This window comes from Alosa sapidissima, chromosome 2, assembly GCF_018492685.1.
Source record: "Alosa sapidissima isolate fAloSap1 chromosome 2, fAloSap1.pri, whole genome shotgun sequence".
NCBI lineage: Eukaryota > Metazoa > Chordata > Actinopteri > Clupeiformes > Clupeidae > Alosa > Alosa sapidissima.
In genome coordinates, this window is record NC_055958.1 from 19780416 (window position 1) to 19852504 (window position 72089).

General features: G+C 40.2%; 1 long non-coding RNA gene across 3 annotated transcripts; it reads right to left on the bottom strand.

Annotated features, from left to right (window-relative positions):
• Nucleotides 1–19660: 19660 nt before the first annotated feature.
• LOC121702032 lies at nt 19661–40708 on the bottom strand. Of its 3 annotated transcripts, none has more exons than XR_006028470.1 (5): nt 40560–40708; nt 23794–23946; nt 23546–23673; nt 23247–23331; nt 19661–19889 (listed from the first exon to the last, which is right to left on the bottom strand). It is a non-coding gene; the product is annotated as an uncharacterized LOC121702032 (long non-coding RNA). The 3 variants fall into 3 exon arrangements; XR_006028458.1 differs by having other exon boundaries at nt 23546–23685; XR_006028464.1 differs by lacking the exon at nt 40560–40708 and adding an exon at nt 24213–24278 and having other exon boundaries at nt 23546–23685.
• Nucleotides 40709–72089: the final 31381 nt, after the last annotated feature.

Genomic DNA, 72089 nt, shown 5'->3' on the forward strand with positions numbered 1-72089 from the left:
GAAAACATCTCCTGCTGTACAGTGTCCCTGTCACTGCAATAGGGCATTGGGATTGATATTTGTTTGGTGGCTTTTGGCCACAGGGAAGAGTGTCACCTACTGGCCAGCCACCAACACCACTTCCAGCAGGAACATACTCTTCCAAGGAGGTTTCTTATTCAAGTACTACTAAGCCTGCTTAGCTTCAGTAATTTAGCAAAGTCAGGGTATCTGCTGGTCTGGCTGCTACAGATCAAAACGAAAAACAATTATTCCATGCTATCCTTGTGGGGCTACATGTCCACCAAGTTTCGTGCACTCCGGTCTTTCAGTGTCCCAGGAATCCTTGACGGAAAATTGCTCATGCGAAAAGAAAAAAAATCTGACTAAACCTACAGTATATGACCGGCGCTTCGCTGTGTGGCGTCATAATCCCGCCGCTTCGCTGCACAGCGATCATAATAAGTGGTTCTTTGGGGCATGCATTCGGTTGTGTCTCAGGTATGGAGGGTATATAAACATGCCGTTCTTATGAAGTATTGTTGACTTTTTAATGAAGCAAACAAAAAACCCTGAAAAACATGCAGGATATACTGGCTGGAAACAGCAGCCCATCACTGCATCTGTTTTAGGTCCACATGTCTGGGGTTCCATCTTATTTTACTTTTTCTCTGCCAGCATAGGTTACGTTCAGGGGTTAAAGTGTGGGGGGGGGGGGGGGGACTGTTTTTCATACGCATACTGATGATTTGACCTGCAAACTCTGCAATTAGAAGGACTGGATGAAACGTGGGCTACTTGGAAATGAGGTCCTATGTCCAAAATCCTGAACCACCCCTTTAATAGAGATTTCAATGCCGTTTTTTCCAGGACATGATTATTTTTTTATGTCGCAAGATTCATAACGCATAATAAATTTAAATGTGTCAGTGAACTGTTATATTCACAATCTTGGTATAGAAACAGGACGCTAACCCAGGCAAAAAATATATATAAAATATTTGGCTGGAAAAATGTCTATCCAATAAGTTACACACCACAGCACCAAACAGCCTTCACCCTCTTATAGGCTACTGCCCATTCCAAAACCACAAAACTGACTTATATTCTCAATAAATATTGGGTCCCATGCTCAACCTTCCTGGCACCCTTTTCAAATCATTGGATATCCCACATAAAGTTTTCTATTTGCAGCGTACAGCCCAACCTTACAGGCTGACTTTTTTAAATTTAATTTAATTTTTTAAACAATCAGCTTTTAAGAAACTATAAAAAGTCAACCCATGTTTTGGCCTGCACCACAGGTTAAGCAATCTAATTTAAAACTATGTTTTAAATTAAACGGAATGTTCAGGGATACCATGGTAAAGGCATGTCTCATCCTTATGTGTTGTAAAACAAGAGACAAAACCATGAATGACTCACAAAACAGTGACAGAAGGCAAAATAAATGGCCCCTGTAATTATGCTGGTAGAATCCACCAAGCTCGGAGATAATTGCACAATTAATTCAAGATCTCCTCCATCTGCCAAGTGCAAGTGTGCCATTCATTTCTGATCGCCAAAGCTGCATACTCCTGGTTAAAAACTGAAAATGGGGTTTCAAAGAAACATGTTTTTTAAGATCATACTTGAACAATGACTGTTGGCTTCTTGAGCTAGAACTCTATGACCTCTGTATTGAGAATTTTCACCTCTACTGAACATTACAATCAAATGAGGTGGCTCATCATTTTGTGAGCAGGTTATGTCCACCCCAGAGATGAGAAGGTGCTAACACATTGAGGGCCAGATGTACGTACATTTGCGAAAGTAGCGTTATCAGCGGCATGGACAAACCGCAGATTGCGAACGCTGTCAGACCCAAGTTTCCTTCGTATTTATCAAACTAGTGTAAACTGCGCCTTTCTCTGCCTTTCTCCGCCCATACTGTAAACGCAATTTACTATTGTCCACAACTGAATGGCAGAGCCTACATACAAGCGCAGTTGAATGAAGTTAACTGATGACAATATTAAAAAGAATCAAACGTTTAGCGATCATGAAATAATACCATACATGATAACATGTCAAGAAGCAGGCAGACAATGAAGATCAGTAGTTTTACTCAAACTACTTGTGCACATACTGTAGGCTATGGAAAATTGGTCAAATCTAGCAAGTAGGAAAGTTTAAGTGAATGACGTGAAAGTGATAGTAAGACATTCGAAAGGCCAACAAAAGTTAAGGTTGCTTTGATAGTACAAATACTTACAAAACTGGTGCTCTATTGTCTTTGAAAGGTTCTCTTATTGACGCATTGAACTGCAATTTGGATTAACACCTGCTTTTACAAGGCAGAAGTATTTAGGCGCAGAATAGACGTGCGCTTTCAGGTGCAGTCTTTGTACATACCGCAGAATACATAATTAGGTGCTCTTTACGCTAAACTCCCACTTTCCCCTGGATTCTCCCGCATGACACAGAAAACATAATTAGCCATTTTCAGCTCCCGTGACAGGCAGTTTGCGCTTTTAGATCATTGTGGCCTGTTTGTACATACCTCGCAATGATTTTACGCGCACGTTGCGAAACAAATATGCCTGAAGTGGGCGCAAAAGCATTAGTACATCTGGCCCAGAGTATTTTAAATTGTTGACTAATGTTACTGTGCATTAGGAGTTTCAAAATACTGATTTTTGCTGAAGTTTTTTCATAATAGTTGTCGACTAGTCGTTAAGTATTAGTGCAGTGCTGGTGCTAACATTACTGATAGCGTTAGCTGTTGGCAGCAGGTGTTTCATCTTTATATGGTTATTCATCGATGGATACACTTTATGTTTCCCTTCAGAGGATAGCTTAGGCCATTTAGGCCAAGTAACCAAGTTACTGACACAGACCATTTCATGTAGTACCTTTTGATGCCCAGTGTTGGGAACGTTACTTTAAAAAAGTAATTAGTTATAGTTACTCACTACTTGTTCCAAAAGGTAACTTAATTAGTAACTGAATTACTCTATGATAAGAGTAACTCGTTACCAGGGAAAGTAACTACCGGTATTTGCGTTACTGTTACAAAAAAAAAAAGTTGCTATATGTCAAAGAATTTGGATTTTTTGAGCAGTTTTGAGCAGCCAGTTGAAATGAGTAGAACAGACAGGTGTTTGTAGGCTACATAACTTTCAATATTTATTAGATAGATAGATAGATAGATAGATAGATAGATAGATAGATAGATACTTTATTGATCCCCAAGGGGAAATTCAAGATATTGCACATCGACAGACCTACGGTTGACTTCAACCTGTGTCATAGGTTATTTTCTTGTGAGGCAGAAAGATCTAGCTTTTGCTGCTTGGAGGACTTTGCTCCGAGTCCTTCTTTGCTAGTGGATGGCGAGCTATCATCTGTGGTGGAGGTATCGGTGTTTTAGATGCGTGTGTGAGATGCTTCATTAAATTAGAGTTGCTTACAACGGATGTCGACAAAGCCTTGATGAATTTGAAGTGCTTATATCTCCACCTTGAAAATGCAAACTTTTCGGATTGCTCCTGACCTCTACCCTGGAAATCCAGAGTTCTCGCGAGAGGACAATGGAATTGTCTCTGCGAGACACTCTGGCAAAGAGCAATGATGCACGTTACTTTTTCCCCAACTTTTCTGGGAACCAGCTAAACTGATGAAGACAGCGCTGCAACGTTGGCGGACGGTACACATTGGTCGTAGTGTTATCCCATTGCGTTGAAGTCCGAAATCATTCAAAGTAAACATGGTCTAGTGTTATCCAATTGCCTGCAGTGAGATTTTTAAATGCATGCTTGTTGCCGCCCCTCGAGCTGGGCCATTACATTGCTCTTTGCCAGACCCTTAATCTTTCTAGATTATTATGGTCTGGATTTTCCAGGCTACCTGACCTCTGCTGTTTCGTCGAATCTCTATTTTTGCTGTTGCATGTGTGTGTCTATCACGTGTGCTGGCAAGTGTGTAAAAACACTGGCTCTGATTGGCTATCATGAAACATGACTCTGCCTTAGCCAATCATAATCGCTTACGTCGTTATTAACCCACCTCCTCACTAGCTGTGAGCCAGGGTGCGTTCGGATTACACAGTTAAGTATGCAAACTGCCATTAAACATTATAGAAGAAGAAGAAGAAGAAGAAGATTACAGTTTAATCAATGCATAGTAACGCACCGCATTTAACGTCCAGTAACGTTAACGGCATTGTAACGATGGGAAAAGTAATTAGTTAGATTACCCCATTAGTGAAAAAATTACGTTGTTACCTAACACCGTTCTTTTAAATGGCGTTATTCCAAACACTGGTGATGCCTTATGTCTTATACTGTACACCATCCAAGTACATCAGTCAGGTATCAATGACATAGGGCTCTCATTTGTATGACATGCAACACACCAAACACTGTGTTAATAACATCCTGCACAAATTAATGCTAATTTAATTACTGGGCTAAATCATTTTGCTAATATAACATCACCAGCATGCCTCATGCAAACACGGGTTGGTGCATAGATGAGTATACATTTACATAAAAGTTCTAAATATCATAAATGATAAATTCTCATTGTCTGCCATGTTCCTCTGGAAGTTTAAAAAATATTTTAAACCACTTGACTGATTTCTGCTTCATTTCATCCTGCGACGTGTCAATAAATAAGCAAATATTGGCATCACTGTCTGTTTTCACTGCATGGTTTCTGCATCATGGTAGCCTTGCATAGTGCACGCCGTGGATTATAATTAGCGCCAAGAATGAGTAAGGAGGCCTACAGTAATGCCAACTAGAACTGGAGAAGATATTTTTGTGGGGACAATAGATTTTCTGCCTGAGCTGAAGTGTTTTCTCTTCATAACCAGGAAGTGCCTAGTAGATATACTTGTGATGACTACAAGGGTTTGGTTTGGTATTATGGTAACAGAAAGCTATGAGATTGACATTAACATCAGTGTTTCAGTCATAGACAGATGATTATATTCCTCCTAATGTTCTGTTAAGCATCATCAGAGGCTGGGTGTTGTTAGAGGTGGTTTGGGAAGCCACTGATGGTTTGTTCCACAACCCAATGGACTGAGTTTGTTTCCAAATCTATTGTGATGCAGCATGATGAGCTCTGATTACTGCCCTCCAGAGTAGTGATACATGTCCAAATCCACTTGATCTACTGTAGCTGTCAACTTTGACACCAATGCTTTTGTAATAAAGGAGATTTATTCATTGGATCAGAGTCAAGACATCTCCATAAAAAAGCTGCAAAACACTGTGGCTCAATTTCATTAGGGCTTACTGTGTGAGTGGGAAGAGGGCAGTGAGGCGACACAATGGAAGCACTTAACATTGCAGATATTCATAGAAGGTGACTATTGATTCAAGTATGAAATTTATCTGTATCTGTGTCACTGCATTCAATAATGCAACTCTTTTCAGTTAGTTTAGTCATATTTTAACCCAATGGAAGGATAACATACATGCATACAGGTCTCTTTTTTATTTTTCCCCAATTCACTCAATTTATCCTAAATCCATTGATCATATCAAGTGGAAATCACATGGTTTAGCATATTTCAAATGGCAAGGTTTCAAAAGGTGGAGATACTGCAATGAGAAATATAATGATTTATTCATAAAAAAGAAATATGTTTCTTATAGCGGAATGGTTACCAAGCAACGCAGGGACACATCAACTCTCAACTTTTGTATCAATGTGTGGCGCAGTAATATAGAATGAAATGCAGTCAACATAAAGTGCTGCAGACAGACCAATATAGGGATCTCTGTATATGTTTCTAATGTAGTTGGCGTGTTTTACAATGGCTTTGTATGCAACCAACCATAATGAAGGACCAGAACTATCCATTTTAGAATGATTTTTTGTTATGAAAAAAAAGTCCATGAATAGTATGATCTGATTTTCATAATAGATTTTCAGAAAATTTTGTGAAATTCTAAAACATAGTGTTACAGTACATCTTGTCATGTTTTCTAATTTAAGAGAATTGCAAACTTATGTTTGTAAAATATAGCCGCAAATGGTGATGAGCCCGAGCACCTACTCATGACCCGTGACATTTCGTAATCCAACAATACACTCACATGTGGTGTGTGTGTCAACTGCATACATCTTTTTTATTGCAAACACCATTGACATTACAGAAAATGGAAAATGCAACACTACAACGACATGCACAAGAATACTACATCAGACAAACAGATGTACATTACACAAACACATACTGTAACTTAACAAGACATCACATTGACATGGCTTATTAACACAACATAACATTAATAACAGAAAGGCTAAGGATGATTTGCGTCCAGGATGATTACAGATATGATTATCAGGGATGAAATTGATGACCGGAATGACAAGAAGGGGGGATGGGGGGTGTCACGCAGGTCCTCCCCTCTGTCAAGGGAGGCTGACCCAGGCAAAGAGGGTCAGGACTGTAAGTAGGTGATAAAGGGGTACCAAGGAGAGGTTGTATCCTGAGTATTGATTAAGTTTGTAGTTGATAGGTTTTCTAATGATATATAGTCTGTTAACAAGTTTTTCCAATGAGTGATGTGAACATTGTTCCTAGATTTCCAGTTCATGAGGATTGTTTTCTTGGCGATAGTCAGCGCTGCCAGCAGTGTTTTATTGCAAGAGTTGCTTAAATTGACTGTGGATGTATCACCAAGTATGCATAAGGAAGGGGATGCTGGGATGTGACAGCCAAAGATGGAAGAGAGAGATTTTGTGACACTCACCCAGAAGTGGTTGATTGGAGTGCAATGCCAAACCGCATGGATGTATGTGTCTGGGTTATTTTGTGTGCAGTGAGAGCATACTGTAGATCCGAACCAAACCCCATTTTAGCCAATTTATGTGCAGTGAAGTGAAATCTGTAAAGAACCTTGTATTGTATTAGTTGTAGATTACTATTCTTTGTCATGAGGTTGATGTTTTTGCACATTTTGGTCCAGAAGTCGGCACCGGGAGTAATTGATAAGTCTGATTCCCATTTGTGATATGGCAGGCCAATTGTTTTTTCTGAACGAGATATAATTTTGTAAATTTGGGAGAGTATTTTTTTGGGAGAGGGAATATTAAGCAGCTCTGAGATTGGTGGGGGAATGTCAAGGTTAGCTGTCTGGATGTTAATTTTTCCTAGGATAGATGATTTAATTTGCAGGTATTGTAAGAAGTGTTTACTCTCGATGCCGTGCTTCTGGACCAAACAGGAAAATGAGGCCAGATTATTGTCTTGAAGAATGTGTTGAAGGTGAGTGATACCCTTTCCCATCCATGTGTGAAAGTTAAGTGTTTTTTTATTGACAGTGAAATCTGGGTTATTCCAAATCGGGGTGCGAATTGATGGTGCTATAGGTGAATCAGTGATGTGGTAGAATCTCCACCAGGCTGTCAGAGTATCAACTGCATACATCTGATGTGTTTTTGGCTACTTTTACACACTGGAAGCACTTACTTCCTGTTGGATGTGAGTGACATTTGACACTGACGGCATTCAGTATGTGGCGCTACACCAAAAATATGTGATGAAGGCTGCATTGATGCACCTCAAAGTGACCAATTTACTATACATTTTGTAATTGGCAGTGCAACGGTAGACAAGTTATCCTAAAAAATGGCATTCAGCCTACATATTAGTGGGAGGGGGGACTTTGTTGGAATTCTGCATTGTGACTGGCTGTTGGGATCCTGCATTCTGATTGGATGTCGAAATCCTGTTTTTTGAATGGCTGTTGGAATCCTGCATTCTGATTGGCTGTTGAAATCCTGCATTGTGATTGGCTGGGGGAATCCAGTATTCTGATTGGCTGTTGGGATCCTGCGTTCTGATTGGCTGCTGGAATCCAGCATTCTGACTGGCTGTTGGAATTATGCGTTCTGATTGGCTATTGGAATCCTACATTTTTATTTATTTATTTTATTTATTTGTGTTGGCTAAATGAGCTGACATGTTGCACACAAATGACAACACAGCAGTCCATCCTGTATTATTACGTATTTGTTCATTTATAATCACTGATGCAGTCACATAACAATGATAACTGGGAGCTTAAATCTGATAATGTCCCAGTGAGACTTAAAATGTTACAGCAATACAAAACATTTTTGTAGAAAATTGCAGAAGTTGGTAACAACAAGGAATTTTGTATGTATTTCATCATATCTCACTGATATTGTTCCCAAAAAATAATTTGCTCATCACCTGTAAGGCAGTGGCGTAAGGCGTAATCCTGTACGCACTGTGCGTATAATTTTTCAACGCTTTATTCGTGAAAATCATTCAATTACTGTACAACAATAAAAATAGATTGTGTACTGTCTTAATTGAAACATGCTTCGCACACAAATGATAGCCTATGTTAAGGGCAAAGAGAATGGACATCTCAACGTAAGGATACTTTAGATGATGATTGGTATAAACTTTGTCACGACATGATGAGCATTCCTGGCGCTTAAAAACGCAACGTTATTCAGGTGTTTAACAGTAAAAGGCGTACTGTTCTTAGCAGTTATGATGAAGGCAGTGAGATTAGGCATTGCATCCTACAGTCACTGTTTGGAACATCGTAGTTCGGGTTTCAAGATTGATAAGATTCAGTTAATGAGTAGAGTATGGATCACTTCAAAGTTTGGGACAACCAGACAGCAGTGTAAGCAAATCCTTATTGTTAGGTGACCATAGCTGTCTTTTCTCTAGGCCTAGGCCTATCGCAAATCCTTATTGTTAAGTGACCATAGCTGTCTTTTCTCTAGGCCTAGGCCTATCGCAAATCCTTATTGTTAGGTGACCATAGCTGTCTTTTCTCTAGACCTAGGCCTATCACAAATCCTTATTGTTAGGTGACCATAGCTGTCTTTTCTCTAGGCCTAGGCCTATCGCAAATCCTTATTGTTAGGTGACCATAGCTGTCTTTTCTCTAGGCCTAGGCCTATCACAAATCCTTATTGTTAGGTGACCATACAGTAGCTGTCTTTTCTTTAGGCCTAGGCCTATCGCAAATCGCGACGTAGACTCATTGCTTTCTTCTTTTTTTTCTTTCCCTGGTTTGTGTGTCGGGTAGTGAAGCGATAATGCATTTAAAGCAATGTTCACGTCACGTGAGCCAAAGCCGATATGGCCAGAGCTGCTTGCTCTGTAAAGGTATTTCTGTCCCATCCAAATTGCGTTAAAATGGTTTGTTTAGCAACCAGAATTTAAAAAAAAATCCCGGGGGTGAAATCTCCCTCATCCCAGAAATTTTAAGAAGCTCGAAACACCTCTATGTGTAGGGTAGCCTTGCACCCGTTCTTTTTTTTTGTTTTGTTTTTTTTTTGGGGGGGGGGGGGGGGGGGGGGATTAGCATCTTGGGCCATGGTGCGTACTATGGAATACAACCTTAGCGGCGCCCCTTTATTCAAGTACTTCACAATGGAGATATATGTTGGCTCTTAGAAATTTGATTTAATTCCTAAATATTTGGCTCTTAAATATTTTTTTCTGGAGCCTTATCTAGTCCTTTATTTAGTGAGGTAGTTAAATTGCTGTTGGAATCAAGCAGAGATTTATTTCTTCTCATCAATTATTTGTTTGGTATAATCTGGAGCTTGTAGAGTTAATGGGAGGGAGAACTGACAGGTCCAATGATCTTGAATACCACATATATAGACTGCATTTAATCTTGCATTTTTCCAATAGTTAATAAAGGCTCAGTATAGCCCATTTTATCATATGCTGGTCATTATACTATAATGTTGTCTTCCTGACTTGAACATATGCTTTTAAAAGTAAACTCCTAGCTGTTTCAGGCATAAACAGTAAAGCTATGATGTTCGGCAAAAGCTTTTATGCCTTTGTATGTGTATCCTGTTTTTCTTTCAGGTTTTCCTTCCTCCTACAGACACTGTTCACAAGGCTTAATTTGCATACAGTATGAATAATAAATGGCCATAGAGCTGTGTCTGGTCATGACTTATTTATGTTTAGCGTTTTAAAAAGCAAACTAGTCACTACGCGGGTGTTGAGTAAGTACGTTTCAAACTTGCTGAGTAGTTTCTCTCAGATGCCCTTCACACATTTATGAAATGTGTCCTAGCATTTGTCATACTAAGTGAACACTATCATTGTGTATAATAGTAGTGCATAAGGCCAATTAAACTGGAACAGAGAACAGGTGAAACTTTGACAGTTTGCATTGCAAAATGTATGGTTTGGACAATAGAGAACATTAAATCATCAACAAGTTAGATATAGAATAAAGGAATAGCACTTTCAAATAATGATTAACAGCTTACGACAGTCATCCTCTACTGTATGTCAAATATGATAAAGCACATTATCCATGCGGGGTGATTGAAATAATTATGAAATTCATTAAGTAATATGACTTATGTAGAAGCTGCACAAACAATATCTGCATTATGTATTGAAATGAAACATGTTCATAATTAATTGATAATCATGTCCATTATTTCAACGAGTTGATTCTACAGCTACAAAAATACACTTTTAAATTCCTGTTTCATTGTTGGATTAAACTTCAAGATCTGGCCTCAGCCTACATTTTAGATCTGCTTCTATTCACAGTCGAGATCATAATTGTACATAATTACACTTCTTTCACAATTCTTTACTTGACTTTCCGCTTGACCTCTTTATACCATCATGATACCCTAGTTCTGTTTTCAGGCATCCACAGTGTGGTCCCTACAGTATGTTATTTTTTAACCGCCCTACTCATAATAACCTCAGATAGACTGTGTCCCAGACAGCCATTTGATGTGTTTCTGAGACAAGCAGTCCCAGCTCAAAGCACTTGTGAAGAGATTGGAAAAGCACACACCCAAGTCCTTGACTGACAGCTTTGTAGATCTCGAAGACCTGTGAGGAAAGTGCCAAAGTAGTTTAGACTACAAATGATATTGAAATATTTGCGCACCCTTTCTGCTTCAGTTCTTCCTAGAATTATTTTTAATGACATAATTATACAAGTGAAAGGACTAGGCTGATTTTAATAATTGATACCACATCAACATTAATCATAGAGAGAACATTACATTTATTCAAAATCTCTTCAAATATCATACACAAATAGGACATGGTGAAAATCGTTGATCCACCAGTGCAAACCTGCAGAGCTAAATCATTTATGTTTGGGCCTTTTTTGGGCCTGAAATTGCTGATACAACCTTTAATAGCCAAGAGAATGTCAAATAGGGAATGACAAAGCATGGTAAATAAGGCCTGTGATTTGCTCTGTTTTCAGGTATAGGCTATGTATCCATGCTATTTCTTAGCCAACAATGGGTGTCGCCATAACAACTCAGTATTCAGAAATCCGTTTTTCTATTTCCGGCCGAAGCTGTGTGTTTTTAATATGGCGATAGACAGTGCTTGACGTATCCTAAGCCATGTGAAAGCAAACTTTTTATATGTTTCTGTCAGTCAAATATTATATAGAATATCCATATTGAGTGCAGAATTATCAAGATTTCCAAAGAAATATAAGTTGAAGCATATTGTAGTTAGCCTGCTGAGACTGCACTAAGTTATAATGTAAACAGAATGGACGGAAGATAAAAACCGGATGGATATCCGGTTTAAGGAATAAGGTGGATAGATATAGTCTTCTGAGGCAGCTTCAAGATACAGCATGTAAAGACTTTCATTAGTGTTTCATTATGATTTTACAGTATCTAACTATGTTTTAGCTATTTTACCTAGCTATGTAAGGAATGAAGTAAAGGATGACCTAGCATTTTAAAAGCAGATAAAGCACATACAAGGTAGAAATGAGCTCACGCAAGGTGTGAAGTCCATTATCCACCCTAATCCACAGTTGCCACACTCTTAAAACGAATGTGTTGAAAACAACACAACTTGCGTTGTTTTTAACACATCTGTGTTTCCAGATAGCACATTCGTTTTAATAGTGCACATTTGTATAATAATATTAAAGCTAGGATATCTAAAATGGACTAGTTTATAGAACTACTTCTTTCTGCCACACATTGACTCTTTTTTTTAAGCTAAACTGCCATTAGGCTCCTAGTTCTACATAGATTGTTGCTATATATATAGCCACTAACGTCAACCATCAACAGACGGCAACACACAAGCTGTGTCAGGATTTCACCTTGAGAAGTTGCTGAACTTTTACATCGTTTGCCAAGGGAACTCAACTCACCGTCTGCCACCGCCTGCCAACTTTCACACCTCTGCCATCTAGCTGCAGGCCTACGTTTCGCCACTGGACTGTCCAGGAGCAATGTACGGGAACATCATGCAAGCGACTTTTTAATCACCATGCCGGAGAGAAGAGAGAGGTGTCACAGGTACGCTGGCGATTACGCCGCTCTGTCCAGCATCGTTTGTCTTTATGTGTCAATGTCTTGTGTGTGGAGCGCTTTGGATTGTACTAAGTACATGTTAAATGCGCTTTATAAATAAAAATGACTTGACTTGACTATATAGCCAAAGCCCAGAAATACGTTCCATATCTCGCGTTTCTCAGCATTCTGGTGCACATAGCTCTGTAAATCACTGTGTGCCCCATTTCCTAGGGGAGATCATTTCTGGAGGTTGTCAGGTTCGGTGAAAATAAATAATATGTTCTACATTCTACAGTAAACAATCACTTTTTAATTTTCCATTTATTTTTTGTTTTTAATTTCCTTTACAATACACATTTTTTATAGCCTGGCGGGCCATCCTATATCATTGAAATGTATAGTCTGGAATCAAACCATTCACCTCGCTTAATCCAAGGGGCGGGCAGAGAATTGTCTTTCAAACTGCCTAGGCATGCAATAAGTATATGTATATATACTTTTTTGATCCCGTGAGGGAAATTTGGTCTCTGCATTTAACCCAATCGGTGAATTAGTGAAACACAAACAGCACACAGTGAACACACAGTGAGGTGAAGCACACACTAATCCCGGCTCAGTGAGCTGCCTGCTTCAACGGCGGCGCTCGGGGAGCAGTGAGGGGTTAGGTGCCTTGCTCAAGGGCACTTCAGCCGCGGCCCACTGGTCGGGGCTCGAACCGGCAACCCTCCGGTTACAAGTCCAGAGTGCTAACCAGTGGGCCATGGCTGCCCCTATAGGCCCCTAATAGGCCCTAATAGGCCAGCACTACGACCATATCCGTATCCGGTCAGCAAAACGGCAAATACATCCTTCTTCGAAAGGAATGACTTAAGTGCATTGTGTTGCTCAACTTTCAAAGAAAAGCACAAGTCCAACTCCTCCAAAGTTGACGCCAACGCCGATTCAAACAATCGCTCTTCATTTGCCATAGCCACCTTCCTTGTTGTTCACCGTCGCAGGACTGTCGTTATCCCGCCTTAAGACTCTCTAACAAAATAGAGCGCTGTGATTGGATGACGTCCACGGCGTCAGCCAATAGAAATCCCTATGGTTTGATACTAGACGTACAGGCTGAGCAAATTAATTTGCCGCCGCTAGGGTGCGTCTAAATTTCTAGGCTACATTTTTTATTATACATACTTACAAACTGCACTGTTGTTCACACTAGGCAGACACTTGTATCCAAAGTTACTTGAGAACTGTGCAGACCAATCAAATTGTGTGGGCGGGCTTTATATGATGATGGATTAATGTCATTCATGTGACTTGAGTGCGTTTTGGCTGATTTGGTTTATACAAAACGGCTGTCGCTGGAGAAGCTAGACGTTTAGATGTCGCAATCACGTCTGTTGTACAAGATATTGAATGCACAATAACTTATAATAAAATAAAATTTTAACAGAATTAACAGAAAACAGTGTTTAAGGCAGTTGTCGAAAACAGGATGTTTTTGGTTGTTCTTCCTACAGTATTCACAGTAGTTTATTTTGTTCCTCTGATTGGTTAGGTTGGCTGAGGATGGCTACGTCAGGATAACTAATACTAATAATATTGCAGCCTTTCTGAGCTAATAATTTCATGTCATGATAATGAACTTATCCTTGACTGTGATGTTGCATTAGCTGTGCATTGTTGTTTATGGTCAGGAATTGTTGTTGTCCTACATATTCATAACTCCAGCTATTTGGTAAAGTAAAAGCCTCATCCACTGCCTATGGTGATGGCTTCTCAGAAAATGTCTAGACTAGGGCAAATCTAATCTAAATGCATGTTGGGATGTGAACACCAACATGATGGAGCCAGCCTGATGGAGATGGATGCCATTTGGTCTCGGTTCTCGTCTAACTGCTAAGGGCATAACTCAGTCTTGGGCCTTAGGCCTCTCCTGGACCACAGGAAAATACCTGAATTCAAACTATATTTGTCAAAGGAGAAATTATAATCTGCTCGTGTCTGATATCATTTTAAAAGTGTCCATGCGAGAAATACAGTATTGGAGCGTCTGTGCCATCCTTACATTTGTCCACAACGGCTGTAATGCCAAGGTTAGTATTTACTCATGTCCCCCTAAAATTTTGACAACGAATCGAGTTTTAAAGTCCATTGTTTTCTCTCAGTTCTACAACAATGATAACCTTAGGCTGTTGTTTGCAGTTGTTTAAATTCATTGGGAATTACAAAGTTCTTGTCAAACCTAAATTAAGTGTGTGTATTGAAAATGACATTGAAGAATTGCTTTCATTTATAGGGTAAAACAGCCTCCAAGCTAAATGACCAGATGAACAGCATTGGAACATAACTCAAATTGGAAATTAACTCATTTAGAAAATCCACAAGTGTCTCAGCCAATTCATGTGCATGTTCTTGATGGTAACGTGATGTATTTCAAGGTTGTGTAAGATTGTTTGAGAAGGACATTTGGTGATGCTGTGGTCTGATCTTTTTGTGAAAGAACTGCTGGAAGACACCATACACATTAACAAAGGATACAGGACTCAGATACTAGGAGAAAGTGTGGCATATCTAAACCTAGGTATCAGAATGCACAAACTGACACAGAGCTCAAGAAAAAAAACACCTGCACCATGACCAAAGAGAATGACATGGTGGCATTGCCAGGCAAGGATTTCAGTTCTGCCTGCTACAGCTGTTGCTACTTAGACGTTGCGGTTTCTATTTAAAGCCACTGTAGATCCACCTGACAACTAACTGAATGCTCATAGAGATTTTTTGCACTTTCTTTAAAAAGTAATCTTGAGTTTGACTTTTCATTTCATTGCTGATTAAGAACTGAGGTGAAGTTAATATCCCACACAATAAAACTTTTTTTACTTAAAAAAAAAAAGCCTATGGGCCCTATTTTTTTTATAACTATAACACATCTATAACACATAGCTTACTTACTTACTTACACCCAGCACATAGTGACTGCAAGCACAATGCAAGTCTTGTTCCTATCTCATACCCAACGCAGTAATGATTTTACCGTCTAGCGCTCGAGTTCACAATTGTCAAATGAACAATGCGTAGGCTACTCACAGGTGTGTCAATGAAAAAAATAGGTGTGGTCAGGTGCACAGCGATGTAAGGATCCTAATTTCCAGGCTGATAATAATCCTTTCAATCATATGTGGACTTTTGATCAGCTACTAAGTGTGGGCCTATTGTGGGCCTACTGTCACATGGTTGTCACATATCCACATAAGTTAACTTGGACCAGGAAATGTAATCAAATGTATTGTCATGTCACTGATTGATTCATTTTAATGGTCTCACTACAACAATGGTCTCAGTTTCATCAACAACTCACCATGTGGTCCCTATCAATCACAAACTGGGTAGCCTATTTAAGGGAAGTTGACACATTACTCTAGGAGCCATTCTGTATCTAAAGCTGTCTAATTTGGCAAAATCATATCATGTTCAGTTGCAGGGTTTTTCCAAAGTTCACCTTACCAAGAGTTGTTCCCAATCATCATTTAATTACGTTGTGAAAGTGTCACTTGTAGCTACTTTTTCACTACACAATTAGATCTTTTGATCATAATAACAAACGCCAAAAAAGCGTCCTGAAATGCAAAGCAAACTAGGCTAATAGGCTAACGTTACCTGACTATATCTCTGATGGCTCAAAGAAATAGCAAACCCAGATTAAGCATAATCAGAAATAGCATTGCTAGCTAGCAACCTGAGGAAGGATTGCTAGTCTTATGCACCGATTGCTAACGTTAAAGTAAAGTGTTGAATTGCATTCAATAACCCATAATCCATATCCACAACGTAAAATAACTAGCTAGCCAGCAAATCATTTGCAATGTAGGCCTAACACTTGAACATGAACATGGCTAGTAGGAGTTTACGTTACAAAGTGTATTGACGGTAGTAGTATTACCTGGCATAAGCATAGGCATGCATACACGCAAGGGCTACAAAACTTTTTTTTTTATTTATTTAAAACATTGTCTTAACTGCCAGTGAAGCGCGAGCATCATCCCGCTGTCTCTTCTTTTTCCTTTTTTCCGCCCCCGACTCTTTTCAAGGCGATGTGTACTGTCTGCCAAATTTGGGATTGAGGAATAATCGAACAGACCACTGGGAGGTGGGGGAGGGGGGCACCAGAGGGAGACTGGAGAGAGGGCTGCACAGGAGATTCACCTTTTTCTCGACTCATTTGGTCTAAGCCTATATTACTTTTGTATTGCTTTTGCATATTAACATGCTTTAGACATACATGTATTTTATTTGTTATTAATACTAGTAGCCTATTGTGGTGATTTTTCACGACCCAGATTTTTGGTGCCCCCCCAGGCACTTGTTGCTCTATGCGCAGTGAGTGATGTGCGTGTGCGGCACTGTGTGTAGCCATCATCCTCTGAGCTGGGTATGTTCATTCTCAGATGGTTTCGTGTGATGTCCTAAATATTTCTTTTAACCTGTTTTCGTAACTTTGACATTATTCATTTAGATGGACTTCTAAAATGTGTTGGATGAGTAACTTGTACCTGACCAATAAATTGTTAAACTCTGAAGTGACGTCAATACAGCGCAAAAATCGCTATTTTAAGATCAGTAAAAATTATAACAAGGTTATTAAGGGTGCACTGTCACGAAATGTAACAATTGTCAAGACAGCATTGAGTCCCAGGCAACACAACTGGTCTGCATGGATGTGCTTAGGATTTTTATTGAGTCATTCAAATATTATTGGGGTAGGCCTAAGTGTTACTTTTTTCGATTATAACCCCTTTACTTGACAGTCAATAGTGAAAGTCAGAGATGGCTGTATTTGCAGATTAGTTTAATGATAAAGAAAGTGTGTTGCACCTGAAAATCATTTACTTTATTTATGTAAATAAAGTAAATTATGAATGTATTCAAAATTCTGCTTAATCTTTGTGTACTTAGTATCATAGGCTAAATGCAGCCTTGCAGGAATGGGACCTGTCGGTGAATAGCTCGCCGACAATGACACTTGGTTAGAAAATCATAAATCCTCCGCCTCTTAACTTTACTCTTAAAAGTAATACATAAATTAGTTCAGTTTAACAGTTACCTGGTAAGAATATGGGGCATATAATTGTTAAAGAAAATAAAGAGAATGCCGCACACTCTGCTCCCCCTTATCTGCTGATTTAATGACAATAGACTCATCTTCTTTTAAATCTTTCAAAGCATTTCTCTCCTCTTTTGTCAAGTTTTTGTATTGTAATCTTTGTTTTTCTTGGAGATATTTATCAACATCCTGTTCATCCTGTATTGCCATTAAATCAGCAGATAAGGGGGGAGCTACGGTGGTAATGAACAAAACTGACTATGTAAAAGAATGTTTAAGACAGTTAGCTGACGAAATGTTTTATGAAAAAATACCACAAGATCCAACACAACGTTTTAAGATGATTATTTTTGAAACCCTTGATGGGAGACAGGAAAAGGAGACATCTCCAGAAAAGAACTTTTTACGCATTGAACACCCGAGATCCACAAGAATCTTGATCAACCACCAGGCCGACCAATAGTGGCCAGTATTGGCTCTATTACATCCAGTTTGTCGACCTATGTGGATCACTTTATTAGACCTTTGACAGAAGCTTTGCCTTCTTTCACTAAAGATACTGGTCACATTGTTAACATCATTGAGTCCATTAACTCTCTGGGAGACGAGGAAATGTATTTAGTGTCTTTTGATATCAATGCAATGTATACATCCATACCACATGATGGAGGCATGGAAGCACTGGACCATTACTTACTTGATTCTATGTGTAATCGTACTAAAACATGCATTTTGGAATTGTCCAAACTAATTTTAAGACACAATTACTGGGTATTTCAAAACACATTTTACATTCAGAGACATGGAGTACCGATGGGGAGATCTTTTTCACCTTCTTTCTCAAATTTATATATGGGCTTATTTGAGGAAAATCATATTTATTCTAACCATGCTTTTAAAAGATATCTTTTTATATGGAAGAGATATTTGGATAAAATGTTTTGCCTCTTTAAAGGATGGTTAACGGAATTGACAGATTTTTTTGCATACCTTAATTCATGTTCTGAGTTTATATCCTTTAGCATGGATTATAACGACATAAAGCTGAGTTTTTTAGATTTGTGGATCATCCGAGAGGGGGAGAAATTATATACGGATCTCTACACGAAGCCTACAGCGAGAAACTTCCTCTTAAGGGCTGACTCTGACCATCCCTTGCCACTAAAAAACAGTCTACCTTTCAGCCAATTTTGTCGTTTAAAACGTATCTGTAAAAAACCTGAAGACCTGACTAAGAACATGACAACCATGAAAAATAACTTTAGAAAGAGGGGCTACAAAAACTCTGTTTTGAATGAAGCAGCTAATAAAATCAATAATATACCAAGAATTGATTTATTAAAAAATAAACCAAAAAAGAAATCTAATAAACGGGTGATATTAACCACAGAGTATTGCAGAAATTTTGGACAGTTAAAGAATATAGTCATGAAACACTGGCATATTTTGGAATCAGATGATCATTTAAAAAATGAAATTTAAGAGACCAACTTGTTCATTCATATCTGTCCCCTGACCCTATTGTGTCTCAAACCACCCTAGCACCGATCCCTGATGGGAATAGGTGCTGTGGCAACTGTACCCAATGCAATTATACATATAGGTGTAACGTTTGTGATATATTTAATAACCTGTCCATGTGGTAAATCTTATGTTGGTAAAACGAGTAGATCTTTGAAGACACGTATAGCGGAGCATCGAAGCACTATTAGATGCAAAAATTTGAATTATCCTGTTGCTGCTCATTCCGTTGAATTCAATCATCCAATTTCATCCCTTAAATACATTGGTATTGAGAAGATGTCATTGCCCCCTAGAGGGGGTGATTTAGACAATTTACTCTCCAGATGGGAACACTACTGGATATAGCATTTAAAAACCTTAACACCCTATGGTTTAAATGTTGAATATGACCTTACATGTTTTCTCTGAAGGGTTACCTGCAAAAATGTGTTGTTTATGTTTTCAGATTGTATTATTTATGATGTTTTAACTGAACTGATGTTTTAATTTCAATCTGTAAACATGTGTAAATAGATGAAAATAGTCTGGGTCACCCCTAATCAAGACTGATTTGCCAATGAGTGAGCCTTGTGCTCAGAGGCATTTAGGGTGATCAACCTATGGATGAGCTCTATGCACTAGGGGACCACTAATTGGGATGAATATAAAGACACTTTGGATGTTGGTGTTGTATAAGTTTGAAGAAGGCCAGACGGCCGAAACATCACTTCAACATTAAAACATGGAGCAGAGTGTGCGGCATTCTCTTTATTTTCTTTAACAATTATATGCACAAGAAGCCAGCACCTCAGGAAAGACTTTATTGGTGTGCGATACCTCTTTTTTTTTCTAAAAATATGCGGCATGGCATGGATCCCTCTTCTCTCTGGGGTCACTGTGCAGACTTGATCCTTTTTCTTATATTCCTCAGCCTCTCCTCAAGAAAGCCAGTGGCTGGACGATTCAGGTGCCCCTTGGCATACCATGTGTCCTTTAAAAAACAGAAACAGTCACTTTGCTTTTCAAACGCATTTCTACCATTTGCTAGCCAGGCTCCGCTTAATACCACACTTTGCTACAGCAGAGTCAGCGATCTGTCCATTAGCTTAGGTTTCCTTCCTTCCTGTGACACGTGAGATTTCAAGATGGCAGCGCCCAGAAAACCTCATGAAGGTACTGTCTGCATAAATCGTCTTGTAAACTACCAGTGCTTTTTCAAAGTTCTCAATGTCATGTTTTAAATGCCAGGGCCCTCGGAAGTCTACCATTGAAGTGTGGCGCTACTTTGAGCCTCGTAAATGGTGTAAAATAGTGATTTATTTGTATGGCTGGTTCATACTGTAGGTCAGGGTATTTATTGCAGGTTCAAATCCAGTTTAATACTATAAAGTGTGCAAAATTATAGCCTTTATTATGACCGCCGCTAGCGAAGCGGTCATATAATGATTGTCAAAGGTTTTTTCTTCTTTTTCTTTTTTTCGTCATCTACTTCCTGAATTTTTGGTCAACGATACCCGGGACACCGAAACACCGGTGCACATGAAATTTGGTGGGTATGTAGCCCCACTAGACTTTTACGGAAAAATTTCGTTTCGTCCCCGGGGGCCACTCCCCCCCGCGCGCTGGGCCCCCCGAACCGCAAAAAAAGCAGTTTTTCCTAAATAACTACCTGAACCGTGGCACCGAGGAGGAAGAATCTTTTATGGTATGTTGGTCTCAAGGGCCCACATCAACCTGGCCCATAATCACTCATTTGTGATTTGCACCCCCCCGGTAAAAAATGAAAATGCAATATCATTCTGCTTTAATCGCCCCTATCTTCAGTTAAGAAATTCAGAACTGCACCAAATTTTATGTGTATAATTGACCTGGCATTCTCTGGGGGTATGCCAAGTTTCGTAGAATTTCACTCATTGACCTGTAGATGGTGGTGCACACATATACACATGCACACACACACAGGCGCACATACTATCGGTATTAGAACGGCCGATACATAATTACAAATTCAGTAGGATTAAAAGAAAGCCAAATATTCATCATCATCATCATGGCTGCATTTCCAGTATTGGCGATAAGTAGTCGTTTGTCCACTAGATGGCGCATCGTTGCAGTGAGACGTAATTTTGTTGGAAGTTAAAAGTGGGTTGGAAAAACAATAGACGCTTCCTACAAGGACTGTAGTTTACCGCAGAGAATGTCTAATAAGGATAGGACGATGTACACATGAAATGTAATTCCCATTTCTTCTTGAAGCCGAAATAAATCTGAGAATGTTTATCGGACATGCTTGGTTTTTACTGCAGGTACGTAATCTTATAATATCAATAGGACCTAGGTACAATAATGTTACCGTTAGCGTCGGTTGAGTGATGGAGGCCAATTTGATTGATTGCATTTGTAGAAAACTATAAATGCGGTTATACCAAGCAAATTGATAGCAGCACTGTAATTGTATCTTTCGACTGTCATTTGTTGCACGTGCTACAAAAATCATTCTGTGCAATGGAAGATTTACCAACGTTACACCGGTCTGATACAGTTTTGCCTATACATGCGTGAGACTGAGACGCCTGTTTATTTGTTTTAAGTGGGTGCAGGGTGTGAGAGGGGAATCGATGTGCTTTGATTCCAGCTTGGTAGTTGTAGTCTGTGAGATTAAAAAGCACGTGTGTTAAGTATCCAAACAATGACACCTTCATTTCATTATGGCTGCTTTAGCAACACACCTTAAGCTACTGTGTAGTGGGTCCCATTTAGAAGTGGCTACTTCATTCACGCTTTCCTTGACTCATGGAGCTGCGTGAATTTTATTACAACTTTTCGCCACGATATGGCAGTTTAAGTCCGCTTGATACTGTAAGGCATAAGCCATTGGTTTCCAAAGGAGATTTTATTTGTGTCGCCAGCATAGCCTATTGACAATTTATGTCGTAAATAGGCCTACCTTATAGGCCTACCTGTAGCTTAGGGAAGCTAACAGCTTTCTATTAGGATCTAGTTTGTTAGTTACAGTTTTGTCATAACTCCCTGATGCATTTTTGCATTTAGAATAGCCAGAGCGTGGATATCTCAATCGGAAAATTAAACAATATCGGGCGAACCCAGCCTGATCTGCCCGCTATTAATTTTTTGATTTCTTACAAGATTGAGCTTGGTCTGGTGAAAGCCAGACTAGCCATGGACCTCAGTTACACAATGCAAGGTAACATGAATCAGCCTATATTTGCACGAACAATAACAGACAACAGCTCTTCAACTTTGGCCCGTTAAAATGTCTATTGAACAGTCTAGCGACGCATTTCATCAAGGCCCATTTGGACATGTCAGTTATTTGCACCACTGGTTAGATGTAAAACAGCATTTCGTTTCAGACTACTGTTACTTAATTTGTGCATTAACAATAACGTTTCAGACTACTGTTACTTAATTTGTGCATTGACAATAAAGTATTACATGAACTAAAGATTACTAAAATCTTATGTAGAAGAAGAAACATTCACAAAAAATCCATCCATCCAAAAATGACCTTTGTTTTTGATAGCTGTTGAAAACGGCCTGGAACTGATAGATGTTTTTGTTTATTAATAAATAAATAAATAAATAAATAAATAAATAGAAATATAACATTATGCTGATACCTTTTGCTTTTCCCAAATACAATGTAGCCTACAGGTGTAAGTGAATCATCAATCCAGTTGCAATGGATGAACTGTGATGAACTGCTCTACTTGTGATTGTTTAGAGATTTTAAAGGTTTTATAACAATGCTACAACTTCTTTGGCTATTCCACAATCTATTCCTCTTTTCAGCGCCAGTAGGCTACTTTCTGTGCAGCCGCACACACACACACAGGCATGCCAAACAAGCATACACAAAAGTTTCAAGAGTGGGGGATGGAGTAAAAGATGGAGACAAATTGATTAGTGTGATTTATTTTCGCGGAACGGATGTACAGGACTGAGCGGCGGTCATATTTTGTACCACTATGCGGTACATCTAGTTTTACATGTCTTTTGTCCGAGTGGTTGTAGTGTAGTGATCATGAAGCAGATATGAAATGCAACTTCAAATCCGTTTAAAAGAACTTGTTTGTGAATGTTTGACAACTCCTGCAGCTGTGGTGAGCAATGTGTGCACGCACAACCCTTAAAACCATCTACTGTACGACATGACTAAGCGATTGTACATGCTCAGATGCTAAAAGTTAATGGGGCATCAACCTTGTTTTGAGAAACAAAATGTTTGTTCAGAGGAGGGACGGTACTGTTGAGGTCTATGAGACACCCAGTGAGATACCCAGACACCCAGTGGCCAAAGATGTGACGAGTGATTGTGGCAACTCACACAGCCGCTGGTAGATGCATCCTTCAGACAGGGGAATGTTTGCACCAGAGAGGATGCCAGTGCAGTCTTGGTGTCTGATGTAGGTCTGTAACAGGGAATATGATAATCTAATAGTCATTTGCCTCTCAATATTACACAAAACACCAGCATTAATTTGAATACCAGCATCAAGTGTCCATGAGTTTGATTGATTTGATTTGAGAATTTGAGAAAGGCACTTTATAAATGTAACTCATTTGTTATTATTAGTAATAGTAGTAGATTGAATGACCAGTTAATTTAAAACATAATCAACTGACGTTTCTCCAAATTTATCCATTAGATGAGACACCAAGATGTGGACCATGGAACGCCTCTCCTTCATCGTTATCACACCTGTGCTGTCCAGGCTGTTCAATATTGGCGTACCCTCTGCAGTAGCTAATATCTGTCGGATGTCCTAAAAAGCACAAAAAAGAAAATTGGGACAAAAGAGAAAATTGGTTGAGAATAACTTGAGGTCCTTGAGAACAAATCAATATTTGTTACCTACAAATTTGATACCTACAAACACAGGAACAACTTGGAGCACAATAGGGAATTGAGGAATGTGAGGGATTGGCTCTTCCGTAATTGCCCCAATGACTGCCTCATGCACCACAGTGTTTTGTTGATCAAGGAGTTGTGTGAACGGCGTGGTCACCACTGCATTATTGGCAGTCTGCACAGATGAAAAAAGACAATGTAGACATGTGATAAATTATTGACCAATGATGCATACTGGCACTAATAGTGCTAAAGCAGTACTTTGACAATACTCACCTGAGAGTTATAATGGAGAGAAGGAAGTAAGGGAGGAGGTAGAGAAAGTAATCTCCAGAAGAAGTAATTTAGACACAGAACATGTTGAACTATACTGAACTATATAAAAAAAAAACTTGACAGAAATGGCAACATTAAAACACTCTGTAACATAGAGATATGTACCGTCTGTGGTCACTCTCTGTGTAAGAGCTGGCAGCATGCAGTGGGTGGTGATCCAGCAAGTCTTGAACATCCACAGCTATTAGGCTTGAAGTGGGGAGTACGGCATAGGAAAAAAAGTGCCTGTCAAAACCCAGTGTCTCCCACTTTTGTGTTACTAGCTTAATCATTGGTGTTTCAGTGTTCTGATTTAACACCAGAACTGTTTTGATTGCCCCAAATTGTGGCTCCCCTTCTGAGTTACAGGACAGAAGGATTGTCATCCCTGATCTGTATTCAGTACCCTTGAATGTAACCCACGATGGGATGTAGACCTCATTGAAAAGAGGGACATCTAGGTCACCCTGAATTTCTTTTATGCCTTTAATGGCAAAAAAGAAAAGTGCTGTGCCCTGGGCCAACCTCTTGGATGTGGGATAAAACAGTGTTGGACATGAAGTGGTGGCACTGCATAATTTGGTGGCGAAATGCCATTGTTTTGCAAACATTTCTAAAATTGCAAGTTATGTGGCTCACTATTTTAAAGAAACCATGCTTGGCCTCGAACCTCATTGCCCATAATTGCCGTAATGGCCCTAGCTGTTTGATTGCACGTGGATAATGGAGCATAAAATGATGCTTAGGCCTCAAGTAAAGGTGGGGAAATAGGTCCAGAAAGAGGCTGTGGTGTTCCGGAATGATTTTACTAAGGAACAGTGTTCCTGCAACTGTTAAAGATGGAGAAAAGATGAACTCCATACACAGCAGTAGCAATAACAAAAGCTTCCACTCTGGTACTAAGTCTCCTATCAGTATCGGCAGTAATCTCAGCAGACACCAAGTTTGTGCAGCTGTCTGCCTTATGGCGCCATCCACATTTTTTAGGTCATTTTTGCTGATGGGTGATGGCTTGTTTCCCTTGTTACAGAACCCATAGTCAAAACTTGTTTGTCGGTAATTCAGCTTGTCTAGAGTTAGGTGTTTTTGCTCAATTAGTGCGTTCAAAACAAGCTTGATCTCATAAGGTCCTACACCCTCTAAGATATCATGCATCACATCTGGTGCAGTATTGTCTGTGATGTGAAAAAACGTTAGAGAGTTTAGAGCACTGTCCCTTTTCAGTCCTGTCATAGACAGGTTTTCTACATCTAGATCTGCTCGGTGTGTAGTGCGTAAGAGCGCGGGCTGCTCCTCTGTTTGAATACGTTGGCTGTGTTTGTGAATTTTACACCACCGGCACACATAGTTTCCTGAAAAACTTTCAGTGTAACCCAGAACACCTGAACAATGGTGAATTTTATCACCCCCTTAAAGACTGCAGTGTCAAAGACAATACCCTCCTTCTCAAGGGATTTCACCTCCTCAATAATGGGGCGCAAAATAGCATCAATACCATACGTTTTGGCATCATCAGATTTATATACAGCTAGTAAAAAGAGTGACCGCAGTTTCGAGATCAGGTCAGATGGTAGACTCAGCAAAGTATAGTAAGCCCAATTTGTGAATGCCTGTCTTTGATCCCAGTGGGTTCACAGTTTCACAGTCATCTCCATAGAGCATTAGGGGGATGGAGAACTCTTGATAGGAGAGGATGAGTTTTGCAAGTCTCCATCATATAAGTCCTGTAGGACATCTGGAGGAGTTGTTCTTTGTTGCCAATTAATAACAGACTCTAAAGTACCAGGTGTACTAAGAATTTTTGTCAACAGGGGTCTTAGGGGGATACGTTGGTAGCTTTCAGCTACTGCCACTTGTCTGACTGCACCAGAGGTGGTGTTCATTTGTTGGACATAAGATAATCCTGGCAGTATTTCCTCGACTGGCTGAATGAAGTGCCCTGTGTGTGCAAAGTGTGCAAAATACTGCATTTGCTTAAACTCAGTCTCTAAACCCCTAAAAGGCTGAGCTGTGTCCACAAAGTCCTGCCTAAGCTTCTCCACTTCAGGGTGTTGGCCATGGCCAAATTTGTTTAACAGTGACATTGTTTTTCTCTGTAGTCTGTCTACAAGATCCCTGATTAAATCAGATGTGTGGAGCATATGCTTGTTTACTGAAGATAAGGTATTTGTAGATGTTGACTACCCTTAGCTACCCTTTCTGTGATAGCCTCATTGTCCAGATCATCCCCGTCTTCAACATGTGCAGATTCCTCTACACCATCGTGGAACTGCAGTGGATGTACCCAGGTAGACTAGGCAGGATTTTGGAAAATGTGCTTATTTAAAGTCCCGAAGGAAAATCATGTTAATTTTTGGCATACAACATTTTTAGGTGTTTTGAAGGGTGCTGAATTCAAATCTTCTGTATGCCAGGCTCAAAAATGTCTCATAATGCCCCAAAATGGAGAAATCCAATATGGCTGCCACCGCCAGGTCAAAATCGAATTAATCACTTATCTTTTGGACTGTACAAGGTAAAAACCTGAATGTAATGTGCTTTTATAGGTTTCAGATCAAGACTAAAGAAAATGCTTGAAATTAATGTACATGGTTAAAATTGTTGTCTCGGATAATGAATAATTCATGAAAAAAGAGGACCATGAAACAGGTTGATGGCGTTCTGAAGAATTTACTTGAAACCTGTTTAGAAGCAAGGTTGATTACCATATTTTAACTATCTATTTATATTATTTTCACTATTTATTTAGTATTTGAAGAAAATGCTTGAAACTCTTAAGCTAAAGGCATAAAACTGTTACAACTAGATTTGCCTACTAATGAAAAATTGTACCTCAGCCTATTGTTTTGATGTCCAGTGTGCTATGATGACGTGTTTGCCCATCCCTGCCTACCCTTACCCCTACACACACAAATACCCATATGTAACCCTGAATGAGGCCACACCCTCTATCTATACACTGAGGAGGCGCTTGTGAATTATGTCGCTCCCCTCACATGATGCTCAGCAGTAACAGGTAAACTATAACATAATATCATAACAATTTGTTTAGGACCATGTAATACATCTGTAATAGCATGTAAAGATTGTTATGTGAGGATTATGTATAGGCTAACTGAATAATTCATATATTATAAGAAACTAAAAAACGTTAGCTAGTTAGCCTTTGTGAATAGGAAGAAGCTAACTAGAGCCTCCACTCTCCGGGATGTGGGCTCCCTCTTGACAAGATGTCGGCCGCAGCATTCAAGGCCCCCGGCACATGAACTGCTCTGAGAGAGCTGAACAGGGGGTGAGCCCAGAGCCACAGGTCTGTCGGCAGGCTGCAAAGACCTGGAGACCCCAAGCCCCCCTGTCTGTTGTAGGCCGCAGTCACCGTGCTGTCGGTCCTCACCATCACATGTTGGCCTCTTAGCCACGGTAGAAAGTGCTGGAGGGCGAGGAGAGCGGCCCTCAGCTCCAGGACATTGATGTGCTAGGGTAGCCAAGGGTCTGTCCAGAAACCATTGATGCCCTGAACATCGAGAACGGTGCCCCAGCCTACTGGGGATGCGTCTGTAAATACGACCCGGCGACGAATCACCAGTCCCATTGCACTCCCCCTTTCGGTGTTGGCGGGATCTCTCCACCAGTGTAGGGCCTGTGAAGCCTGCGGGACACCGTCACCTTGGCCTGGGAGGGCCCTTGGGGGCACAGGACTAGGCTCAACAGGCACCTCTGGACTGGGAGCATGTGAGGGTGGGCAAGGGGGACTACCTGCACCATCACCGCCATAAGGCCCAAGAGGCGAAGGCAGAGTTTCCACTCCACCTGGGCGTGCAACATGAAGCGACATGCGGCGAAAGAGAGAGTCACGGATGCCCTCCTGGAGTCCAGGACCATGCCCAGGAAGGTGGTGACCTGGGAAGGCTGGAGCGTGCTTTTCTTGGGATTGGGGCGCAAGCCCAAGTCCTGGATGTGCTTCAACAGCAAGGCCACGTGTAGGCGGCATTGCACTTTTGAGGTTGCACAGATGAGCCAGTCCTCTAGATAGTTTAATATCCTGAGCCCCCGCTGCCTCATGGGTGCAACAACTACATCCATGCACCTGGTGAAGGTTCGGGGGGCCAGAGAGATTCCAAATTGGAGGACTTGGAACTCGAAGACCCGACCCTCGAACGCAAACCTCAGGAACCTCCTATGCCCCGGCCAGATGGGCATCTGAAAATAAGCATCCTGCAGGTCGATGGTAGCAAACCTGTCCCCTGCATTGATGGCCTGCCACACCCTCGGAACTGTGATGAACCTGCACCTCAGGGACCGGAGGTGCCCGTTGAGACCCCTGAGGTCTAAAATAGGACGAAGGTCCCCTGTGCGCTTGGGTACAAGAAAATAACAGGAGAAGAACCCCGCTTGGGGGTTTGAACTCCTGACTTCCCTTATCACCCTCTTGTCCAGGAGGGTGGACAGCTCTGCACATAAGGTCTGAGCGTGCATGGTACTGCTCACCAAGGTAACCGTAGGTGCCCTCATCATACGGGGTCTGGTCCTGAACTGCAGGCAGTACCCATGGCTCATGGTGGAGAGCACCCATGGATCCGCTCATAAGGCCAGCCAAGCCTTCCTGCATAGAGCTGAGAGGCGAGGCTGGCTGGCCCGGAGATTGCCAGGAACGATGAGGGCTCTTCTGCACAGCGGCGGCTGTTCGCGTGGGGCGAACATGGACCCAGGCTCCACCGGCACTCTCAAAAGACGCTCTCTGTCTGCCTGCTGGAGCTGAGATTGAGATGGCGTCTAGCTACCCAGAACTGAGCCAAGGAGCAGCCCGATGCCACTACCTGCTCCTTAGACACTGCAGCGAGGCACACAGAGGCTGACTGGAGCTCTCTCAAAAGAGTGGGATCACCGGTTTTGCAAGAGACCAGAGAGGTGTCGAACATACAGGGACAGAATGGCCGCTGTGTTAGCCAGGCGGACTTGCATCGTTATGGGCCTATGCAGCTTACCCAGCAGAGTCTCTATAGTCCTGCCATTGGCACTGAGGCAGGAGGGACCACCAAAGAGGGAGTTGGGAGAGGAGAAGAGGGGCTCCAAAGCTTGATCACTGGGGGGAGCGAGCCACAACCTATTAGCCCTTCACCGTGCATGTTGGAAAGCACCTTAGCCTGGCCAGACCACCTACGAAAAGTATGTTGATCTCAAGGGGCCATGTCAACCCATTCCATAACCACTCATTTCATGTATAGCGCCACCTAGTTAAACACAAAAAAGTAAAAATGAGGTGTTGTAATTGCAGGTATCTGTGACCTAACATAGTCAAAACTGCACGAAATTGGAAGTGTAGGATCATTATGACACCCTCTGAATGCACGCCAAGTTTCGTGGAATTCCGTTCATGGGGGGCCACACAATAAATGAATTTATGTCACTATACACCAACTGGCCTGTAGGTGGCCAGAGACAGTTTTCTGTGAATATCTCGAGAACCCTAGGGCCTAGGAGGTCCACCTTTTTTTATGTATGTTGGTCTTAAGGGGGCATGTCAACCCATCCCATTACCACTTGTTTCATGTATAGCGCCACCTAGTTAAAAATTAAAAAGCAAAAAATTAGGTGTTTTCATCACAATATCTCTGGCTGACAAGGTCTAAATTGCACGAAATTAAAAGTGTAGGATCATTATGACACCCTCCGAATGCATGCCAAGTTTTGTGTACTTTCGTTCATGGGGGGCCTTACAATAAAATAATTTATGTGTACATTTAGTGACGTACACCAACAAGGATTCCCGGGACACTGAAAGACCGGGGTACACGAAACTTGGTGGGCATGTAACCCCACATGGATAGCATGGAACCGTTGTTTTTCGTTTTGATCTGTAGCCCCCCCGCTAGACTGGACCACCCGAAAGGAGGGTAGGGCAGACACAGTTCTCTGTGAATATCTTGAGAACTGTAGGGCCTAGGATGACCATTTTTTTTCCGTATGTTTGCCTCCAGGGGTCATGTTAACCCATTTCATGTGCACACATGTGCACAAACAGATACACACGCACACACATACATTCACAGTAATCATACTTATGACACACAGTAGACATATGGACGCATGCATACACAGGCACATACGCAGGCACACACACAAGCACACACACACACACACACATATATAACATAAACATGTACATGCACACATTTCAAGAATTTCTCAGAATTATGAACAGGTAAGATGGAGGTGAGGTTGTATAAAATGAAACATGTGAAATCTGAACTAATCATGTTTTGGTACTTGTTGTCTAGCAGATACCAGTGATAATTGAGTGTGGATAATGCAATTTAGTGAGACAGTTAGAATCATATATAGGCCTTTCAGCGTGATTTATTTTTGTGGAAAAAAATGTGCTGGACTGGGATCTAGTTTCCGTTTCAACCAATCTGAATTCAGCATTGCTGTAATATGTGATAAAGGCCCCTTTCGTACAGGGATGGATTACTGCACAGGCCTACCGGGCCCAGGCCCAGGGGCCCAAGGGGTCAGGGGGCCCTGAAGCCCAAGCCTTTGCATGGAATCACTGCCTCAATATCAACAAATCAGTATGTAGGCTATAAATCTGATTGAATTAAAGTATTGGCCATCCCCAAAATGCACCAGAATACAGGAAATCACATCAAACAAAACAATTTCTGGGGGAGGACCCCCAACCCCCCCACCTCCCACATATGTGACAATAAGTGGGCGGCCCTTAATACATCTGGGCCCAGGGGCCCGAAAGTTCATAATCCGTCCATGCTTTCGTACACAGGCGGAAAGCGCAACGCAAGGCTTATTCTTATCTTATAACCAATATAGTGATGAATTTATTCGCCATGTGCTCCACTTTTATTAAACCTTGCATCCAGGGGTGCGGCAATTAACAACATAAGGTGTGGTCTGGCGCATGATCCAAAAATCGCTATCTTACACCCTCTAAAAATCAATGCCACTGACCAAGAAAAACCTACTGTATAGCGAAAGGCGCATGTACTGTAAAGCACTCATGATTTTTCAATTTTAAGTCGAAATGGAAATTACATCTCAATCTCAAAAAATGTATAACTCAAAGGTAGAATCGAGATGTAGCCACACCCCCAATGTCATGCCCAGCATGTATGCCAAGACACAAAAACTCACACACATGGGTTAAACTGCGGAGTCAACACTCCTCAAATGGCAGCTGTGAGGTAACTGCACCTGATCTCACCAAATTAGGGGATATTTCAGCACTACTAACATGGACAGCAACCCTTTGGACAGCTCCGCCATGGACAGTTGCCCTGAACTTATTTAGAGCAGAACATGCATGTTCACACTACGACCATGTTCAAGAAATGCAGAAAAAAAATACTTCACAAACGTTTGTTAGATCACTTGTTTTATCACTATCCGGAAACTGGGCCTGGACTGGGTAGTATGAACAGTTCAAACATGCAGTGAGAGTACAAATTAATAAATAGTTTGACTGGATCTAACTGATGTGTACAATTATTTATTGATAAGTATTGACGCAATAACATCGCAGTGTTTGCAGTGTTTTGGCAACACCAATGCAACAGAGGGGCGCTCATGGACCAGATGGGTCCACGTCAGAATCATATTAGAAATTCTGAAATTATATGATAGACATCGACCTACCTGATATATGCTCACCCTGATCTAGTTCCCTGCTAAGAATTACTAGCAAGTGAAAAGACCAAAGAGACTGATGTGTTGACTGTGTGATTTGCTAACATCTTTTTTCCTACATTATTGATACCTTACCTCCAGAGTGAAAATATCTACAGATAAAGTGTGAGGATGGCACTGATTATATATTTGCAGTTCGGTGGCTTTTGTAACATCACAAACAGTGCATAACTGTCTCAGAACAGCTAATGTTGTTGAGCCTGCAGTTTTATTTACTCTGTATAGTGTAGACACTTGGTAAACTGATGGTAAACGTTTTGTTTGCCAGTTTGCTCTTGAGAAGGGCTTGTAGGATATGGTGTATTACTAACTTTCAGTGAATTAAAAACAGTCTAAATGGAATTAATTGTATATTTGTGTTCATAGAATTCCTAGTTAGACTGTCAGACTGTCAAAAGGAGGACAAAGCCTCCAGGAACAGAATACTGATTCACAAGGCTGCAGGCTGGCATTAATCTCATGCCAGCTCCTTTGCCTTACTTTTAAACATTTCTACAATTTGCATACAAATCGCAATTCAAAAGCAATCTGATGTCAGAGTCGACACTGAAAACTTTATACGTCTGCAGACTCCTGTGTCAAAACAGCATTTCATCAAACTGTGATTTAATAAATATGCAGAGTGCCGTGGACTCACACAAAAGAGAATTCTAATTAGCACAACAGATTATAAATATCAACTGTAAATCATTTCAAGTGTTTAGACTGGGGAGGAGTGAGATGAGTTGAGCCTTGTTTAAAAGTAAAAAGGTTTTTCACCTCACATGGCCACCAATTAATTTATACATTTGTAAGGGTTTGACACAAGTGATTTTGTGGTTTTACTTGCAGTTTCACCTTGGAAGTGTGTTGTCTTTCTCTGTGTGGTGTTAAAGATAGATACAGTGCATAGGTTGGTCTAATTTCCCTATTGAGAGTAATGAGAAAAAACTTAATTGAAATAGGGTTAAGTTTGAATAAGTATGTGGCTCTTATATTTATTATGTTGTGGTGGATACTGAACATAAATAGCTGCAGACTGCAAGTTCACTAGTTCACCCGTCAGTATGATTGCTATGCTGAGTGTATAAGCTAAGCGTGTGTTTGGCATGGTAGCTGGCCGTCGTCCTGGAATGCCTGAAGCGGACATCGCGATAGAGCGATGGCTGCTTGCACCCCCTGTGTAAGGAGGTCACTGGGCTATCAGTGAAATGGAGTAGGGGGAGGAGGAGGGATAATTTTGGGAGCACCACAGCGTGTGACGTATGGATAAGGAATTAGGCTTAAATATCCTGGCGGCGGAAGACTGTCAATCATCCCTAAGGGCTCCTCCCGAACTTTGTTTAGAAAACATAATTTCACTAGCTCACTCGTCAGTATGATTGCTATGCTGAGTGTTTAAGCTAAGCGCGTGTTTGGCATGGTAGCTGGTCGTGGTCCTGGAATGCCTGAAGCGGACATCGCAATAGAGCGACTAGGACTGATAGGCATCTGAGGACCAATGGCTCAGTATTTTGATTGCTGCTCTGATAGGCCGATGCATGTGGCTGTAGTAGCAGCTCCTATCCTGAATGAATGCACAGAGTAGCGGTCTGCGGTCTGTCAACGAGATTTGACAAGGATAGATTTTAAAAAGTCTGGAACCTGTGACGAGTGATGGGTACCCTTCATCTGAGATGAAGAGCGGGCTAGTAGGCGATGCTTGAGCTGACCGATATGGGATGTAGTGTGGTGGGTATTGAAAAGCTGAGGATCTGAGGCAGAGTTGAATATGAATATGGAGTGTCCTTTTTGGAACTGATCGGTTTACTCTGTTTGGTAGTAAACCTAATTGTGTCCTGGTCTAATGCTCACGATCTGCAATGGGTAGCCATCGGGAATGAAATGAGACGAGGGGCATGTAAACTCACTACATCTTAGCAGCCCAAAGAAGGCCGGTAAACATGACTGAGAGGGTGAGAGTACACAGGAGTGGATCTTCGTTGCGCTTGCTCAGCGCCGTTGTTGCCTGGGTCCTGGGATTCAGAGGAGCTGTTGCTGCATGGGTCTTGGAGGGTTCAGCGGAGCCATCGTTGTGTGGGACTTGGGGCTCAGCAGAGCCGTTGTTGCGTGGGTCTTGGGGCTCAACAGAGCTGTCGTTGCGTGGGTCCTGAGGGTTCAGTGGAGCTGTTGCTGCATGGGCCTTTGGGCTCGGTGGAGCCGTCATTGCACGGTTCTTGGGGCTCAGCGTATCTGCTACTGCATGGGTCCTGGAGCTCGGCGTAGTTGTTGCTACATGGTTCTTGGGACTCGGCGAAGCCGTCGTTGCATGGGTCTTGGGGCTCAGCGTAGCTGCTGTTGCATGGGTCTTGGGGTTCGGCAGAGCCGATGTTGCATGGGTCCTGGAGCTCGGCGTAGTTGTTCCTGCATGGTTCTTGGGGCTTCGGCGAAGCCGTCGTTGCATGGGTCTTGGGGCTCGGCGAAGCCGTCGTTGCATGGGTCTTGGGGCTCGGCGAAGCCGTCGTTGCATGGGTCTTGGGGCTCGGCGAAGCCGTCGTTGCATGGGTCTTGGGGCTCAGCGTAGCTGCTGTTGCATGGGTCTTGGGGCTCGGCAGAGCCGATGTTGCATGGGTCCTGGAGCTCGGCGTAGTTGTTCCTGCATGGTTCTTGGGGCTTCGGCGAAGCCGTCGTTGCATGGGTCTTGGGGCTTGGCGAAGCCGTCGTTGCATGGGTCTTGGGGCTCGGCGAAGCCGTCGTTGCATGGGTCTTGGGGCTCGGCGAAGCCGTCGTTGCATGGGTCTTGGGGCTCAGCGTAGCTGCTGTTGCATGGGTCTTGGGGCTCGGCAGAGCCGATGTTGCATGGGTCCTGGAGCTCGGCGTAGTTGTTGCTCTATGGGCCTTGAAGCTCAACGAAGCCGTCGTTGCATGGGTCTTGGGGCTCAGCGTAGTTGTTGCTGCATTGTTCTAGTGGCTCAGCGAAGCCGTCGTTGCAAGGGTCCTGGAGCTCGGTGTAGCTGTTGCTGCATGGGTCTTAGGGCTCAGCGGAGCCGTTGTAGCAGGGGTGCAGGAGGTCAGCGGAGCAGTTGCTGCATGGGTCTCCCATGGGTCTCCCTGAAGCTGTTGTTGCATGGATCCAAGCTCATTCCATCCTGTCTGTAGCAGTCTTAAATAATTCAACCTGGGCTGAAAGAACTGTTAGAATATCATTACCTGATAAAATATAAAATATTCGGCGGAGGGAGTAGTGACGCGGTCGCTACCGGGGCCATCTGAAGAAGTGGAGTCGGATCAGGAACTATGGCGGAGATGCTGCGGGAAGGAAGTCGGCGGGAAAAACCTGGGCTGCTGACGTGGCTGTGGCTGAAGCAGCGGAGTGATACGTTCTGGAGCGTGTGGTGCAGGAAAGCGCTGTCGACATGCCCAGTTTGCAAGGTGACCGGGTTATTGGACCGAGTTAAAATACGACCTAAGGAACAAGATGCCACGGGAATGGAGAGTGCTCTGGATGCTGGGAGTTGATGGGAGCAATGCAATTGCGATATGATTTTTTTTTTTTTTTTGTAATGTTGATGTCAAGATTTAGCTAATATCCAAGTTGTGCTGCTTCTGATTGTTGAGCATGTCTAGTGCCATGCTGTGTTTCTGTCACACAAAAGGACGACATAAATAATTGCAGCTTGCAATTAGATAATGTATTGCGATGCGATAATAGCCATTGTATTGCGATGCGATAATAGCAAACATTTTAATGAGCTGTCAATGAGGGGGGGTGGTGATTGCTCCCTCCTGTCAGTGTTGGCATGGAATGAAACAATTAATCAGTGCTCAAGGAGTGTCATTATTTTGGCTGTAGACTGGGGTTTGAGGGCCTGCTGAGAGAAAACTTTAGCGCAACTGCCCACAGAGTACTGTTTGCTGGCTAAGTGCTAATTTTAAAACATTAGCCATAGTGAACTTAGACAGTTTACATACGGATAACCAGTCGTTGTAACCAAAATAGGTCTTGAGTTTATTTGCAAAGCTCATATCAGCAGTATAAAGTACTAGAAAGCAATACTAGTATTGTAAGTATTGTACTAGACAAAGACTTTGGTACAGTAGAAGTGAAAGTTACCTTTTAGAATATTACTTTAGTAAAAGTCTTAAAATATCTGATATATACTGTACTTAAGTATCAAAAGTAATTTTCTGATATTTAATGTACTTAAGTATTTGAAGTAAAAGTAAAAAGTAAAAAGCATATTTATTGTGTGTTTAGCTTTTATTGTGAACTTTATTTTGGCTTTTTTTTTATAGTAAAGCATAAAGCATATTCAGGGTTCCCATATCTTCTTAATCTCACTCATCAAGAAATTTCATTTTTGTATGAACTTCAGGTAAAAATGAAAAATAAATAACTTATTTCTTTTTTTAAAAAAAATTACCTGCTTGTAGGAAGAACATTTTGGTCATGTGGTATGAGCATTTCTAGGGCTTACTCCCCAGGTCACCATCTCACTCTCACACACACACACACAGGCCACCTATGTCCAGTAGCTACTAATATGCCAGTCATTAGTTGAAACTGAAAAGGTGTCTGTTCATCTTCAAAAGAAGCTGGTTTTCAAAGTTGCCAGATTTCAGTGCCCGGGAGTTTCAGGCCCAAGACCGGCCCACGTTTTCCATACGTGGAAATTGGATAAATGAAGCAACATTTCAGCTACTATCCTGTAGTTTTTATTAGTACCATGGTTAAACAAATGTGTAAAGGTTATATAATAATTCACTTCAACTGAGAAGTTAACAAAAAATATTCCACTATTCCACAAGTTAACAAAAACATAAAGAAAGAAAGAAAGCAAGCCTTTGAAATATAGCCTATCCACAAAGCTTGCTTCCACAAAGAGGCATATTGAACTAATGTTTAGGCTACATGTTTTTTGCATGGGTAGGCTATATTGTTGTTTGGTGATTTAGCCTACTCCTTTACTACACCCTCTTCTGAGCAAACAAGGCAAGGTTTATCATGTAGGGTAATTGCTCTTTCTTAGATTAAATAACTTTAATTTATCCTCGTCCCTGTAGTCATGGCCTTCTCATCACTAATTCCGGGCTCATCATTTTCAGTGGTCGACTGGTTGATCTTCTGCTCAGTCTCTCCTGGCCTCTTTCTACCATCCATTCTTCCTGACGCTTGTGTCTAGCCTACTGTAGGGCCAGCTCAGCTATCCGTATCTGAGAAAACTTTTTGGAAAAGACGGGCTATATGGACCCAACCAACTCTTTTTGGGAGGGGAGAACTCCCTCACGTAGGCTACAACCCATGTAGAGGCATTGGTGTCATATACAGAATGCGGAACGTGTCCTACTTTAAGAAAAGATAGACCAACGTGACAAATGTCAATATTGTAGCGTTGGTGGATGTTCATGTCTAACGTTGAATGAGTGTCTCCCAGAATGCAGTGCGAGTGAATGCTAGAATGTGTAATGTCGGTTATAATAGTTGTAGTTACGTTTAGCATGTTGTGTATTTGTTAGCGTGTTAGTCTCTTTAGTTGTACCTCATGTGTTTATCCTCGTGTTGATGTGTGTGGTAAACCCTTATTGTGTGTTACATGTCTGATTGTGTCTGAGTCTTCCTGTTCCAATAAATGGCCGTCCTGGCCGAAGGTGAATCTTGTCTGAGGGTGAGATCGCTACAATATTTTTTTCCTCGACCAGCCCAAAAGTGAAGTGGCCCACCGGCAATTCTCCCGATTACCCACCCCGGGCCTGATTCAGTCTTACTCTTCTTGACTGAAGACAAGTCCTGCGATGCTAAATAGCCTTTCACAGGCCGCTGAGGCGGAGTGTTCAGCTACACAGAAAGCTGCCAATGTACAGAAACATTTCTTGCAAATACGGCCACGGGTGTATGACGTTCTCTTCACCACTACCCTGTTCACCGAGTTCACCACTATTGACGGGGTGGTCATCTATGATAACGGGAGGTCCTCCAGTAGGTGCTCGTGCTTCCATGGCGGTTTCAGTTGTGCGTCCTCCTCCCTCCTCCTTTAGCAACAAACAAGCGCTGAAATAGGGCGTGGAGTGTGCGTAATGCAATCTAGGAGCAGCATTCGCCAAACCTCCCTTATTGCAGTCGCACACATTTCTTCTAATTTTATGTTTTAGCAACGAGTAACGAAGATGCTTAGTGGAAATATAACGGAGTAAAAGTATACATTTTATCTAGGAAATGTAGTGGAGTAAAAGTGAAAGTTGACATAAATTTAAATAGCGAAGTAAAGTACAGATACGTGAAATGTCTACTTAAGTACAGTAACGAAGTATTTGTACTCCGTTACATTACAACACTGCATATCAGTGAACTAGCATGTTACTATACCTCCCAGTAGCTGCTTGAAACGCTGGCCATCGACACAGGAATAGTTGACCAATCACGGTCCTTGCTGTCTGCGTCGCCTGACGCGAATTACAAATGTGTACTGTCGCTTTAATGATTGCTGACATCTACAGCGCCGCACGACCGTTTGAACAAGCCTGCGGAACAAGCCAGTAGAAATACTCAGCACTTAATGTTGATGCTTATCATTTCGTAATAAGTAGCTTAATATCCAACAACGCTAGTATCGGTTTATGATAATGTGAATGGGCAAACTATAGGAAGTGAATGAGCAAAACGTATTCGTTTTCCGATGCCAACACGAATTACGGATTAAGTGATCTTCAGAAGATTGGCCTCCGCCGGATAGGCCTACAAACTTGTGACGCTTGGCGTGGCAAGCCATGTTAGAATCAGAGAATGTCTAATAAGGGGAGAACTGCCACTCTCAGAAAACTGAACTGGTTGCAGTTCCTGCTGTGGTTCCACATGAGGGTGCTCGTCCACGAGTGCAGAATGAATGGTCTATGGCAGGGGTCTCAAACTCAAATGAGCTGGGGGCCACTTCTGCCAACGTCATCTGATTGGAGGGCCGGCTATTTCTGAAAATGCAATGTTCTTTTTTTCAAATACCACACAAAACTGCAAACAGAAAGTGTTTTTATCTAGTTTTAGACACCTGTGCTAGCAACCTTAGCTTATAAATAAAATAATGATAAAATAAATATTAATACAAATTATAAAACAAACAAAAAGCCTAAAAACGGGTTTCACACCAAATAAAAATATTTGTTTCACACCAAATAAAAATATTTTCCTCTCATAACTTTTCTAAACCTGGTGTCAGGGTTAAGAAAGCAACACCATTGGATTTTTATATCAAAATTTCAAAAGGCCATGGCTTGAAAGTGGTCAGAGATAATGTCCTACTGTAAATGTAAAAATCTTTGAGTATAAACAAAAGTTTATGAAGGGGGTAAATGTACCCATCACTGGATGGCAAGCACCTCAAATTATGCACCTTTCAGTAAATACTGGATGAACATATTTGAGCAGGTTTACTTTCCTTTTTTTCATATTACCCACATAACAAATTAACAGGACAACACCTAATACCAACACCTAAGATATATATGGTTTAGTGATGTATTACTAAACCACAAGGCCTACAATAAAGTATTCTGGTCAAATCAGTTCCTATCGTGGGTAATCTGAGTAGCCTACCCAGAAGTTCGCATAGTTCGTTTCTACTAGCCCTCTAGACACTTTCATCACGATTACCACTGCAACCTCCAAGCTATGTTGGGCAGAGGGTCGAAATAAGCATGGTATGGTTAGTGGACACCGTCGTATACACGCAAAGACGCACCTCCATTCACAGACGCACTGTGACTATCACTGTCAATAGACGATCGATCATAATCTCCAAAAGGATATTCTCCTTCAGAATCAGAATAGGTGAATAACATAGCCTACCTAAGACTTCATCACACGTGAAAGTTTTTCAACATTAGGTGTAGGCCTATTTCTGCTTCAATTTGTGCAAAACTATGGACTGCATCGCTTCCGTGTTTCTCGCGTGTAATACAAGTATTTCCTGAAAACTTTGCGCAGCGATTTTGGGTTTGAATCAAGCTCTGGATGTCTAGCACATAGTAGAGCAGAGTAGGCTACAAATGAGATTTGTCACCGTACTTGGATCTATCGTCTATTTTAATCAGTATCGTTGTTTGTCGCAATTAAAAATAGCCTCAAGGGCCGAATTACATTATTATTTTGACATATGTCGCGGGCCGGAATTGGGCCGGTCCCCGGCCCGGGTGTTTGAGACCCCTGGTCTATGGAGCTATACCCCTCAAAATCCACTTTTCTTGGGATATAATTTTTTTCAAGTAATTTGAATATTGTATTTGAAAGGGGAGGCAAGGAAAATACACTTGGTTGGTATTATATTTTTAAAGTCACTCAATTGTTCTAAAAAGCCTTTCAAACGTGTCGATGACGTCATTTATTAGCACAATGCTAGCGTGTTATGGGCAACAACGACCCAACCTGTAAGAAATCAAAAGGACATAAGTACTCGTTCATTCAACTTGACCTATAACCCATGTTGAAGTTATACAAACTACAATCAAATCTGAGATGTCAACAACAATCAGGTGAAAGAGACAAATGTAGCCGTCTAGCTCCATTGACTCCCATTAATTTTGCACTCATGGCGATCGCCCCCAGTGGAACTCTGGTGGAACTGCAACCAAAATTCGGTACAATGGGAATTAATACGAGTGGCCAGGCTCTCCGTAGACAGGCTCTGTTAGAATTTAGAGTAGGCCTATTTCGAGTTACCTGGATCATCTTCCGACGTGAAAATGCGGGCGTGGAGCAGCATGTTGTTAGAGCCTTGAAGTAGGGGTGTGTAGGCTATAGCATAATCGATAGATGGGGTAGCTTACCCTTGCTCTGTGCAGTGACCTGATAAACGCTGATGAACTAGGTGACTTTGTAGCCCATGGACTGGATGTAGCTTTTGAATGGTTAGTCAGTGAAAAGACCCGGCTCCATTAACGACGTCTGCCTACCGAGGCTTTGCAACTCCAATAATTTTGTGAGCGCAGCAGTGTGTGACGTATGGATAAGGAGGCTGTCTTAAATATCCTGGCGACGGAAGACAGGTGAGTTAATTGCTCTCAATCATCCCTAAGTGCTCCTCCTGAACTTTGTTTAGAAAACATCATTAAAAGTGATGAATAAACAGGCATTGGCAATGACTAGGGCTGCACGATTTTTTCTGACAGATATTTCGATTGCAATTTGCAATATGATTTTTGAATGTCAATGAACTGATTCAGTTCAATATTCCAAATGCTACTTTAAATTGTGCCACCCCTGATTGGTGAGCACGCCTGGTGCACAACAAGCACAGCAACCCCGGTCGACTATGAAGCTCACCAGTCATTATTTCTGTGCCCCTCACACACTATGCACACCCACCAACCAGTGGCATATAGTCAAGGAGGATGAAATGTGACTAAATTAACTGCACGATTATTTGTAGCTTTTGCGATTAGGTAATTGCACTGTTTCATATTGTGATTACGATTGAGATAATTGTGCAGTCCTAGCAATGACCTTTGAAAACTCTAACAAACCACGATTCCAGGATAGTAGAGGCCTGTCTACAGAAATAACAACACCTGTTTTAATGTTCTTCGGTAGTTCCTTTCATAAGTGCTTTTCATTTCATGTTGTCTGCCTGCCTATCTACACATCCACTAGACCATGAGCTATCTAGGAAAGTATATGTATGAATAGCTACAACACACACTGTCCAATTCATATTGGCACACATACCCTGTGACCTAGGGGAGGGAATGTATAAAATGGTCAGAGTTAAAATGTGCCATATACATGCTAATATTCCAGATAAGAATTGCAAATGCATGTTTAATGCAAAACAGTTACACTTTTGATGTTATCATAACATTGTTGTAAATATTACTGAAACATCATGATAGGGTTGTGTGATTCATTTACATTCATGTACATTATTACCCATGTATAGATGACCACTGTTGTCTTTCCAATGGTGATTACTATAGTGGTTCGGCAATGGTCTTTGTTTGGAATATTTAGCATCAAGAAAAGTAGTTGACATTATCACGTTTGTTAATTTACACAGCTGATCTGGCTATATCATACATACAGACGTATTTTAAATGTCGAGAAGTGATCCATCCAAATAGATATAATACTGATCTAAAATAAATGCCTTGATTATATTATATATTAGTATTGAAATCATGTGCAACTACGTTGACAAATTCAATTACAGCTTAAATCCAGTGGGTAATTTAACCTTAACTGAGCTGCATTCTATACACACCCAAGATGAACAGACTCAAACATGAAGACTAACATATTCTGATTAAATACTTGCACAGTCGATGATTTCATGTAAATGATCCTAAAGAAATTCCTGACATACAGTATTGATTAAAAGTACACTATGCAAGATTTTCACCTTATTATAACCTTTACAAAGCCAATTTGATGGTAAACAAACTTGTAATAAGCAAATCGTTCACCTATAGCTATACAGCAAAGACATAGCGAGAAAACCAGCCATGCAACTTCAAGAACGATGGCCCGACAAATCTCGCGAGAATCGTGAAACATTACCTTGTCAGTAGATTTGGAAATAGTTCTTTGGAAATAGTTTTTGCCTGTTGTTCATCTTTCACCTCCACAACAAACGCATTTTCATTGTTTACAGGAGGGATAAGTCACAAGAAGTTTGCTATTTACAACAGCAGAGTAAAATATAAATATATCGCGACTCTAGAGGGAGCTCTACAGTCACCAATAATACTTCGACCTGCATAGTGTAGCTTTAATATAGACTAATTCTCTGCCCTTGTCCACAATAGATCATAGGATTTTTTTCAGATACTTGTACTCTGCCAGTATGGTATTCTAGTGCACAAATCATACAAATTGATGTCAGTACCACATTCAACACATCTCTAAAAGCCATATTGCTGCCATATTGCAGTTTTATGGTAGACAAGCAAACATTCAACAGCTTTTCTATTTAGCTGTTTCCCAGATGCCTTTCATGAAAAACACTAGAACTACTATCCTGAACTACCGGTATCCATTTCTGATATCCATTTCTATTCATAAGACGTTTCTGTCTTATACTGTAGGACTCAAATGGGTTCTATGGCTTCAATGGGTCTAGCCCTCCTTTCAACCAAACAGAGAAGGGTAGTGCCATAGCTGATTTAAATCATAACTGAAGATTAGCATATTTTAAAGCCCACACACAAAATACCTCAATCATGTTCAATCACTGACCCATTCAGATGGCCAGAGCTCTGGCATTTCAGAGGCCAGAGGTATGATGTATTTGCCACATTCTAAATTCACACAAAACTCCAATCATAAGCTGTTTCCTTTGAAGTTAGTGTGGACCCTAATGATTTCCTGTTCTTAATGAATAACCCCAGAGTTAAACTCACACTGTGACATATGAGAGGGAGGCCTGCAATTGCAGAAGAAATGGAATGGACCACTCACATTCATGGACATATTTTCATTAAGAATATTTAGTAGTTGAGGACTGAATTATCAGAGAATGTCAGGGACTGTCTGTGCTATGACCCTACTGTATCTCAAAGGATCATCCAGTTTTAAGTTTGTCTTGCGTGAATTGTATTGTATGTGTGTATTGTATTCAGCATTTCTAACAATTGTCAATTTCTCTGATAAGTGCTCTCTATTCTTGTTCAGGTCTTGAATTAAAAATCAAGTGAAGCATGAAATAAACAAAAGAAAGGGAACAAGTGGACCTCCTATGTTATTGCAAAGGACTGAACCGTAGCATTTGTAATCATACAAGCAGAACTAATGTGCTTGACTTTCAATTATCCTTCATAGATGTTCTCTGTAGCAAATATGCAAAAAACAAAAAGGGACTGTGTATCAGTCACAACCAAATAAGTAAACTTAGAATTTGTTTGCAGACCATCCAGTAAAGAGGTTCCAATTGTCTGCATTGTTTTTTTTGTTGTTTGTTTTTAATTTTTAGAACAAGACTGATATATGTGATTGCTTTCACAGCTGTCTCTGGCAGTGTCTGTTACTGTCAAGTCTCAAGTACAAAAGGAACCAACCAATCAGGGAAAGGAACTTGCTCATGCTAAATATGTAATAAGCTAGAACTATACTGCTAGAACTACTGGTAAATACAGTAGGATGGATTTTCTCTTGCATATTCAAATAAACAAATGCCAATGCCTTCCACAGAAGGAGCACCAAAATGTCTCAAGTCTCAAAAGTCTTAAATACATTTTTTTCTGAATGCCTAAACACTAACTGTGATTCTTATAGCACAATTTCTAAAACTATTAATTTGTATAGCAAAACCATTGAGTGTGCAAAACTAAAAGTACAAACACTGCTTTGCACTCAGTTTGCAATTTTGTAACACACACTTTGCACAACTGTAGGTACAATCCACTGCACCGCACTCTTTTTGCGTAACTGTAAACACAACTCACTGCTTTACACTCAATTTCCAAATGATCAACACACTCCTAGCACTCCTAGCACTTATTCCAAAAATAAGTCCGTGGAAATGCATGGATTCCAGTTGCTGCTACGGAAGCAACTGAATCCATGCATTTCCACTGAATTATTTTTGGAATCTGATCCCTTATCATACCTGTTCATTCGTACTCGTCGCTCGACTTATCATGACTAAATTCAAGATGGCGTCGAACGGTAAAATTCCTTAAGGTACTGTCTGTATAAATCGTCTTGTAAATAAACTACCAGTGCTTTTTCAAAGTTCTCTATGTCTCGTTTTAAATGTCAAGGCCCTCGGAAGTCTACCAATGAAGTATGGAGCTACTTTGAGCCTTGTAAAATGGTGTAAAACAGTGATTTATTTGCATGGCTAGGCCGATGCCCGAGGCACCACAACAAAACACTGTGTTGGTAGCATTGGCTAACTAGCGCCAGATTTCTGAGTGCAGGGGACAAGCCGAGGTGAGCTATGAGACATACGTTCACACTCGGTATCATGTTTCAACACACTTTAGGTCAATATCACACCGGAATTCTCCTTTAAGCAATCAGAAAAAACTGTAAAATAATTCTTAAATTAAAAGTCAAACTACACTGATCACTTTGGAATTTTTGGTTAATCAATAAATTAATTAATGTTCTCTGCAACATTAAATTGACCAAAATCATTTATTTAAAATATCATGAAAGGATTTTGATGATTGTAATCGCAAAGAATTTAAAGGTACACTATGCAGGTTTAGATATTTTTGACGACTGTAGAGCTCACTCTAGAGTCGCAAATATATTTATATTTTACTCTGCTGTTGGAACTAGCAAACTTTATGTGACTTATCTCCCCCCTTTAGACAATGAAAATGTTTTTGTTGTGGAGGTGAAGAATTAACAACAGGCAAAAACTATCTTCAAAGAGCTATATCTACTAATAAGGTAATGTTTCACGATTCTCGCGAGATTTGTCAGGCCACCATTCTTGAAGTTGCATGGCTGGTTTTCTTGGCAGCGACTCGCTATATCTATGCTGTAAAGCTGCTAGGTGAACGATTTGCCTATTACAAGTTTGTTTTGCATCAAAATGGCTTTGTAAAGATTATATTATGGTGAAAATCTTGCGTAGTGTACCTTTTAAGGCATGAAAAACATCTTCTGATTGATTTTTTTCCACTTGTGAACAGGCCACAACAAGGGTTGTTCAGAAAGCAGTGTGTGTGTGTGTGTGTGTGTGTGTGTGTGTTTACAATAACTTTAGGTTTGTGGTGTATGCAGTCTACACGTGTTATGCAATTTTTCATGCACGTGCCACATCCACTGTATCTGAGCTCACAGTGCAGTTACCGGTAGGCTACTTTCACTTTCAAAAAGCTCCCTTTTTTCCTTTGTGAATGACAGAGGCATGAAAACCTTAAAGACTAGTTTGAAATTAAAAGCGATAGTTTGTTTATTTTCTATGCCTGAAAAGGTTATCTGTATCTGTAATAATCTCAGGCCTCTATGGAAACCAACTGATGAAAATCTATCAGAGCGATGGAGAACTTTAATCCCTATACTGCACATCAAGGTGTGTGTGTGTGTGTGTGTATGAGTGTGTGCTCAACACATGGATCATGCATGACTGAAAAAAGGTGTATTTCTTTGTTATGCACTCGTATGTTTAGCAGATAACAGTAATGCATGCATATGTTAACTGAGTAGATGAGATGATGACATTTAATAGGAAAGTATATTGCAAGCTTTAAAATGTCATACTATAGTATACTGTAGGGCAATTCTACGCAAAACTGTCACATCCATAACGGCAAAACAATGGTATTTAGTTGGTGTTATGGACATGACAGTTTTGTGGGGAATTGCCCTATACTAGTTCCCATGGGTGTCGCTCGACCACTTTTACAGGGGCATGTGTCCTAGTATTGAACTGCTGTGCCCCAGTAAATAAGTGGCATGGGAAGGGAAGATAATGCATTCCATGCATGCAGCAGGCTTCTAAGAGACACCTCTGCTAGTTCCAGTTAACTTTTTCCTCCTGCAGTTTCACAACAGACAGATTTGGGGAAATATGATCAGTAAATGTATACAAAGCTTTTGTAAAACTAGGCATCAACACATAATAGCAAGTGTAATTTCGAGACCGTGTTTAGATTTGATATGAGCTGCTTTTTTGCTTTACACTTTGACATGAAGGTTATTTGAGATGCAGTGAGAGAATCTGACTGCTACTTTGGCTCACAGCTCTCCCGGTGAGAGTTTGCATATGGCATTGGGTAGGTTGGCCATCTGCTCGTTGAAGAAAGAGAGGGGATATAATTCTGTCTAGGGAAATGGACAGAGCCCTAATACTCACACAGCTGTTTAGGGAGTTAACATTTTCAAAAGTGTGCAGCAAAAAGTCATTCTTTATTTCTAGTTCCTAGAATTCTAGCGGCAGACTTACTTACTGTATCTAAATCAGATGAAGTACAAAGGTTCATTCTTGTGGCTTCTCTTGCACCTCATAGTCAATTAAGAGAGAAAGTAACAATTCTGATTATTGCACTGGCATCAATCTAAGCTATACTGCAACACCTAATATCTAATTTACAGTATATATAAGTATTCTAAACCACTAATGTTTCCCAGTTGCAATTAATCAGAACAGGCCAAATAGTTGTAAGCTATAGAAAGGAAAAATGGCTGGAAGTGCCCAGACTCTAATTTATAAAGTGAACAACAATGGGTTACAAGGTCAAATACTAATACTGCATGTTGGTATGTAACACATTATTACCTGTATCTTTTCTATATGGTGAAACACATGGAGAGATCATGTTGGTGTGGATATTTGCTGTGGTGAATATGAGATACACAGGCCTCTGCGTTGTTCTTATACTCCTCCCCTTGGCAGGCATTGTCCATGAAAAGTCGATAATTGCTCATTGTCCACATCAGTTCATATTTCCATTAGCATTGACATTTCTGATATGATTGCAAATATTTTCCTTACTATATTTAAGCACCTAGCATTATGACATGAGTAACTCTTTTAGTAGTGAAACATGTATTTTCAAATGTTATGAAGAAAAACTTTTGCCCACTTGTAGAAATGCATATTAGATCAGGCAGTTCTACCCCACCAGATGTAATGGAAGAATTATCTATACTACTTGTGAAGGACAAAACTCTTTAACTGGAGTGAGAAGTTGAAATTCAAGTCATAGTATTTAGATGCCCTTAGCAGTCAATAATGTTTTCTATTCTCAAGAGACCTTGTAGCCTTATTTATTATCACTGAGCCCTGGTGATTGACAATGAGGAATCATTGATTTTTCATTTTTTGACCTGTAAAGGACAGTGATCTCGCCCTCCTACTGCTCAGTTTAGATGCAACTGTCAGTCATTCTGCCCATATCCTTTTGCAGACATGTTCTTGCTGTGGCCTGTATAAGCAGTCATCTATCTATCTATCTATCTATCTATATATATATATATATATATATATATATATTGCTATTATGTTACATAACATAATATACATGTTTTTGTATGAAGGAAACATGGATATCTGATAAATCCAGTACCAAGGTTAATGCACAGTTGCATACAACTACAGTAACAACAATATACAACGAAAACAAATCCCAGCGTGCGGATACTACATCTTTTGCAGCCCCCTAGCTTAACTGGAATTAGTCTTGCTGTAGTCAGGTCTTTAATCAAAGGACATGAGCTTGAATCATTAGAACTTTATTTACTTTACAAAGCTGTTAAAGTGAAAAAACAAATTTCACCGCAGTAACAATACGTAAACTGTATACTAAAAGAGAACCATGCCTTACTGACTCTTATCCAGTGGCGGACAGTACTTGACTACATTTACTCAATTACTGTACTTAAGTCGCTTTTTCATGTATCTGTACTTAACTTGAGTATTTCAATTTTGTTAAACTTTTTACTTTTACTCCAGTACATTTCTAGGCCAAATATCTTACTTTTTACTCCACTACATTTTGTGACAGCTGAAGTTCCTTTTGGAAAAAAGACTGTCCAAATACATGTGTACTACTGTAACGTGTATTTTCAAGTAAGTGAGCTAGGCTTTACATAATGGTGTTGCCTAACCTATGTTATTGTCATATCCACTTTTTACTGTACCTTGTTGACCCCTTTTCACAACATTGATGTTACCATAACTAACCTCATGACACTATCGAGCAAATGATGATAGACAATGATAGAGAATGACAGATAGACAGATCTGACACTATCAAACACAAAAGGGAACGTCTTGATTTGGTCCGAAAGTGTAAAGGATTCAACAAAGCAAAAAGTGGTTACTTTGAAGTATCTAAGATAAGATATCACATTAGTTTGTTTTTAGTTCTTTCTACATTCAAAAATTCTTAGTTGATTTTGTCCTTGAATGAAGGACAAAGGCTCAATGAATGCCTATGTCTGTGCCGAATCATTTCAACAATAGTAAATGCAACTGTATTAGTCGTAATACACTTCAGGACTTTTACTTTCGATACTTAAGTACACTTGAAGGCAAGTACTTTTGTACTTCCACTCAAGTGGAAATGTAAAAGGAGTACTTCTACTTTTACTGGAGTAACATTTAACCATGTGTATCTCTACATTCACTAATGTACAGAATTTGTGTACTTTGTCCACCACTGCTCTTATCACAGAGCGAAAATGCAGCCTCCTTTTCAATTGTGTTCCATTTGAATTAACCTGTCAGTTCTGTGGTGCTACAAAGCCTAGTTATTTTGAGATGGTTTTGTTTCATGCATCTGTAATGACTTATACATTAGAGACCTCTGACTCATCTTTGGAAAGTCTGTAACAATAGGAACACAAAGTCTTCTTGATACAACCTGCAATGAATTTGCAACAACCCTCCCTCTAGTCTCATCGCCTTTAATGAGGGACACCTCTTTTGTCCATTGCCTTCAAAGTGATCACTGATCATTACAATCCCCAAGTATTCTTCTACAAAGAAAGATCAACATTTTGTGAGATTGTAAAAGGATATCTGCTGTCCCATGGATAATACACTTTTTTCCACATACCGGTACTAAGAGAGAACAGCACATTATTAAATAGCATCAAGATAGAGATTTTTTGTTTTTCTTTCTTTTCTCCTTTACTGGATTAAACTCTCATTTGTGGTTGATTCTTTTGTCACTCAGAAAAGTATATGTTTACCAGAAATATATGTTTGATGTAATAAAATGATAATGTGAGGGACCGAGGCGACCACCCCACGTTTAGGGAGGTGCGCCACTGGATTAGGTGGTGTCGAGGATAGGCAGGAGACAGCAGTTCCATACAAAAATATAATTTATTTAGTCCATAAACCAACAGGCAGATCCAGGAGCACAATAGGGGTCCAAAACATGAAATACAGGGTTCTTCAGTCGACAAACAAACACGTACCGTGCCATTAACTAGGCACCTGGAACCTACTCTTTTTAGGCTCCCTGTCCAAACAAGGTGACCTTGCATAACTCTGGACCTCAACAAGCAAGGTTAACTTAATATTAAACAAACAAACTCTATGACTTCCCTGATTTCTGGACCTCAAGCTCTTCCGCATGTCTGCCTGGTTCTCCTGTGTTTCCAGTCTATTGTATCTCTCTCCCGTGTGAAATAAGCCTGCCTTTAAATAGGCTAGGCAATTACCCAATTAGGTCTGGGCTAAACCATTATAGGGAATGTGGGGGGGTCTGTACCATTAACCTTATCACAGTTAAAATCAACACCTTAATACAGACACATACATACGACATAAACCCATACACAGCCATAAACCTGGAATAAAGTGCAGATGAGTGTTTGACTGCAGTCCATGCAAGTGTGACACAAGGCAGTTTTGCAAAAGTTTGTCGTGGGGGAAAAAGAGGACTCCTTTTTCACAGATAACATCTGTTATCAACAGGTACACTACATGAAAGTCTTAAAAGGAAGCAGCAAATGAAGGGGATAGTTTGTAGTGATATTTATTCATACTTGACTGTGGTTTGAAGACAATGTTTTTAAGTATAAGTAAGTATATATACTGATCCCGTGAGGGAAATTTGGTCTCTGCATTTGAATCGGTGAATTAGTGAAACACACTCAGCACACAGTGAGGTGAAGCACACACTAATCCCGGCGCAGTGAGCTACCTGCTACAACGGCGGCGCTCGGGGAGCAGCGAGGGGTTAGGTGCCTTACTCAAGGGCACTTCAGCCGCGGCCAACTGGTCGGGGCTCGAACCGGCAACCCTCTGGTTACAAGTCCAGAGTGCTAACCAGTGGGCCACGGCTGCCCACCAATTTTTGTGATTACCAAAGATGTATTCAAATATGGCTCCACATTAAATCATTAGCCTATAGTTGAAGTACAACAAATGGTTGTTGAATTCTTCAGTAGAAAGTAGAGGGAGAGTGATTCTAACTGACTTCAGCTCTACTCGCAAATCTACTTGTCACAAGTGACCACAGACAAGGATTGTTCTTCCTTGTCTTCAGCTATCAACCCTCATATAATGCATTTTCCACATAGGTCAGATGTTATTCCTATCAAGACTCTCATGAAAAATGCACACTGGCCCTTAGCTACGTCCTTTAGTATTCACAGGCCTGGGAATATATGAATATAGCATGAGCAGATGTGATGATGAGAGGGCAAATGTGAGTCTCTGCTTCAGCAAATCAGCTGGTCATTTGACCACTTTTCCATCTCCAAGTCCTCATTTCTGGCAGTAGTTCATCATATCTGACCGAGCCTGACAGGACAATTATTAGCCTTTGAACTGTCATTTACCCCACATTAAACAGTACTTGTCAGATGTAAATATTCAGTTCAATGTCATTTGTTTTGCACACAATACCAATGCTTAATTCAGCAAGAACTTCATCCCATAATCTGTAAACTAGTGGAATATTAAACTACCATGGTCTGTTTTGTTCACAGCAAATAAAATAATTAAAAAAAGAAACAACTCAAAACCAACCACAGATAATTGCTTAATCTTTAATTGATGAAACTAAACACTGTAAGTTTGATCCTGGCAGTCAAATGTATCTGCTATACTATGTGGTGGTAAGAATTAATGAGAGGTTGTGGCAAATGAGTGATCGGTTAGCATCTACAGACACATCAGACCATTTTGTAAATTTCTTGTAGATAATAAAATATAATTTGCTCGCAATGTGTATTCATAATATTTATATGGACTTTAAAGGAGAATTCCAACCATTTTTCACATAGGTCTCTGTTTCTCAAGGTACACTCTGTATATGATTGTATATGATAACAATCATAATCATGCCCCGAGAATGTAGCACTGTAGTTACCTGGCTACTCCACCTGTCGGCTGCAACAACTTAAGCACTGAATATATATATTTTTTTTTTTTACTCGGTGACCTTGAGAAACAGAGATCTGGCCGGAAAATGGCTGAAATTCTCCTTTAAAAAACAAATGATTTGGTATTTATCTAATTATTATTGGCTGTCAAAACCCCAAATACAGCGAGTGCAATTGTGTGCTGAGCACTCAATAGATGCAGTCTATCCTACATTTCTATATTGAGGGAGATGTGTGCTGGTTTCAGTGGTTGAATCACTTGGATGAGTACAGAAAGATGATCAAGGATCATATTGCATTTAATCTCACAAGTACACCCTTGTCTCAAGACTATACACTTTCAATTAGGACTGCAGTAAAGACATGAATGAGTCGATAAGGAAGGATGTCAATGCAACACTGAAGGAGTAAAATGTCATTCAGAAAGTCTTCCCATGAATGAAGGAGAGCATGATTGATATTATGTCACTCAAGTCCTATACAAATACGAGCAAATTCATATTTATTTATGATTTTTACTAAATGCAATTGCAGCACATCAGTGTGTATGTAATACATTTACAGTGTCTCTCACTGGTTCATGTTCAGCTCAGTTGGGTGTACATCTGATGAGGAAGCTAATTTTAATCACAACTCTGATAAAACTGCCAAAGCATAAATTAATTCAAGCTAAGAAACCATACCATACTATTAGCAAGGTGCAGTTTCTGTTTCCACTAATGGAAAGATCAATAAACCCCTTAGGCTGAATTCCAAAGCAATGGAATACCATATACCAACAAATATCTTTGCCATTATTACACTCCCAGACCATTCCACTGGATAGTATTAATAAGTAAATGTTTTTAAATGTATTACAATGATTCATATACACCCAGAACCATTCTGCCAGGTTGTTGAAGTTCCTGATGCTGCCATAGGAATATTGAAAAACCCTTTTCAAACACTTGAACTAGATGTACCACATGATATGACCGCCGCATGAAACTGCCACCTGCTATGCAAAGACAATAAAGCACATTTCACATGTTCTCTCCATGCCCTACTCCTGCAACATCTGTAAGTCACTGAGTGAAAATTCTGTCAAAATTCCTTCTAGCACCTGTCTGATACAAGTGCTTGGTAGGCTTGTTCATGTGTGTGTGTGTGTGTGTAAATATGGTATCTGTGTGTTTACAAATGTGTGTGCCAGTGTGCATATTTGCCTGTGTGAATACCTGTCTGAGTGTGGGCGTCTGTACATGTGTGAGTGTGTGTGTGTGTGTGTGTGTGTGTGTGTGTGTGTGTGTGTGTGAGAGAGAGAGAGAGAGTCTGTGTCTGTGTGTGTGTGAATGTAAAAAGTCTGTATAGAAGCTTCTACCAAACTGATTTAATGCACAGTGCACTTCCACATGCAGTGATCATTGCGGTCCAAGCAGCATTGAAATATGCCAGTTACAGCGCCCCCTATGGATGGTATGTGGATAATTCAGTGTGCATACAAAGACTGTGGCAGCAGTTCAGCACATCATTTAGTTCATTTTGGACCTATTGGTACACAAAGGTGTGAAGGTGAAGGAAATAGTGAAAATTCAGTTTGAGATGATATTTCCGCTCATTGATTACAATTGGCTGAATTGCTTTCAATGTCGTAAAAACCAGAGCAACCCTTCACGTTGGCCACATTTCATTCTATATTTCTGTGCCACCACAAATTGATATAAAATTTGCTGTGTCACAACGTTGCTTGGGAACCATTCTGATTGTAGAAATAGAATGGTTACGGAAGAATGATTATCTATGAATAAATCCATTACATTTTGTGTTGCTGTGCCTTTTATGAGATTTTATGAAATCTTGCCAGGTGTACAGTATGTACTGTAGTAACCTTCGTGTCGCGCCTATAGCAACGGCCATTAACTGTTCTAAAACCACTGGAACCTATGGGGCTTATTGCTTAATTTCATGTCAAATTGAATTAACTTTGAACCTTCACATCAAAAGATATGGGCACAAAATTGTTTTAGCTGCTGAAATTTTGTTTGGCCATAGGTAGCCATTCTGCTGAGTGAGCCAAATAAATCATTAGGACTTGTGAGCAAATGTGGCCAAGTGTATGCATATTCAAAACCATAGCTGAAGTGCTTCTTCAGATATAGAAATATGTAAATTGCAGCATAGTAGTCTATGGAACCAAAACCCTCTATTCCTTATCAGCCTAATGGGGCTATATGCCCACTAAGTTGTATTTGCCCTGTTTTTTTTAAGGTCCTGGAAATCGTTGACAGAAAACTGCTGAAAAAAGGCTGAAAAATAAAATAAAAAGGGGGGGAAATCTGCCAATATCTGTATGTGCTAGCACTACAATCACAATTAGTCACAATTAGGCAGTCACAATTAATGTAAAAAAAACTGTAGAAGTGATAAGTTGCAACTACTTCCGGAGATAAATAAGTCTGCTAAAGTACAGTGATGTATTTAGTACAAGGATGAGAAAACATTGCATGTTATAAATAATCATTACAGATGGTTCTTGGAGAGTTCTTGAATGCATAACTTAAGATTGTATTTGTGCTTCTGAACATCACTGGACAATATGTAGTCTAATTCAAATCCACATCCACCACCTTGTAATAAAACATTGATAACAGGCCTCTACTTATTAAATATTTAAATCTAAAGGTCCACAGTATGATCATGTCTTTGCCCACTAATGCATTCATAACCTCTAGATAACTTATGAACCATCACCCATCTGCATAATAATTTAAGAGAAGGGCTCATTGACATGAAATGACAAGTAGGTTATGTTTATGAGGGTCTCACAAGTACATGCATTTGGCATGAAATTCATATTGTACTCAAGAGTCATGAAAATACATGGTTTTATGATGCATTACCAAGGCAGCTTCAGGGGTGTGCCAGTAACATGAAAATGCAATACGTATCATTTCAAATGATACCCCAGACCATGTTTGTGCTGCTATCATGGCCCGCCATGTATGACAGCTTCTAGGACTGTGCATTTAGAATTGGCAGCTCTACCTAAAGAAATAGCCTACTAATGTATTCTCAACATTGCATTGTTTTTTGAAAATAAATTTTAGCATGCTGCTAAGACTTAGCAGAGGAGAGAACCTTGTGTGAGCAAATGGCAAGTCACGCTGAGAAATACTGGCCTTACCACATTCATTCCAGATAGGCCACCATCTCCACTCATATTCATGTTGTGTCAGCCAAGACAATCTGCCTTCTTGAGACTGCTGACAAACACATATCCTCTTCCCTCTTCTGATTGACATGTCTTGACTTGATGTGGTGTCATCCTTTGTCCACATCTTACAATGGTGCTTGGTGTTTGTGAGTGTTTGAAATTAAGAGAAGACAGGCCTATGGAACCCATCTCAATTATAAACATTATAGAGGGTATAACTATAATTTACAGAGGGCATAATAACTAGCAAACTACACAGCAAAATTAATAAAAACATAAAAACAACACAATCTGATTATTTTGTTCTCTGTTCTCTTTTTATTTTGTTCTTTGTTCTCTTTTTTAGGTTGGTGGGTTAATATAATACTAAGTGTGTTATGCATTTTAAAGTTGACTTGAGCACTAATTGCTGTGCTTCACAAGGCATCATAATGCCAATCTGATAAAAAGAACACATACATAGACAGACTAAAACAGAGGTCCATAGTCGTTATGGTCGTCATATTGTTAATTTTGCTGTGAGGCCCATTGTCTTTGAACAAGATTTGATTACACTTTACTTGAAGGTATCTACATAAGACTGACATGACACTGTCATGAACATGTCATAAACATTATACACAAGTCATAAACATTTATGACATAACGTTTCTGTTATTAAGTGTCATTCGGTTTTTGTCATGACAAGTTAGGGTTATGTTAGGGTTCATGTGTCATGACAGTGTCATGTCACTCTTATGTAAATACCTTCAAGTAAAGTGTTACTCAATATTTTTTTTGCATTTTTCGTCTGAACAACTTCACAATCAACACTGCACTCACTTAGATGATCAGCAATACACCCCCCCCCCCTCCTGCCAAATTGATCGGATGAAGGGTTCTTGAGATACACAAAGAACACTCAGGTGCAGACAAAGATGTCCCACTTTGTAGATACACTTCTAGATAACAGTATGGAAGGATGGAATTGATGGATTTTTTTTTAGCCAAATTTTCACAAATGTGCTTAAAATTGTGAATGAGTTGGATGGAATCCCAGGTACTAATATGACAGGAATCAGACCAGTTAGAAATTTATTTGGGGAAATACCACGTTTCATTGCATATGTTTATTTGAAATGAGGGTTTCTTCATCTAAATCTGTTTCATGCCTTTGTGGAACCAGTTGCTAGCAACTCTCAGAGTGTCTGCGGATGCTGCATTTGTTTAGTCCTGTGAAGCTCCCCTAAGACAAAAGGGAGGGAGGTGTCGGCGTAGAATTCATCTAGGATCAAAGCAGAGTGCCCTCCACCACACGCCTCTGTCCATCAGTGAGATGGAAGCCTCTTTCTTTGTGCCAGTTTGTGAATCCCTGGCTTTGTTCTGTCTAACTAAATACAACCTCTGAGGAGAACACAGCCTGCAAGGATGAACTTATTTGTCAAATGCAATTAGCCAAAGTGCTTCAAATGCTCTCCATCCTTTTATCTTTGTTCAAACAAAGATCTCTGCCAAGCATCCATATTACAGCTGAGAAGCTCCCTGACTTACCCTTCGCAAACAAAGTTTGAATTCTAACACTGACTACACATAAATATGAAAAGTATTTTTCATAAATTAACATGCAGCCACAGGATATTATTGATGCAGTTAGATGGAAACCTGAGATGGACAACTGACCATGTCTGAGAAAAATAATCCATGTTGGGACAATTTTTGTTTCCTCCAGAGAAGCTGTGCTGGGACATGGGAATATATATATAGAGGGAGAACAGATAGCTAACAAACGTTCAGAAAAAGTCCTGTTGGCAAATTTGAGGAAAAGTCAGTAAAGGGGCTATTTCACACAATTTGAGGGTGCTGAATTCAAATATTTTGTTTACCAATATAATAATTAGCATAATTCCCATACTTTTTGGTTTTGCCATCAGATATAATAGGAATTGCAAAAAATAAGGCATTAATATACTCTTTATGTATCGGATATGTTGTAGGACAGGACAGGAATTACCCCAATGACCCTCAAGTAGCAAATGAAAATAAGCTAAAATTAAAATATAAATTGAAATAATAGCTAAAATTCAGTATGACGTTTAGAAACAAAATAGATTCCTTCATAATAAATTGATAGAATAGTAGGTGACTGCTCATTTTTCTGTAGAAAGTTCTTGGTCACTAACTATTATGAACAGTTGTCAGTCTTTACAGAGGATTTACACTGTATTATGTTTACTGTAAAGGTGACTGTGCTTGCCTAGTTAAAACATCTCACTGGTGCTCTTTCCTATCATTCAAATTCCAGCCATGCAGAAAAATGGAAGAGTGTGCATGTTTGAGGAGTGCTGAAGAGTGCTATGGAGATTGCATTATTTGCAAAAAAATTAGACAAGATATCCTTTATAGTGCAACAAAAAGAAACATTCTCCAGTGCATCATTACTGCATATAATGCTGAAAGGGAAGTGGACCTAGGACAAATCCTCAGCTATGAACTGATAATGTCCCTGTACTGTAGCTGCAGATAACGATGGTTATTTGTGAAGTGGAAATAAGTCTATCCTCACTCAAGTGCTGTCTAGCAATGTGGAATGTCCAATAGTGATCACTGCAAAAACGGCTCATTCAACATTGGTAATAGATGCTCAAGATCTAGTTATGTCTTTAGGACACCCATCTGACTGCAGCTCATTTAAGAAGTATGCAGGGAAGTTTGTAAGAAACTTTTGTATTGTTATTTGGTATTTGTTATGTGGTAGCAAATGATGTTAACTATCAAAGAAATAGACCTAATGTAGGAATGCACACAGATATTGCAACAGATAATGCGTGTAGGCCTATCTGATTAAGACCTGAGTGGTTGAAACATATTTTATTAAATTACACTGGGAGCAAAGAAGACTATCTTCACTTTTTTCCCTTTGCAACTGTCAAAGAAATCCCATAAACACGGGAAGGCCTATGGTAGCCTACATCAGATGGCCTAAAGATTAGGCTCTTCTGCATAGCATTAAGTGATTTGCATGCAGTAATTTGAACACTGACCTTGATCTAGCCTACTTTGGCTATTTAAAGGTAATTTATTGCCAAAACATCACACAATATAAATGAGCTATAACAAACAATAAAGGACTTAATCACGCACAAACTACTTTTTAACTGACTACAAAAATAATAATTATGTTGGAAGTTTAGAAGTTTAAAACCCAGAATTTACCAAAAGTCTTAGGTATGCTCAGACCCCAGGTACGCCATGCACTAGACCAGTTACAGTTTGCATACCAGGAGAAAGTGAGCGTAGACGATGCCATCACTTATCTTCTACACAGGACACATTCTCACCTAGACAAGGGGAAAAGTGCTGTGAGAATCATGTTCTTTGATTTCTGAAGTGCTTTTAACACCATCCAACCCCTCAGACTGGGAGACAAGCTCTTGCAGATGGGTGTGGACGCTCACCTGGTAACCTGGATTACAGATTACCTGACTGAGCGACCACAGTTCGTCAGACTGAAGAACTGTCTCTCTGACACTGTGATCAGCAGCACCGGAGCGCCACAGGGAACTGTGCTCTCTCCAGTCCTGTTCACCCTGTACACATCTGACTTCTGCTACAACACCGAGTCATGTCACATGCAGAAGTTTTCTGACGATACTGCAATTGCAGGGACGAGCAAGAGGAGCAGTACAGGAGCCTGGTGGAGGACTTTGTGCAATGGTGCAAACTCAATCACCTTCAACTCAACACTTCAAAGACCAAGGAGATGGTGGTGGATTTCCGCAGGTCTAAGCGCGCATTTCTACCAGTCTCCAGTATCTAGGTCTCCACCTGGACAATAAACTGGACTGGTCAGCCAACACTGACGCACTCTACAAGAAAGGGCAGAGCAGGCTGTACTTCCTGAGGAGGTTGCGGTCCTTCAATGTGTGCAGCAAGCTCCTCAGGATGTTCTACCAGTCTGTTGTTGCCAGCGTCCTCTTCTATGCAGTGGTATGCTGGGGAGGAAGCACAAAGAAGAAGGATGCTGGGTATGGCAAGCCGTTCAAGACAAAACGTCTGTCAAAATAACGCCTCCACCTCCATTTTTTACTTCTTCGGGAGTAAAAAATAGACGTCTGGGCGTCAGACGTCAAATTTTTACGTGTGCCACGCGCAAAAACTTTGTGTCTGACGTCAGAGGTAAAAAAATGACGTCTGGGTGATTTGCTGCAATGCCAGAGCCCTTGTGCCAGAGTAGACACAGCATTGGCTGCTGGAAACAGTAAATGCAGCCGCTATAGTTGCAGCAGAAGAAACAAGATGCCAGAGCAATGTGCAGCATATTCCTGCTCAAATCGGCGGACCATCGCAAACAGGGCTCGGGGGATTACTTTTCACAAGTAAGATTTAACACTATCGTACTATTGGTTGTATTTTGTGAATGCAATATTACCAGAGAGTTGAAAAGGAGCAAGGATCTTTGTTATTGTATGTAAATCGTAGCCAGCTAGCTAGGCTACTTGCTAGGTGTTCAGGTGTTCACCCGGCTATGAACTGAGACTTGATGAGTCATATTCCATAACACTGACTTACATTACAACAATTACAAACGCGATGTAGCTTAATTCACAAATGAAAAAGTCATGAGAATGGTGATTTTCTGACGTTTCAGCAACCAAACCGAGTTTGTCATTATTATAGAAAGTTGGCAAATTTGTCGCTAGTCGCTAGATAAGATTTCTGACGCTGGGGATGGCCAAAAGTTGCTAAATTGGTAACACTGACAACACAGGAGAACTATTGTGCGTTCCACATGCTGTACATGCTGACGGCTTGTGACCACTCGTAACTTGTGGAATGACGTAACTTCCTTGTTGTAAGAACTCGCCATGAACTGGGGGTCCTTGACTTCTACGAGATCGCTTCTTGTCAGACGAGTTTGGGGGGGGGGGTAGTTACCTTTCATTTGAGACCAGGATTATGCTTCTACACAAAGGGGTTCATGTGCAATAAGCATTTGATTGTCAGTATGCATTTTGGATAACCAAAAGTCCTATGAAAAGTTTCCATAGGGCATTTTATAAAACGCATGAGCATACCTTGGCAAATAAATAATGGTCTACAGTAAAGCAGGGGTCGGCAACCCTCGGCTCCGGAGCCGCATGCAGCTCTTTGATTCCTCTGATGCGGCTCAGCTTTTGAAAAATATTAATGAGTAGGCCTATTTAATTAAAATGTATTTTATTTTAGTTCGTAGGCCTAGATCTATCTGGGTAATGTATATAACCTCCCACCTCACTTGACTCCGTAACCGTAGCCTGCACAATATTGTTACATTCGCGGTTCGTTGCCATGTCAATATCTAATAAAATCACCATTTCAGTCAACGAGAACACTTGTCTTTAATTGTTATTGTTGATGTATGCGCTTGCTGTAGGCTAGATAAGGAAAATATAAAAAAGTAAACGTCAGCGGCCACAGCTTGCGAGCGCGAACACAAGCGGGCTGAAATGGGAAAGCTTCCATCCGAAGACTGATTCTGAAAACGCGAAATGAACTGCCCGTTATATATCGCACACTGCAACGAGTTAGTATTGCTGTGTTAACCCTATTCCACTTGCATTTGAGAAATCATTCACACATATGAAACATATAAAGACAAACCTGCGCTCAGGGCAATTCCGCGCAAAACTGTCACATCCATAACGCCAACACAATGCCATGGTAGGCGTAATAGCCGGTTATTTAGTTGGTGTTATGGATATATGACAGTTTTGCTTTGAGTTGCCCTTAAATAATGACTCATGTCTCAATTGTGTCTCAATTCTTGCATGAAACTTCACCTCACTGAATATGAGCTAGCCAGACTCCAAGGCCATCACCAAATCTCTGGTAGGCCTAATGTTCAATTTCGCCAATGACATGTCAATGAAAATTGAGTTTTGTGTTGTGAACTATGATGTTCCTTTGCATACCAAAGGACACTGGGAAAATAGGGGGTGGTGTTTAGCCTACATGGGAAGCCTAAGGTCTATACTTCTGTCATTCCACTTTACATTTCAAGTTACTTGCACATTACTTTTAAAACTAGTAGAAAAGGTATTAAAAAATCCTCTGTTGAATGAAAGTAACTGTACGTTAAATATCCAAACTTTTTCTTGTAATCGTCTTTATGTGGCTCTTCTGAGATTAAAAAATAAATAAAATTGGTAAAAGTGGCTCTCCAGGCAAAAAAGGTTGCCGACCCCTGGTCTAAAGTAAGTAGTTTTCATTCTATATTGATCTACTTTTGCACACAGCTTCACAAGACCTGATGCTAGGGCTCAGTTGTGTTTCTAAGTCAGTGTTTTTCAACCACTGTGCCGGGGCACACTAGTGTGCCGTGAGAGATCATCAGGTGTGCCGCAGAAAATTACCCAAATGTCACTCACTGGTCCAGAAAAGCAACTATTGCATCAACGAATTTATATATATATCACATGCTCTCATTGATTGTATGATTGCACTATTTGTGGTATGCAGGCCTTGTACAACGGGGGCTCCATATCCAGTATTCACAGAATCATCACATATCCAGTTCATAACAACAATTAAATTAGATATAGTCACCTACAAATGAAACAGAGGGCGCTTGTTTTATTGAGCAGGTCTTGCATAGAAGCCATAATAAGGCCATATCTGTGTATTATTTGAAATTTTAGGCTATGGTATGTTTATTTTTTCTTCACACAGGATGTTAGTTTGCCGTGGGACATTTTAAGTGTCAAAAGTGTGCCGTGGCACAAAAAAGGTTAAAAAACACTGTTCTAAGTCATCTCAAGTGACCTAGAGGGCTGAAATGTGGTCAGTTCAGAGATGCTTGTTATCCGGCAGAATGAGATATATTCAAGTCTCTGTTACTCTGTGTCAGTACATCACACAGTTTTTCTGATTGTTGTCCAATAAACTAAAGTGTCTAAGCTTTCCAAAGAGGTCAGGCATTTGATTATAGGCCAAAGTATGTAGGAGCAATGATCTCCTAAGTAGATGATGTACAATGCCGGGCAAAAGACTCACAATGGGGTGTATGCATAATAATTTATGATAGGAATATGCTTTGCGTCGGAATAATAATACACTTTGCGTCGGGTTTTGCATCGCAAAAATAGGGCCCCATGCATTTTAGATCGCCAAAATATCTTTTCCAGGGAAGACCTTGAATATTTCAGGAAAACAATGGCAAAATTAATTCTGCACATATTTAAACAGGTACTAAAATGGCCTGCCTGCAGTTGACCCTGTCAACCTAGGTGCATCATGGAATGAAAAACATGATTAATGCCCCACACTGTTGAGCAACTGAAATTCTATATACCGGTATATTCATTTTTGACTGTCATCTTGACTTACGAGACATTATTTCTCTTTATTGCCCCACCTTTTTATCCCTTAATAGAATCTATCTAGCTCACTCACAACTGTCCTTTTCAATTCATCTACTATTCCTTCATGTCACTTTTAATATAACTCCTTAATGTTTGTAGCAATAAGTCGTGAATATACCCTTTTATTTCTCAGTAAGTATGCTATCCTCTTGCCTGAATTAACCAGGAATACAGAAGCCTTGACTTGATCAGAGTCTGTTTTCATGCAGTTGTTTTTCATGTTGTCATCATTTAAACTAGACAGGACTGTAATAGGTTAGGGTTATACATGCCAGTTCACAGCAAATTCGTCAATTGAATAGTTTGCTTCCTAAACGCTATATCCGCCATTTTCATGAATAATTTCTTTATATTTTGTTATCCAGGTCATTTCAGCGGAACTGTAATCGGGTTATTGCTATTTGATTTATCTTTACTTAATAAAAACAACACAACTGCATAATTATTGATATTACCAGAGATACACAATTAAATAACATGACTTATTAATGTTTTTAAAAATGGATATATAGCGTTTTGGAACCAAACTCTTCAATTTGTCCTTGTGCTCAAAGATAGGTAATTTAGAAGTACCAAGTCTTACATATTCCTAGTTGTAGTACAACAGCCACAATAACAACAACAATAACAATAATGCATCTGGCTATTAAACATTCAAACCCGTCTGACATCCTGTGTGGAAAAGAAACAGGCCTTCATCATGTCCGTGCATTTTAAAATACCTGCTTGCCAGATGGAGAGTGTGATAACTTTGCTGGAGATGCCCACCACTGGCACTGCATTAAATGCAGGTAATTAGAGAAGGCTGGCGTGAGAGACAGACAGAACACAGGGCCAGTTCTGTTTAACAGCTCCGCTCCTGATTAACCCTGTGCTGTCCAGTCCCGCTCTTAAAGAGCACCAGCTGGTCAACTTAAGAAATGGGTTTCCTTTTCTTTGGCAAGGAGAAACTAAACTGATCAAGATACACATGACCCTTCCAAATGATGTTCTGCTCCCTGGCTCACCCGGCACGACTCTAATTAGACTGTGTATCAGACGCAGCAGATGCCATAGTGGCAGATGCTTTACCCTGATCTCCAAGCCTGGGTTAAATGATTATTTGCCTTTTGTGTTTATCCTGCAGTGATAGAAAAAGTCAGAGCTATCCTGGTGCCTTGCACTTCGTTTCTCCATACAGTAAGCCTGTATTGTTATCAATTCAATAGCAACTACTACAAACTCAGGGGAAAATGGTTAAATACTGAAGGATGACTTTTTTGATTTGTCAAAATCAAATAACAAGTTAATTCCTGAAGCTAAGATTTCTCCGTATATTTAGATCGTATAAAAATGGCAATGAACTCAACACAAAGTCTTTGAGTAGGCTTTTGGTTGCTTTAATCCTGGAGTGAACTAGACTTTAACTTCTGATCACATGTGACCTTGACCTTTGACCTCATAATGAAGAGCACTTGATCAGTGCATTTAGCCTTAGTTTTGACTATCTATAGACGGTTTGATGAATTACATGCAGGACCCCATGTGACTTTGACCCTTTACCCTACATCCATGAGTGCCAAACTAGTCTATCCAGTCAATTGCAGTGATTTACTGTGCAAAGTTTGATGAAGATCCTTCAAACCCCCTTGGGAGTTATTACACAAATACTGTAAGGTAGTGAAAGGAAGGACACAGAAGTGTGGAATGGCAAGCCGCTTTATGCATATGCATTAATGGGAAGGTGGAAGGAAAAGTGTGAGTGTCGTAGACATTCAGACATGACAGTATGTGTCGTTTTGAGGTAAAAATGTTCAGCCTTTTCAAAGCAGGTGTAATCCAGATGAGGGTCAATGTATGAAAAGGATAAACTTTCTGAAACTGGTCTATTTGTAAAGAAACAATCTTTTAATTCCTCGGATGCACAATTTTGGATTCTTGCTGATATTCTATACCCTTGTTGCTCTAACCTATGTACATCTGCACCTGTTGCCATATGCCCTAATATCTGGATGGAACCTCATATAAAGAAACATAAGGCAGACATACTAGATAAATTTAACGTGTGGTTTTGACAATGTGGAATCTTGGAAACATCACAATACCAGTATCCCTCAGCAAACACAAAATGTTAAAATATATAACTGAGACAGACTTTGATTGCTGTTGTAGAAAAGGTTCAAGCCAAAAGGAAGCTGAGTCATGCAAGGTCTTGGCCGAGCCCGATGTTACTGCAAAAGACATTGCTGTAGTTCCTTGTGATAATTGAGAGCAGCGTCTGCAGTGGAACTTGTCTCACTGCTTCTCTGTCTTTAATGTTCAGGGAGGGCATGTACTGGATACCGTAGTGATCCCACTACACCAAAGTCCTGAGGAGAGAGCCCTGTTAGATTTGCGTATATACTTTTTCACTCCAAATTTCCAGTTTTAGAACATGTAGACACATAATTCAATATTTAAGAGCATCTAGTCCTTTCAAAATTGTCTGACAGTTCACTTTTGAGTATATTTAGTGACATCCCCAAAATGCATTTGTGTGTTTGTGTCGAGGGAGTATTCAAGTATATACGTTAATTTTAGAGTTGTTTTTTTTCCCCTCAGCACTATCTGTTGGCTTTCAAGAAAGAGCAGGGGATTTGTTCTTTTAAAAATGCAAGGGACTGCTCTCCAGCTGTTTTATCCTGGCACATATTCAGCATGCAACAGCAGCAAACAACCAGCAGACAAGGACTCACCTACATGCACAAGAGGACCAAATGTGGATGTTAAAAAATAGTCCACAAGCAAGACTGGTAAGCACTCTCCTTAATTTATTTCTTATAATATAACATGCTGATCACAAATTAGATGAACAGCATATACTAAAACAGAATTATATAAATATAATTATATAATAATGTATTACGTATTTAGGTTCGACACAAGGGTACACTTTAGCATCTCAACAGTGTACATCTAGTGCATGTGTGTTTTGTTTAATCTTGTGTCAAAGGCAGAAGTCAAATGTGACAAAAGTGTATCCCTCTATTTCACAAATGGTGCTGGACCATCTCTGAACTATCACTTATCCCCAGCAGTGTCGCCGGAATGAGTTTCAAAGTTAGTGTGCTAGAACCATGTCACCACACCTGGAGGTCCGGGGGTTTCCCCCCAGAGAATGTTTTACAATTCTGGCAGCTAAAAGCACCTTGAGCAATTTCACACAGTTTCAGATAGAAAGAGAAAGCTTAAAGACAGGCATGTTAGGCTACTCATTTTATGAACATTACCCTATCCATACCACACACTGTCTGTGTGCAAACAGTTACACTTAGACAGGATCATAAATAAATCCGCACTCACAAAGGAGAAAACATTTTTTATAGGCAGAAATGACATTTCTCTCTATGCTTAACCCATCATGGTTTTATATTAACTTCAGTGCAGGAAGTGGTTCTCAGACCATATGCTGCTGCACACTGAGTGCTTTGGGGCTTAACCAACCTGAGCCTAGATATGCTGATACAGCCTCACCTGCCCCTCATTGCATTAGTTTTTTCAAGAACGTCTCTCATATTCATAGCCTTCAAGTCTTGCCTTGGGGAATTAACAAAGTAGCTACCACCAGCCAGGCACCACAGGCCAACCATCATAAAAGGACTTGTGCGCACTCACTCTTGTACTCAACAAAATATCCGTGCGTGTGCCACATTCACAATTTCATCCTGTGTCCCAATCCCTGTTAAAAGTTTAGACATAAGTAGGCTAGATTTTTAAATTTGTATCTTTTTACTTTGACAACATAATGGATTTTTGATGTTTTTGAAATAACTAGCCACGTTTAATAAGAAATGATACCTTGGGACTAAAACAATAAAAAGCATGACTGTAGGTCATCTAAGTAAAGGATAATGGACGACACGGCGTTCGGATCACAGAGGTGGTAAAACGACCCGACGCGCAGCGGAGTATATATCCTCATAAGTGCATGTCTTTCTGTGAACCAAACGCCGTTTCTGTGAACCAAACCACCGTTATGACCCACTTATATTCAAAATCACTTACGAGGTGTAACAGCCCTCCGCTGCACATCAGAAATGCACCTCGAACGTGAACCGAACGCCGTGTCATCCATTATCCCTTACTTAGATGACCTCCAGTCATGCTTATTATTGTTTTAGTGCAGGTTATCATTTCTTCTTAAGGTGGTGTTATGGTTCATAATGGTGGTGTAACGGTACATACGGTACATAGAGTTCATACCGTTCATACGGTTCATCAGAATCCTAATGGACTCCACGGCGTTCGGTTCACAGAAAGACATGCACTTACGAGCTGCGGGTCGGGGCTGTTTTACTACCTCGAACGTACATTTCTTTCTGTGAACCGTACGCCGTGTCGTCCATCATCGCTTACTGCTTAGGCCTACTTATTACACGTTCTAAAGAACGCATGACAATAGGAAATTCAACCAGGCAGTGGAATAACTGGCAATTATGCACTTTGTTTGAGAAGCTTTCTGTTTGTTGTAGTGTTAGTGTTTTACCTATATCTCTCTCCCTCACACTCTACCTACAAAAAATGCCAAAATACTTATTAGGGTGACTGATGTGCTGGAGCTTGGTCCACTCATCAAGCTGTGCAGCCTTTGGACATTGCAGCCATTATCTGTCTTTAGACAGGCAACACTGTCTTCATCACGCTGGCTAGCCCCTCTCTCACTTCGCAGTTCAACAAAGTAAGTGTGCAGGGTGGAGCAATGGTAGCATTAGCGCCTGATGGGTGGCCTGTGTTCAATTCCAAAACCCAACACTGTGGGTCCATGTCGCTTTGGATAAAAGTGTCTAAATACTAGTCACTTTATTTGATGTAAAACATGTTCTATACGCCTCTGGTATTGCAGTCTGAACTAAGTATGAATGTGATGGTATTCTGGTAGTCCAGTATCTTTTGCAAGGCCATAGTAATTTTGTTGAGGGGCATCATGTCTTTGCCTATAAAGTCTTCTTTCTCCTCAGTCATTTCCATGTTTAGGGTTGTATGGAAAGATGCCTGTAGGCTGGCAGGTAACCTAGTTGACCTAACCTAATTATCTAAATCAAGTCATCACAGCCAGCTGGTTCTTTTTGAAATGGAAAATATTTGTGATGTTGCTTTTCACATGGTCACTGCGTTAGCCAGATATGCTCAGCATTTTATATGTTCTGTATTCGTTCTGCTATTCTTTAGCCTAACTGTGGCAGTGCAACAGCCTTTGGCCATGATCAGCTAATATTCCACACCTGTGCCATATGCCAGGCTATTCCCCCTTTGGGCTCTGCTTGTCTGCCAGCAGGATTAAGGGTAAAAATAACAAACAAATCATGAAACTGGGTGGAGGGATGTTACATAGGCCAAAAATGAAGCTGTTCAGTTTTGGAGTGGATGCCAGTCATGGATGCATCCACAGCTTTTTTCACTTTTTTTAACATGGTGAGATTACTGTATTTATCTTAGGTCTGCACTCTCTGAGTGCACTTCTAGTTTCTAGATTTTAGTATGTTTGTATTAGAACAAGCTATGGCCTTTGTAGATAATTTTTCCAATTATTATGCATCCAGTGAAAATGACATGATTTAACTTGCATAAAATGCTGACATGATACAGTGAGACAGTTCTCACTCATGTTACCACAATTGACTATGTGCCTCGGAAGGCAAGCCAGCAATATATTTTCAGTGGAGCATCAGCTGGGTTGAAGCGGCATCTTCTTGTTATATTCTGCTCCTTTCGTGTTAACTTGAATACTAAATATGTAGTTTATGCCCTGTTTATTAACAGGACAACTCTGTATTCAACTTTGGCACACACATAAATTATTCAGTATTGCTCATTCGGAATCCATTGCCATGACTTGCTGAACCTTTTTGTAAAGGTGCAACCTGTTTGTAAAGTTTGTAATTCTTTTTCAGCCCAACCACCACAAACCAGATGTTCTGCATCACATGGAGGTCATTAGCTTAATCAGAAACATTAGCATGAAGAATGACAATTTGCCTTTAATTATCCTGACAAAAATACCATTAATCAAATATGAAAGCTCATATTACTGACCAGTAATTAGTAAGGGCTATTTCACCACATTTATACTGTAGCTTTAACCATTATATGTCCAGCACAGAGGGAACTGCATTTGAAAGGGCTGCGAGTGCTTCAGTCCTTTCTGTTTCTCTCTGTGTTGAAAAAGAGGGTTATTCACGCTTCATTTGCTCCGCATTGTGTTATCTTCCAGGGCCCCTGAACACACCTGGATCTCCTTCATTTTTCATCTTGGGTTGTGACCATTTGACAAATATGGGCTTAGATCCAGATACAGGTTGACAAATGGTAGTGCCATTGACGCATGTGGTATCACTTTGTCAAGTCCCTGAAATTAGTATCGAAATATCTGCTGAGGCCTGGAAGGGAAGTTCCTTGTCTTAGAGTTTGCAGTTACTATAAATGGAGAAAAATTAAATCCCATAGGAGAATGACTTGACATGCTCTAATAAACTCTACCTGCATGCGGACCATACTGCTGTTTCAAAGACCTACACAGACACACTCACTGTAACGACTGATATCTGCATTAACACTTATTTCAGGGAGAATCTGAAAGTTTCCAACAATTGCATTAAATTATATGTTTTTGAAAAGTGGCAGAAATAGGATGTCTCCTTAAGTGAATGAAAGAGACCATAAATATGTGTGACAGGGTCATGTCTGTATGCATTTCTGTTCCTTGAGAATGTAAAAGACTCTAAAGGTATACCTTTCTAAAAGAAGCATCTCTTAGTCTTCAACTAAGATGAGTATGATAATAAACTTCATGTTTTTGTCTCTGTGGAAATGGGAAAAGGCATAAGTTCAACTATAGCGACTGAGGGAAATGTAGGTAATGTATGTGATGCCTGTACAAACACAATACTGTTTCTTCACAATTACTGACTTCAACACGCATAGTGGTCTCGTAAGGATTCTGTTCATGTTGCCCAGCACTTGTAATGACATGTTGAGACTGTCATGCGAGGCACGCACACACAGTCTAAAATCTGCCCCCATAGCAGCTTTGGAGCTGCCTGCTGCACTCCGATAAAAAAAAAAATAATAAAAAAAATCCTACTGATAGTACTCAGTAACCTTGAACAAGAGGACTCTATGTTGAAAACAGCCGTTTTTAATGTCTGAAAAAAGCAATTTATTTTAACATAGTGTAGTTGCCCCTCAAGGCTGTACTATGCTATTCAGTTGTAAATGCATATTCTGTTGTTTCTCGAAACTGTACCAATTGATGTTGTTTTGGTTCCAAGTGAAAATGTACACTCATCATCATCCTAGGTCTAGAGAGTTTGCCTATAAGAGATGTTCCAGTGACACACACTAGCATCCATGGGTTTTAACGTCCTTGAAACTGTTAAACTTAATTTAATGTTGCCGTTTCTCATGTGCTCAGAAACCAATTAAGAAGAATTATGTTGACAATTGTGTCTTACAAACTCTTGGTTCTTATCAGGGCCATTGATGAAGTCAGTAAGGTTTGCTATTGTTTGGATGTTTTGCTGCCTGGTACTGGGAACTACTGAGTATTTAAATGCATGTTTAAAGGCAGGTGTACATTATGATCTTTTTGGTAAAACGTTTAAGCTGCCTTTGGATGTTTATATTTTTCCAAGTAATTGTCACAGTGGCACTGGGTTCATTTGAGGACTTATTCATGTAGAGTGGACCTGAATCATATGGGTATTCCTTTGTTTTATGTGAGTTTTATATGACTAAACCACAATTACGTGTGCAGTGGTTCTTTAATGCTTAAGGCAGCAATCTTTGCATTCGGTCTGAGAAAAGAAGAGGCCTCTGGAACTCTGGTTTCTGTGATTAGCAGTGACATTTCATTGTAGTAACCGGTTGTTATTGGACTTTGGAGACTCTGGAAACAAATTAATGTTTGGCTTGGGGCACATTAAACAGCATCAATTACATACCTCAGCTTTAAATGTGTGAGTTTATGGAGCTGGCAAATGTGCTTTTGGTCGCAGATGTGGTTAGTGTAATTAATCTATTTTTTTTTTTATTTTATTTTTTTTACAAAACCTTATTTTGGGATTTCCCTTATTGAATTGATTTCCCTTATCCCTTATTGAATGAAGTTTTGTCTGACGTCTGGGCAATTGTATTGCTCTTAGCCCAAACCAATATTAGAAACATATTTATAATATTTGTCTCAACGTCTATGAAACGCATACCATAGGAGAACTGTACATTTTGAAGGTGAAGGTGGGTGAGCCCCTGTACAATTGCCTGCAGCCATGAGAGGGGTTAATCTGACAACGCTTCCTAACATGTCATGTTTTCCACAGTGTTTTTGGATGATTAAGCAATCCTGCCCCCTGCTGTCCAAGTCTAGAATAGCCAGCCAGGTGAACCTTCTAATGTCAGCTACCCAACACACAGCGTGAGCCACTCACTCATTTATGGCTTTTGTGTGTCAAACATGATTCTGAATCTGCTTTTAACTATTGCCTGAAGTCTATAAATATTCCCTCTGAAACAGACCGATCTTTTTCTTTCTTCTCCCTGTGAGTGAGCCAGCCTCTTACAAATACAGTTTAGGTCATCCATTGTTTCCTTGCAAAAAAGCATCATCTTATCTCCATGGAAACATAAACATGAAGGGCCTTCTGGAAACAGATTGCTCTGGACTTTAGAGGGGCTCTTGAGAGGGCTCAATGTGGACTGAAACTCAAACTGAGTCTCAAGGTGCCCCGGATGAAGGTGTATGTTGTTGCTAATGGTAATTTCAGATGTTACAACAAAGAGTAGCCTATACTGCTTAAATCCTGCATCCTTTCATCCTGCTGCTACAAACAAATGATAGTAATGTGGTGCTGTAACAGCTGTAGAGGATGTAAATAACATGCAAATAAAATCATTATAATCTCTCAAAGTACAAGGGAAATACTATTCTACCAATTATTATACTTTATTTCATATTCAGTCACAAATATGTTATTCTATTTAATATTGTGGAATTGCAAAATGGTAAACTCATATGGGCATGACTGAGAAATCTCTTGTGGATAACCTAAAACATGCTCTTCACTTCTTTACAAGGGTGCCCATGGCCAGACAAATGTGCTATATTTGAACTTTTCACACATGGCCCGATTCTGGCTAAAATGTAGGACATTATATTAATGTGTCATAAAAAAAAAACATTCACTCTTTCATCAACAAATTGTGACTTGATCAACACAACGTATAGATACTTGTTCCAAATGTGGCAGTTCTTCTGCAGGAAAAATTGTGATTGTATCAGGGTAAATATCAACTACTGTACCTATTATTGACCCTACTACAAATTGCCCATTTTGGGAACTAAACTATACTGAACTGAACTATATTGTGTTTATGAGGCAGTTTTTCTGTATCTCTGAAACCTAATTTATATTGTTGACACGACATGACAGGTATAGCCTAAATTTGAAGGTTCATGTGACTTCAACTGCATTTGAAAGCAAATATGCAGTACTGGATTTCACAATTTCTACAGATTTGAACCCACTTCCCCCATACAGATACGTAGTTGCGAAAATGCTAACACATAAGTAACAGCTTTCCCTAAAAAATGGAGATGCTTTGAGTGGGAGTGTTGTCGTACAGAAACATACAGTAGATATCATATTTAAGCCCTTCATGTTTTCACTTGTCCTGAAGTATAGGATTTACTGGTTCATTTGTGATCAGTCATGCGATTAAAAGTGATTTATGTTGGTAAGTGAGACACTATATAAGGGTTTGCCATCATCGAGAGGTACATTATCCAGGAACACTAGCTTCAGTTGGCCCCTCAGGAGTTAAGGGTCTTCACAGTGCAGTGATGGAGGGGCAATGGATGGAGCTAAACCTGCTAGCTCATTGTTTTTAGAAGAATCTAAGGATAATAGTGTGCACTGAAAGGCAAACGAGATTTGTTGCAGTAATAAAGTGCTGCTTGACCAACTCTTTGGCCGGAA